At 52.1% G+C, this 60,948-nt stretch overlaps 2 protein-coding genes, 1 long non-coding RNA gene and 2 other non-coding genes across 9 annotated transcripts; 2 read left to right on the top strand and 3 right to left on the bottom strand.

Annotated features, from left to right (window-relative positions):
* The first annotated feature begins 4,886 nt into the window (after positions 1-4,886).
* LOC129735334 (G2/M phase-specific E3 ubiquitin-protein ligase-like) lies at positions 4,887-6,342 on the top strand. Its single transcript, XM_055701626.1, has 4 exons — positions 4,887-5,108; positions 5,228-5,334; positions 5,460-5,573; positions 5,817-6,342. Exons 1-4 carry the CDS (start codon positions 4,908-4,910, stop codon positions 6,340-6,342), a joined length of 948 nt encoding a protein of 315 aa, XP_055557601.1. The 5' UTR covers positions 4,887-4,907.
* Positions 6,343-23,764: 17,422 nt separating this feature from the next.
* Positions 23,765-26,747, bottom strand: RPS11 (ribosomal protein S11). Its single transcript, XM_055702662.1, has 5 exons — positions 26,612-26,747; positions 26,174-26,305; positions 25,876-25,951; positions 24,842-24,971; positions 23,765-23,937 (listed from the first exon to the last, which is right to left on the bottom strand). Exons 1-5 carry the CDS (start codon positions 26,624-26,626, stop codon positions 23,814-23,816), a joined length of 477 nt encoding a protein of 158 aa, XP_055558637.1. The 5' UTR covers positions 26,627-26,747; the 3' UTR covers positions 23,765-23,813.
* Positions 24,539-24,632, bottom strand: LOC114016214 (small nucleolar RNA SNORD35). The gene has a single exon (XR_003560558.2). It is a non-coding gene; the product is annotated as a small nucleolar RNA SNORD35 (small nucleolar RNA).
* Positions 25,441-25,533, bottom strand: LOC114016215 (small nucleolar RNA SNORD35). The gene has a single exon (XR_003560559.1). It is a non-coding gene; the product is annotated as a small nucleolar RNA SNORD35 (small nucleolar RNA).
* A 149-nt stretch (positions 26,748-26,896) lies between the features above and the next one.
* On the top strand, positions 26,897-35,285 carry LOC106631273 (uncharacterized). Of its 5 annotated transcripts, none has more exons than XR_008730991.1 (4): positions 26,897-27,204; positions 28,907-29,021; positions 29,794-29,960; positions 30,580-35,285. It is a non-coding gene; the product is annotated as an uncharacterized LOC106631273 (long non-coding RNA). The 5 variants fall into 5 exon arrangements; XR_008730992.1 differs by having other exon boundaries at positions 29,544-29,960; XR_008730994.1 differs by having other exon boundaries at positions 28,907-29,960; positions 30,580-31,016; positions 32,424-35,285.
* The last annotated feature ends 25,663 nt before the right edge of the window (positions 35,286-60,948 follow it).

The following is a 60,948-nucleotide window of genomic DNA, read 5'->3' as shown; positions in this document are numbered from 1 at the left end:
GCTGGCTGCCATGCCTGGCACATAGAGGAATCTGACATGATGGCACAGATCTACCCCAGGACCCCTGACTCTGGAAGACCCCAAGCTGTTTGTGCCCATTGGCTTCCGGCAATGCTTCTCTCCACTGGGTGCATGGCTTGGGAGGTGGAGGAGATCTGTGGCATGACAGACCATGGTGGGATGGAGAAAGTGTAGGGCACAGACATTCCTGTGCGCTGGCTGGGCCATTGCATTGGTATAATATGAAGGGTGAAGCCTGGTGGGAACAGCTTCCCAGGGTGCCCTTTGGCCAACTCGGTCCTCCCTGGCAAGCAGCACTGGGTGGGTCCTGGAGGGTCCTGCAGAGGGGAGATGTGCCTGCTGGATGCTTTGCTGGCAGGCAGCAGGACTGCCTGGCTATGTTCCCAGTGCTCGTGCTGCCTCAGTGCCCACGGTGGTCCCCCAGCCCCCTTGGTGCTGCTCAGTGCCTGTAGGGAAGGGGCTTCCTCAGGTGGCACAGCTGAGCTCATGGGTATGGCACAGGGCATGTGTGAGGGATGGGTAAATGCAGCCTGGTTTGGCAGTGATGGTGACAAGCAGGATGTGGGTTTTGGCTCCAGGAAATGTGGCTTGGTTTGCTTTTGGATGTCGCCGGCAGTGCAGCAACAGCCCCATGCAAAACCCAAGCGACAACCCTGAAAGCTGTGTGGGGCCAACAAGGGGTTTGACCCTCCACCAAGTGATGCGGGAGATGTGCAGGCTCGTTATGCTGGCGATAAAAATATGGGTGGTGTTTTGGCAGTGACAGGCAGCCAAGGCAAGGCAGGGAATGAGCCCAGGGTCTGCTTCACACCTCTCCTCCCACCTGGGGCCAGCTCGGGGCATCTGGCAGGCTTGATTGCAGCTGAGCTGGGCTGAGGGCTGCGATGGGGCTGTGGAGTCCTGGGGGCTCCTTCCTGACTCCCCCTGCAGAGTTGGGGGTGCCGTGTCTGTGTGTGTGTGTACACGAGCATGTACATGCGTGTGCAAGGAGCTGCTGGAGCTACGCTCTCTGTAAAGCCTGTGTGTTGCATTAAAGGGGATGGAGTAATTTAGCAGAAAATACCCTCCCTGCCCCCACCTTCCAACTCTCCTCACCGAGGTGGGAGGTTAGGTGTGCTAGGTTTAAATTCTAAGTGATGTCCAAGTTACCACTATCAGTCCAGTTGCGTATAATGTGTCTATTAAACGACCACGGTTCTGGATACACAGATAGCAGTCTGCACTGCCAGTCCAGCCGTGCTCATGAACTAGCACAGCCACACTGCAGGGTTTGGCCGCGTTCAATGAGAAACTGCGACAACCAGCTACTTAACAGTGCAGTTTTATTTGTGCAACAGATAGACAGGGGTTTGGATCGCTGGTGATAGTGACTGTCTGCAAAAAGACACATGCAATGTTATGATGTTATAAAGTATAAAACACGTGGAAAAGTTATGAACAATACAGCCTGGCTATAACTGTTAAAGAGTAACTCTCTAGAGTTTAGCACTTAGTTTAAGTCTCACCCAAGGTGTCCCAAGCCGGGGAGAAGAAAGGCTTAGCCCATCGGCCGGTCCCAGGAGTCAGTCTCGGTGCATCTTCCCTTAACTTGTTCTTGGTGGTGTCTTTCCCACTTTTCCCCTCATTTATTCTCTTTTTATACTTCTCTTTACTCTCAGGTGGAGCTTGAGTGACTCTAGTCATACATTCTTTGATTGGTGCAAAGTTCTCTCACTGTCATTTAAAGGTTCAGTTCATTTTAAATTTACTGGGCATGCTCCCAGAGTGGGGGATTCACTCTCTTCAGGAGGGCCATTTGAGTAGGAGGTTTCGATCTCCCACTGCCACAATTATTTTACCCTAGCATCCTTCAGTCTTATCTTTTCAGCAGTTTGCTTTCTTTTAGCAGTTTGCATGTCCTCCTCAGAAGGCTTTGAAGTGCTAAGGGGGCCTAGTTCCCGACCTTCTCTTGCAGATAATGAGGCTTTTGCTTGGTCTTTGACACATTTGTTGGCCCAGCAACAAACACCTTCTCATATATTTTACAGCCACTATGTAGCTTATCAGCTGTATGGTACCATCAGGTTCCCAATCCTGCAGCGAGCACAGCAGAGCCTGGCTGTGGTGTCTCCACTCTGCTCCACCCTCCCCTATTCCTCTAGGATAGCAGCTTGTGTGGCTTAGGGACCTGTGGTGATGTCAGTTCCATGCATGCCAACCATCCTGAAGGCGATAGCTGTATTTTACCCTAAAAAGCTTTCTGTAATACTACGCTTCTATTAGGACCCAGTTTTTCTCTAATTCCCGCCCCACCCCACCCCCCAAGGGTGATTTTCCCACCCTGTGAGACCGAGATGTGCTCAGCACCAGGCAGGCAGAACAGAGGAGCATTTACCTTCACCCAGGGGGTCTGGCGCAGGGTGGATGGATGCTGACTCAGCTCCAGGCACCAGCACTTGTTCATTCCAACTCACTGTGTCTTTACTTAATGGGAAAATAATGGTTATATGGTTTTGGAGTTCCCTCCCTGCTGCAGTGGCACCAGGCTTGCCACTGCCCCAGCCCCTGGGCAGGGATGTGCCAGTGCTGACGTAGCCAGCACAGGGGTGCTGTGCCTGTGCTGTGGCTGGAGGGTTGGCAGCCCATTGCTCTGCCTGGGGATGAGAGTGCTGCTGGATCAACTGGAGGACAATTCACCTCCTTCCCTGCCACAGCCTCCTTTAACAAAGGGCCAGGCAGAGAAAAAGGCAGGCAGGCAGGGCAGTGGGCAGGCATCATTCCTGGGGCTGCCTGTGGTGCATGGGGCCCTGGACCAAGGGACAGGCTAGGGTGACTGGTCCTGCCCTGACATGCTGTACCAGCAGAGCATGTGCCAGGGGGATGCACCATCCCGTCCCACTGGCAGGAAGGGGCTACCACAAGAACCCTGGTCCTGGTGGCTGCTGGGGGCTGCAGGGGAAAAGACACATGCCCTGGACGAGAGCATGTCAGCATGTTGCACATTTCCTCCACTTTGTTTTGTTTCTTCCTCCATCAAAACCAGCTGGGTCCTGAGTCATATCCTGAGCCTAGCATGGCCAACGGGCAGCACAAAGGCAGCCATGATCCTGGAACCCCAGGACTCTTGAGACACCCAGGACCATGCTGCCTGTTCACAGCCATCACCCAGAGCTTTCCTAATGCTGCTCCCTGCAGAACTCCAGCAGCCTCCCTCCCTGGCAGCAGAACTCACAGGGGCAGGGGCAGTTTGGGTCCTTAGCAGGGAGGCAGTGACCTTGAGCTTGCCCCCATGTTGCCATGCCCAGATTCATGCGTTCTGGGGTTGGGACCATCCCCGTGGTGAGTGCTGGCTCCTGGAGGCTTGGCTGCACATGGAGAGCAAGCAGAAGGAAGGGGCTGACTCTGACGGTTGGGACATGGGTGGAGCAGGATGGGATGTGATGGGATGAAGAGGGGGATGGGATGAGGATGGGATGGGATAAGGATGGGGACCCATCTCCCATTACCCTCCTTGTGTCATATTCCCTGGCAGTGGTCCCCCAGGAGAGCCCTGGCCCCACACCTGAGTCCCAGCATTGGCGGTGGTCTCCTGCTCCCAGCCCTCCTCACAGCCATGAGGATCCATGCTGACAGGGTTGGGAATCTGTGGCTGCCCTGGCAGCTCCTGTGGAGTGGTGGCAGACCCAGCCCTGGGGAGATGCAGCAATACCAGACTCACCAAGATGGGCCTCGGACCTCGGACCAGAGCAGGTGGCCACAAGGAGGAGAGCAACCAGGGTGGCTGCAGGGACCTTCATTGTGCTGTGGGGCTGAGGGAACTGTGACTGGGGCTGAAGCTTTGGGGCTGCGGGGCTCTCCTCTGCACGATACTCGTCTCCTGTGGCAATGCACTTCTTTTACCCCTGGCTGTTGTGCAGGCGCAGGGTTTCAAGGAAAGAAAATGAATGCATCGTAGCAAAGAAATTATGTTAGGATTGCCCAGGTTTGCTGAGCTAGAAAAGGAAAGGAAGCCACAGAATGGGCAGTGCTGGCCACTGGTCAGTGCTTCCAGCAGAAGCCTGAGCCTCCCTCCTTCTCCAGCCTGGTCCTGCCACCAGACCCTGCATGTCAACAAGCACACATGGCAAGTTCTGGCTGTTATGAGTCAGGATCTCCAGGTTTCTTGCAGAGGGGCTAGAAGGGAATTTGGGTGTCACGTTGTCCTTGGAAGACCCTGGCTTCTTCTCTCTCAGCAAAAGAATCAGGAATCAGGGCGCTAAGCAAGAGTACCTGTGCTGGGGTACTCTGGGGTACTTAGACTAGCCAGTCTAAGCTGGCTAGAAGGAAGGACAGGGCATGTCAAGGGGCAGTGACATTCCTTCCGTCCATACACAACAGCCCTGGGCCTGTCCCCAAGTCCCAGATGAAGAAAAGGGGATGAGTAGGTGTAAGGACGTTTGCCAGGTGAGATGGCGGATCACGGTGGTCACTACACAGTCCCGACATTCCCATGCCCAGATAGACCCATTCCTGCCGCTGTGAGACGGAGCTGAGGTCAAGGTGCCACAATAGGCCCCGCTCCCCGCAGCCCAGTATTCTGCAGCTGCGCTGATGGACCTGAGGTCAAGGCACCGTGATGCGCCCCGGTCCCTCACGACCCAGTGCCCCACAGCATGGCCGGAGGAGGGGACCCGACATTGCAGCCGGACCAGACTCTTGTCCCCTGGCGCAGGGACCCTGGCACAGCGCTCCCAGTAAGATCACTGGCACAGGCTGCCCAGAGGCTGTGGAGCCCCCTCCTCTGCAGACGTGCCAGCACCACCTGGACACAATTCTGTGCAGCCTGCTCCAGGAGGGCCTGCTTTTGCCGGGGGTGTGGCTGCCCCGCTGGGCCCGCTGTGTGGCAGTGGAGGAGGAAGAGGACGAGGATGAGGGCTGCGGATGAACTGCCACCTCCATCCTGCAGGTCCTTCTGCTGGAGGCACCGGCTGGTGCAGCGAGTGAGGGCGATGCAGCGACACCAGACCCTCTGCCTAATCTGCCGGGACGAGGTGGCGGGGCGGCCCTGTTATACCACCATGGTCTGCCCCAGCTGCGCCAGCGCCTGGTTCCACCGCCACTGCATCCAGGTAGGCGCCATCGCCCCGGTCCCTGACATGGTCAGCCCGGTGGTCACCCCGTCACCCAGCTCCGGGGAGCGAACGGGTCCCTCCCGCCACTGCTGATGCCGATGCCACCTCTGCCCTAGGGCCAGGCGCTGCGCTCAGGCCTGCACCACTTTCGGAGCCCTCTGTGCCGGGACATGACAGCCTTCCAGGCAGAGATGTTCCGCTTGGGCATCAAAATCCCCGACAGGTCGGTACCCTCCCCGCTGCCTCCCTTGCCCTCCACAATACTCCAGCTGATCCCCTCCAGCCCTCCTGGGTGCCGACGGGGTGTCCCCCACGTCCCCGGTGCTGAGTGCTCCCCTCTTCCCACAGGGATGCTGCCTGGGAGGAGGAGGGCTCTCTCCTCGACTTGGTGCTCTGGCAGAGCTCCTGCGACGCCGACCAGTGCCTGTGCCCTCTGGGCCGCGACCAGGCAGAGCAGGCGGGGTGAGTGCTGGTGGTCCTGGACCCCACAGCCCCAGTGAGGACACGATGCCTTTGTCTCCTCTGACGGGCAGGGGTGGAGGTTCCCTGGGATGCTGAGCCAGGCATGGCGCAGGGTGCGTTCTGGCAGCTCAGCCCCGGCTGCCAGGACGGGAGCAGGGGAGAGCTGGGCTCGGCACAGTGCCGGGGCTGTCGGCCCACAGCTCGGGGACCTTTGGTGGCAGTGGGTACCGTTGCTCTCCGCAGGCCGTGGAGACTCCTGGTCTGCAGCTCCTGTGGCTCCCGTGGGACCCACCAGTGCTGCTCCGCCCTGGAAGATGCCACCGAGTCCTGGGAGTGCAGGGACTGCAGCGGCACGCACAGCGGTGAGGGGGGCAGCGGGGGGACAGGGTGCCCAGGGCGTGGTGGCTCCCACAGCCACTGGGGACTTGGGGACAGGCGCTGTGACGCGTGGAGGGAGGGAGCGTGGCAGGGGCTTGTTGTGCTCATCATCTCCCTGCCCCTTGCAGTGCCCGACATTGCAGCCGGACCAGACTCTTGTCCCCTGGCGCAGGGACCCTGGCACAGCGCTCCCAGTAAGATCACTGGCACAGGCTGCCCAGAGGCTGTGGAGCCCCCTCCTCTGCAGACGTGCCAGCACCACCTGGACACAATTCTGTGCAGCCTGCTCCAGGAGGACCTGCTTTTGCCGGGGGTTGGACTAGATGATCTCCAGAGGTCCCCTCCAGCCCTGACCATGGTGTGGTTCTGTGACCCCTGGCACTTTGGCTGAGGAAGTTGAGCAAGGCTTCTCAAGGGACAACCTGACATGCAACTGCCCTCCCAGCTGCTGTGCAAGAAACCTGCCGATCCTCACTAACAGAAGCTTGAACTTTGCCCGTGGGCTTGCTGATGTGCATGAGCACCGCAGGGCAAGAGCCTTCGCTCTTCCCCATCCTCCAGTGCCGGGCAAGTGCAGATGCTCTGAGGAGGGAGCACCAGGCCCCACAGGCCCCGCTGCCATCCCTGTCATGCAGCGGCTCCTCTTCCCTGGGCTCCCTCTGCTGTGTCCCGGAGCCGTGGCCTGGTGCGATGGCAGAGCCAGCCGCAGTAACGCGCATGGGACTTGCCCGGTCCCCCAGAGCCACCTGGGTGCTGGTGGGGAAGCCGGGGCTCACCCTTGGCCAGGCCATCCCACTGGAGCTGCCAGAGGGGCCAAAGCACAAGGAGTTCCCCACGGATGGCAGGGACAGGCCGCAGAGCCCCGTCGATGTGGAGCCACCCCCTGCAGCCCCTCGGCCACGGTCACGCATAACCTCGCTGAAGAGCTCATGCGCATCGTCCAGGACACCCTCGTGATGGCCATGGGGTACCAAACGTTTCTGCAAGTGCTGATGGCCAAGTGGCGAGGGGCGGCCTGTGCTGGGGCCCTCCCCAGGGTTCCTTCCCCCCTGCTCACCAGGGAAGAGGAGCAGCCCCAGCCAGGGGGTGCCAGGGCTGCTGGGGACCAGAGTGTGGCCCCAGGGCCTTAGAGCCGAGCTGCCGGGGGAAGGTGCGCACACGGACAAGGCTGCGGATGGGGACAAAGACCAAGATGAGGACACGGGCCCGGGCACAAGTAGCCCTGTGCAGCTTCCGTACCAGCATCTGGCAGAATGGCGGCATGGTGTCGGCTTCGGAGAGCCAATTACGGATTCGTTGTGAAGCCGCTGTATGAGCTACTGAAAGCTTCCTGCAGTGGCTGCATTGACTGGACAGAAGGGGGTAACGCTGCTTTCAAGCGCCTGGAGCGAGCTCTGACGGAGGCCCCCGTGCTGGCATTACCCGTGCTTTTAATAAAGACCTTTGATCTTTTCACCCAGGAGAGAGAAAGTACGGCCTTAGGAGTTTGGCACAAGTTTTTAGGGCCTCAGCGGCACGCTGTAACTGACTTCTCCCAACAGCTGGATGAGCTGAGCTCAGGATGGCCTGGATGCCTTCAAGCAGCAGCAGCAACTGGGCTGCTGATTCACGAGGCCCCTAAGTTCCCGTGGGGCAGAAGGTTACCGTCTAGGTACCACACTTGGTCATGACGGTACTGAAACAAAAAGGAGGACGTCGGCTGGCCCCGGACCATTGAGGAAGTCTGCTCCAGCCCCCAGATCTCAAGAAGCAGGCTGGGAGCTGTATGCTGACGGCAGCAGCTGCCCCCGAGAGGGATAACGATTGCCTGGGTGCGCTGGAACTGCCATTGATGAGGTTAACAGAATCACAAGCTTTGCCTGCAAAGGTCTCTGCTCGGGAAGCCAAACCGAATGCCCTCGCGAGGGCACGGGCCCTGAGCAAAGGGAAATGAGCCCCCACACGGGCAGGCTCCAAGTATGCCTTTGGATCGGTTCATGCGCATGGAGCTCTTTGGAAAGAGAGAGGACTATCATCTGCTCGAGGAACTGTGCTCAAATATGCGCCTCAGATCCAGGAATTATTAAAGAGCATTCAAAAACCAGCGGCGGCCGCAGTTACGCATTGCAAGGCACGTCAAGCTGGTAAGACCGCTCCGGGATAAGGAAATCAGTGGGCAGGTATGGCTGCAAAGGGGGCTGCAGAGAAAGGTATCCTGACTCTGACCCCTGCAGAGGGGAGAGTCCCGCCGGAAGCACCGCCAAAACATGATGAAAGAGGATAATAAGTGAATAACTAAGTCACTGGCCGAAGAACAGCTAAAGGGATGGGCAGTTCCACTGGGGAATTGAAAATTCAGTGAAACTCCTCCGCAAGGCACTTGTAAGTAGGGCCACGCACAGGTTATCAGATCCATTACAGGGAGGTGTGAAATACGCCTTAGAGACAATCCAAATGCTACTAAGAAGCTGATCATGGGGGTGACTAAGGTAGGAAATTCTCCTGGAGATTATTGGCAAATAGATTTCACCGGCTCACCCAGAAAAGAAGGATATCGATACATTTTGGCCTTGGTTGATACCTTCAGTGGATGGCCTGAAGCTGGAAAGCTTGTTGAACCAACAAGGCGGGGGACGTAGCCCAAATCCTGTTACAAGAGATTACTGCCTGCCTTGGTATGCCTTCAGGAGTGCCATCAGACCATGGGTCCCACGTTATCGCTGGAACCGTAAAAGAGTTGGGTAAAAATTTGTTCCTAACCTGGGATTACCGCACTCCATACAGACCGGAATCTAGCGGTCAAGTGGAGCGGGTGAACTACGCCCTTCAGCAACAACTCGGAAAAAATGGTCAGGAAACACCTATGACTTGGGTTCAGGCACTACCTCTGGCGGCACTGAGAATCAGGTTCCAGCCTCGAGGGAAGGGCGATTTGAGCCCATACAAGCTGTCGCATGGATCGCCCCATCAGGCTGCACATACACCCTCTGATACCCATCTAACGGGGCAATGAAACGGGAAAACTCAGCTAGTTTCTTTAGGGAATATTTATTTTTAGGGAGTATTTTGCAGGAATTTCAGAAGTACACGACAGCGCGTAGATCCTTGGAACTCGACACACGGCTCATCCTTTCCAGCCCGGAGACCGGCTGCGTATCAAGTGGTAGAATGCGGAACCTCTAAGGGGAAAGGGGAAAGGACCATATCGCATCCTTTTAACAACCTCTACAGCCGTCGAGAGTTGGGGCAAAGGACCCTGGACACATTATTCAAGAATTAAACGAGCCCCTTCATCATGGACAGCAGAACAGCTGGCCCCTCTCAAACCTTTAGAAATGGCATTAATGAATCGATGGGACAGCAGAAAAGGCCAGATAAATTGTTAAATCAATAGTTATAGGCATTTGTAGCGTGGTACAGTGTTTCCCACTGAAGCAGTTAGGAGGAAGTTGCTGTTCATCCTCCTACTGAGCAGCATAAGCCTAAGCGAAACACAGGAGAATGTGATCGCAAAACTGGTGCGAGAGCTGGGAAGAATGAGAAACCCGAGCGGCATCGGTGCTTGCGTTCCTGTACCTCCGGCTGTGGGAGACCCAGCACCTCGGGGCCTTCTCCCAGTTGATGACAGTTATTTAGAATGGGTAGGTCACGTCACCGGCGAGGCCCACAAAGCTGGGGCGTCCCATTTTCTTGGCAAAAAGGGCCGGTGTCGACAGCGAGGAGGCGAGGGACTTCACGCTCCATTGACCAGAGGGAATAAAACTCTGTTTTCATCAGGAACTGGTGAGTGCCCCCTCAATTCACCAGCCCTAGGTTTAGGATTTGCTTCCGGAAGCCTGGATGCAGTGCCACCTAACATTCCGTATAGGAAAGGCTACCCAGTGAAGTACAACTAGCCGGCCAGAATGTGAAGACTTGAAGAGGTCCCCAAAACCATGGTCTAAACGAATTGAAGGGCAATGGAACTGCACCTCGCGTGTTTGAAGGCGTCCTTGACGGGGACACCAAAACGCGTGGAATCTGACCCTGTCGAAACGGAACTGCACCAAGGTTGTTGATGGAAGGAAAATGAGGATTTTGAAAGAGGGATTCTGGATAATGAATACCTGTAAGCAAAATCAAAATCGGGGAAAATCTTGTTCCCTAGGCCTCTCTGCTCCGGGCCTCTTGGTACGGGCAAGTGGAGATGGATACTAGACAGCGAGACTAGAGCTTGCAAAAATAACTCGACCAGTCACCCTAGGTGGACCGACCTTATGCCCCACATGGAGACAGAAACCAATTGAATGTAAACATTGGGGAAAAATTAAAAGAGCTCAAAATGCAGAAGAGCCCTGGCATGGACCCCCCACTTTGGAACTGGCAAACTGGGGTCTTGGCAGCTTTATTCTAGCTGGCTTAATGGCACTAGAGGATGGATAGTTGCTAGAACATGGAACACGGCAAAGGGAAACACTAGCTAAAGCAGCGGAAAAGGGATTCAAACTGATGGGTGAACAAGTACAAGCAAATAGCAAGTGTGCTTTACAGAATCGGCTGGTGTTAGCTTTAGTACCGGCTGAAGCACATGGAGTATGCGGGTACGTAGAACTAGATGTTGCTCACATGTCCCAAATGCTACTGAGGATCTCCAGAAACAACTGGATGAGATGCAAAGGGCTGCTTCAAGAGTTAGGCGGGCGGTCAATAACCGGGCGCCTAGCGAATCCCTTACAAACTATCCTTGTTATAGGTATCGCTGTCGTAGTTTTGTTGACAACATGTAGCTGTATCAGATGGAACCTCCCTGGAAATCTATGTTGCAAGATGAGCAAATATTATAGTTATCTGATCTAAATGAGGCTTTTGATTTTGAAGATTCAAAGCCTCCAGAAAAAAAAAAAGCGTGTGCGTGTGTTTGAATGATGCCACAGTATAGATACCTCTGTATATACATTTATGGCAACCTGGCCCAGGAACTGGATGGGCACCACTGTGAAGAGCCTGGGCATGGGCTGAGGGTCAGGGGCAAGATCTGGGGGTCTCCCCTGCACTCACTGCATCTCCAGCTCAGTGTGGGCTTCTCCACTCAGAAGCACGCCTGGGGCGAAATGGGCCCTGGATGTTCCCCACATGCTTGCACCCCTCTTACCCACTCGGGTGCAGCCCGAGGGGTTTGAACATCCCGTTTCCCTCGGCTGTCTTTGGGGTCAGCAGAGGCCAATGTTCTAGAGGGGCATGTGGTCGGGGTACCGATAGCACCGCGTAAACACGCTGTTCCATGCACACGCAGGTGCGAGGACGTCTCCAGAAAGGACTCGGAGGGGCTGGATATTGAGCGGTGGAGGGTGGCGGCGGGTCGTAGGTTTTTCCTTTTCCTTCCCACACAAAATTCCACTGTGCTTCGTGGGTAGGCAATACTCTACACTTCAACGCTGTTTCTCGATGGACAGTTTTTCCAAAACATGTGGGATCTCCAGGTTTAAACCCTGATGCCGGAAAACCCCAACAAGTACGTATATGCCAAATAAAGGCTCGCAGCTCTGGGGCACACCAGGTTTCCTTCCACTGGGTCCCACGACCATGTTTCACAGCTCATTGTTTGTGAACAATTCCTTAGGGAAGTGTTCTCATGGGCTCGGGGATTTATCTCCCGTGTATCAGCTGTTACGTGCATTGGACAAAACAATATGGAAGGGACCAAGCCCATACCCCATTTGTTACGAATCTGAACAGGCCAAACTGGGGACAATGGGACGTTAAATTTGTGGTATATGGGCTCACCGTGGGGTCTTGATACAAACCAGATCCCGCCTTTCCAAGGGGTCCGGGTCCCCTGCTCAACGGGCAGCTGGTTGAGGTGCCCACCAGGCCCCTCTCTGCCAAGCTGCTTTCCAGCCAGGTGGCCCTAGCCTGTGCTGGTGCCGGGGCTTGTTCCTCCCCAGGGGCAGGACTCGGCACTTGTTGCACCCAGTGAGGTTCCTGCCAGCCCCTTTCTCCAGCCCAGCCCGGTCCTCCGAAGGCAGCGCAACCACTGGGGTGCCAGACACGACCACCCCCCATTTTGTGGGTGCCAGCAGTGCCCAGTGCCAGCCCGTCCCCACTGGGGTTGGGCACCGAGGGTGTCACACTCCCACCTGCGGAGACAGATGGATGGAAAAGTCACAGCACCGGGGCAGAGGAAATATTTAACATTCCAGATGGGGGGGCACTGCGGGAGGCTCCCAGCCCTGCACTCCTGCAGCCGCTCACTGGCAGGGGAACCTGTTCCTCTTCTGGCACCAGCGCTGCCACCACAGGGGCTTGTAGAGCTCCTGCGACGCCGACCAGTGCCTGTGCCCTCTGGGCCGGGACCAGGCAGAGCAGGCGGGATGAGTGCTGGTGGTCCTGGACCCCACAGCCCCAGTGAGGACATGATGCCTTCGTCTCCTCTGACAGGCAGGGGTGGAGGTTCCCTGGGACGCTGAGCCAGGCATGGCGCAGGGTGCGTTCTGGCAGCTCAGCCCCGGCTGCCAGGACGGGAGCAGGGGAGAGCTGGGCTCGGCACAGTGCCGGGGCTGTCGGCCCACTGCTCGGGGACCTTTGGTGGCAGTGGGTACCGTTGCTCTCCCCAGACCCTGGAGAGTCCTGGTCTGCAGCTCCTGTGGCTCCCGTGGGACCCACCAGTGCTGCTCCGCCCTGGAAGATGCCACCGAGTCCTGGGAGTGCAGGGACTGCAGCGGCACGCACAGCGGTGAGGGGGGCAGCGGGGGGACAGGGTGCCCAGGGCGTGGTGGCTCCCACAGCCACTGGGGACTTGGGGACAGGCGCTGTGACGCGTGGAGGGAGGGAGCGTGGCAGGGGCTTGTTGTGCTCATCATCTCCCTGCCCCTTGCAGTGCCCGACATTGCAGCCGGACCAGACTCTTGTCCCCTGGCGCAGGGACCCTGGCACAGCGCTCCCAGTAAGATCACTGGCACAGGCTGCCCACTGGCATTGGCAGCCCCAGGTGAGATTCTAGTGTCACCCCATGGGGCTGTCTTGCGTGGCACTGGATCTGAACTTGGGCTGGGGAGGGCGAAGTACCGTGGGAGCTGCCTTGGGTCGAAGGACAACCCGCTCTGACGGAAGCAGCGATCCCATCGTGTTGGAAGGTCAAGGTGGTCCCTGTGGGTCCCTTCTTTCACATTGTGGCCCCAGCAGGGGCTTCAGAGACACCCAAGGTGATCGATAGCATTCTGTATTGCAGCACCAAAACTCCTGACTCTTCATTAACAGGCATATCGATATAGTTAAATTATTTCTGGGTTAGGTTATTAATTGGACATAGTTCAAAATATGTTTATATTTTCCTTTTTTGCAGCAATTAATATTTAGTTGAACTGAAGTAAGTTGAAGAGATCGCACTGGCAGCAACCTGGGTGGCCCTGGCCATGTCCCTGTCCCACCACCTGGCAACCCTTGGGGCAGTGCTCCAGTCGTTGCACCCCAAGCCGCCAACAACGGTGGGTACTCACATCACCCCCGGCTGGGTGCAGCTGCTGCTGGTGATGTGGGCAGAGGATGAGGCCCCGTGGGACAGGGTGTTGCTGGTAGCTGAGGCAGCAGGCGGTGGGGACGTCATCTGTGAGTGCAGGGAGAGAAACGGACAGCTCTGGTGAGACCCGAGGCTACAGTACAGGCCCTGGCCCCACCGGTGCTTGGGTTTGCCCAACGTTTTTGCCATCTCTCGTCTCGTCGCTTGTTTCATATTCCCTGGTGGTGGCCTCCCAGGAGAGCCCTGGCCCCACGTTTGAGTCTCAGAGTTGTTGGCGGTCTCCTGCTCCCAGCACGTCGGCACTGCCCTGGCACTGGGATGCTGCACAGGGCACGGTCACACTTGTTACGGTGCTGCAGAGCAGAAGGTGCAGCCCCAACCATCTGGGGACATGTTTGTTGAGCCCTGTCCAAGGCAAAGAGGCTGGGATACTGCTGCCAGCTGCGGAGGAGCCATGTTTGTAGCGCAGCTCCTGCTCCCCTGGGGATGCCAGCTCGTCCTTGAGCCCAGAAGGCCCATGGTGATGAGTAACGGATGTCCGTGCCCTCCCCTGCAGATGCACATCCAGGCTGAGCCAGGATGGAGCCACCATGGGACTGGGCGGATGGCTGTCTTGTGCTGGGTCTAGAGGAGGACATGGGGTCACAGCAGCATGGCATGCCCCCAAAACAGCTCCCAGCATTTGCCTATCCACACCCCGGTCCCGGGAGCCTAGAGAAGCATGCGAGTCCCTTTCTCAGCTCGGGCAGGGAGGGGGTGGCAGCCAACACGATTTGGGGTTGAGCTGTGAAAGATTTGAGGTTTCACCAAGAAGTTTTCTGAGAGTCGCTTTTTCTCCCTGGCAGGAGGAAACCCTCGCTCAACCACTGCAGATGGGGAATCACAGACGGAGACGTCTCCAGGCTCTGGTCATCACCTGAAGCACCAGGAAAGACCCAAAGAAGCAAATGGGGGATGCGTGCATGCATGTGTGTGTGTGTGCCATGGGCTCCCCAGTACTCCCACCAGTGGGAGATTTACTGGCCCAAGTTTGCCACAACTTCCAGGCATTTTCCCATCACTCTGATGGTGGCTAATGGCACGTCTAGGGGATGCCTGGGCAGGACGGCTTCGGCTGTGATTTTGAGAGCCGACACGTTCCTGGGCAAAACAATTGCAATGTGTGTGAGTATGAATCTGTTCAGCGGATAAAGACCTAATGTGGATCTTTAATACTATTATTGCTAACAATAAATATCACAGTGCTATGGAGCGATGTTTGTACTTGTTAGCTGGCAGCATGCTAGCCATAGTTCATGATCCTTAGGGTTAAAAAGTTGTTTCACCATGGTGATGTCTTCACAATAACAGTTCTTGGCATTTATGGTTATTCTCTTTTTTTTTTTTTTTTTCTCCCCTCTTTTGGGCTTTCTTCCTTTAAAACCTGTCAAAGCTCCCCTTGTCCTGTAGCCCGACCCAGCGCTCTGCAGTACAAGGTGGGGCTCGGCTTGTGAGAGGACAGACACCTTTGGGGTTCTTCTCCCTGCCCCTGCAGAATTTGGGATGGCTGGCCTGTAGCAGGGGACAGAGCACCAGAGGGAGGAAACAAACATGCTGGCCCAGTGTCCCTTTGGAGGGGCCCCTACAAGCTGTGCTGGCTGCTTTCAGCTCAGGAAAAGTTTTTCCTCCTGGCTCAGTAGACCTGGATCTCAGAAACCTGGCAGCTCCATCCGCAGTGGGGTGCGTGGGCCACGGGCTGAGGCTGCCCGACATGGCCCGCAGCCAATGCCCAGCTGCAGCCAGCCGGTGCCAGTGGGCCCAGACATCAGGAGCAGCCGCTCAGGGACTGAAATACTGCAGAGAGACCCCCGGCTCAGCACAGCAGTGGCTGAGTAAGAAGATCTCCGGCTCCTACTGGTCTTAACTCTCATGGCATGAGGAGGGGCACGGGTCAGCATCTGCCACCCACAGCAGTCTTGCGGGGTGACATTGACGCTGGACGGGCAGGGATCGTCACAGCACTCTCCAAACTATCAAACTGCAACAAGGTCTATTGCCATCCCATACCAACACACTCTTCATGCCAGTCCCTCTGCTGCCTTCTCCTTGTCTCGCCTCAGCCAGAGCCCAAGCCCTCTCTCCCTCTCTCTGCTTCTTCCTCCTCTCTCTTCCTTGGCTGCTCTCTCTTCCCTGGCTCTCAACCACTTAACTTAACCAGCCACAGCTGCACCTTCTCTACATCAGCCAGCCTGCTGCCGCTGCAGCCAGCCCACAGCTGTATATTACCAGTGCTAATTAACCCAGCTTCATGCCTCTACAGGGATCACTTGTGCTCAGGCAATTAAGGAAAGGATGGACTTTGGTGGGGCAGGTGGGTGGATAAAAAACACTGTAGTGCAGAGTGGGAACATGCTGAGATCAGAAGACACTTGTTCCAGGTGGGGCAGGGGAGAGCCAGATACCCAGTGGTGAGGCACGACAGAGGTGGGAACGGGGAACGAGAACTGGGCAGCTCTGCCCAGCCTGGTCGTGCTGCACAGGAGAGCATGGTGAGAGGCCTTTGCTTTGCCTGTACTCCTTGGGATCCTCACAGCCGTTGCCCTCTGCACCCAGGGGACAGCAGGGACTGCCCTGGTGGGACGAGAGCTGGGGCAGCCTGGGGCGTGCAGGCAGGAGGCTCCTCCTCGAGGTGTCTGCACAGAGACCCTGCAGCTCAGGGTGTGTGATGGGGGCTCTTTGCTAGGCTTCAGCTCAGCCACTCCGGTGGCCTGGCACGGGGACTGCTCTCCAGACCGGCATTCCCATCAGCAGTTTTGGTGCTGGAATGCTGCCTGGCTTCTGCTCCAGCAGTAAAATCTCTGTGGATGTCTTGATGGTGAGGGGCGGCTGTGTTCTCACCTTGGCTTTCAGCTGGGGACTTCCCAGTTCCTTCCTTGGAGCTATTTCAAGGAGGTGTGAGAGGGGATATTTGGGGGGGACGGTGTGTGAGGGCTGTGCAGGGCTTGTGGGTGCAGGAAAGGAGGAAAACTCTGGGTGGGAAGCGAGGATGTGCATGTGTTGGGGGGTGCAGCTGAGGAGACTATCTGCATGCTGGGGAAACCCATGCACGTGACCTTACAGATTACCATCCACGTGCTGGGATGACTGCCGTGCTTCTGCTGTGTCTTTTGGGTGGCCACGTAAGGTACGGCTGAAAAAATATATAAATTTTTCTATGAATATAATTGCCTACAGATATTTAGTGAAGATTCTAAAAGAAGGTGAGACAAAAAAGTGTATTCTCCCAGCTATTCCTTGTCAATAATCTACACCTGCCAGAACTGGTGGCTGAACACCGAACACGCCACCTGCGAACCATCAGTTGGGCTTGCTACTCCCTTTTGTAATTATTTATGCTTTTGGCTTTCATAGGTGCCTGACACAATGCACCATTCATTATTGGCCTCCAAAAGAAGCTTCCAGATTTCAATATTCTGTTGCCTCTTGTGTCTTTATTCAGGAAACACGGTGGGCAGATGAGGATTTCCCTTCAGCCAGAGCTGCTGGCAATGGGCACTGTGCTCCGAGGGAGCTGTGGTGAGGTCCAGCCATGTTGGGAAGTGTTTGCTGCCTTCATCCTAGATGGGATCCCGGTGTGGAATTGGCTCAGCGTGGGCAATTCTTCCCTCCTGCTCTAGGCCCTGGTGCCGTGGGAGGGTCCAGCTGCACCCACATCTCCTCCAGACCGAAGGCATGCCAGCGGGCACTGCTGGGAGCCCCTTGGGAATGCCCTCCTGCACTGGCTGATGCTGCCTGCCCAGCCCAGATATTCACCACCCATGCAGCCACCGTGGTGGCCTCGGGTCCATCACCCTTGACCAGATCCTTGCAGCCTCCAGCCCACCCAGGCTGAAATCCTCTGGGTTTCTGCCCCCACCAGCCCGCAGGAGGCTATTCCAGACCTTGCATCACTGCTGCTCAGACTTTTTTTCCCCCCTCATTTCCAGGTGAGATCAATTTGCACCCAATTTGAACTCATTCATTTTTGCTCCAGGGTCATCATCTAGCTGAACTGTGCTGTTTTCCCCATTACCCCTGCTTTTTTCTCCCATTTACCCCCCACCCTAGCTATAGACAGCAAAACGGGCTAAGCAGCACATCACTGCTTCTAGAGTTGGCTGCTGATTTCCCCCACTATTTTGGCAGGCTTTCTGTGATCCCACTGGGGCTTGGGTTATCCTCTCTGGTACCTGGGATGCTGAAATGGCAGGTGAAGTCCTGCCATTGCCCTCTGCAACAGCTCCAATGCTTGCCTTCAGCGAGTACAAGATCTTTTGCGCTAGGCACCCTGGAGAAATTGTTGCCCTCCTTTTGCAGCTGTATTGCACACCTCTAGCTCCTAGCAGACAAGATCCTGATATACCAAAAAGCCTCTTTTTTTAGTCTGCAGAGCATGGCCTCGTTCCACATACAGTTAAATTTAATCTCAGTTCAATTAATCCAGCCTCCAGCATCCCTTGGGTACTTCTGAGCAATACTCAGCCCTTTGTCTATGTTGGCGGCATCTCCTGTCTTCGCCTCTTCCTCCTCCAGAGCTTGCAAACGCGTTGCCAACCACACCTGCTCGACACACAGCCGGCGGAGCCGGCACAGAAGCATTTATTTTCCTAATTCGTAAATAACAACTGCTAAATATAAAATGTTCTTCACTCCCCCTTTCCAAAATGCCACGGCAAAATGCTCTCGCAGCCCCCGATCAGGCTCACGCCGGCAGGCAGCAGATGTGCCTCCATTAAACGGGGAACCTCGGAATAAATTTTGCATGGTTTTATAAATCCCTGCCGGTCCTAGGTGGGGGCGTGTGTTTTTTTTTCCCATGCCGTCTGCATGAGCTGTCAGGCTGAGCGCTGGCCTCCCTCCGGGCTGCAGGGAAACAGTTTATTATTTGCAAATATCTCAAAGCTGTTTCTGAAAAGATGGAAAGGATTAGGGACATGTCTGGTAACAAAGCAGAGCAGCAGAGAGCTGTGGCTCACAACGTTCCCCGTGTGCATGACAGGGAAGGGAACAAGTGTTTTGGGGACAGTGTTTGTGCCATTTACTCCCCACCTGAGCTGGCTGGATGCTCCTGCACGGCAGCTGCTTGACTTAGCAGAGGGGATGAGGTCGGGCTGGTGAGAGCGTCTCCATCGCACCCCTCTTGCAGGGATGCTAGGCAGGATGGTCATATCGGGGGGGTAGAGATGAGCCACCCCTGTCCCGTGCAGGTCCAATTCCCCAGGTCTGGCAGGAACGAGGCAGCCGCAGGAACCGAGCCCTGGCTTTCTGTGTCATTGGGGTTTCTGAAGGCGTACCTGGAAGTCCTTGCAGTGTGCAGTGAGATGTGAGACAGCCAAAAGCTGGCTCCAAGACATTGTCTCTGGCTTTGTCTCCATGTGGGCAAAACACCTTGTCCTTATCTTTGTGGCTTCGACATCTGTTTTCCTGTCTGCTTGGTTTTATTAAGTACCAGTTCAGTCTCCCTGAGGGGATGCTGCCTTGAAGATGTGAGCCAGCAGGCTGAGTCCATGAGTTTGAAAACCACGAGTACCTTTGCTGTGATGGTATCTGGGTGAAGGAAATGTTGTGATCCTCCAGCTGCTGGGGAAGGATCCCTCTGAGGCCATTTTCAGCCTGTCACACGCTGCTTCCAGGGAGTGTGTGTGTGGGGGGGTGTACACGGATGCCAGGCAGCCCCCAGGAGCAGCTCGTGGGTCTTGTGCCCGGGCTGAGCCAGAGGGAGTCTTGGCTTGCGGGCTGGAAGCAGAGTTAAAATAGTTTGTGTGACAGGAGGCTGCCCCTGAGGGAAACTTTTCAAACAGTCTTTTGATTTCCCCATCTTCAGTTTCTCACAATCATATCCGTTTTTTCTTATTTTCCAGGTGAAGGCACGCGACTGCAGCGCCAGGTATGCTCTCCCCGTGTACAAACACGAAGAATCATCCTGTTTTCAGCTGCCTCGTGTTTAAGCCAAGCAGTCTGGCTCCTCAGCTCCAACTCCAAGACGATTTCCTTTCCAACCCACTTCTGCAGGTTTCCCCTGAACCCGCACCAGGTTTTCAAAGCACTTTGGGGCGTTTCCACCTGTGATGCTCTCACCCTGCCATGCACGCTCTGTAGAGCTGCCCTGCTGCACCCAAAGACTGGGACGCCGAGAGCCCAGGACTGCAACTTCCCCGGATCTCCTCACAAGGGTGCAACGCAGCAGTGGGTTTCAGGAGCTTGATCTTGGTGGAGGAGACAAGTTGTCTGCCTGGGGAAAATACGCAACTTTTGTCGTGGGTGATTTCAGATTCCTGGTAACCTTCACCCAGCAGCATGGCTTCTGTTAGGATCTGGACAGACCCTTAGTTCCAAACTATTTAATACTTTAAATCAATTAACAGATATGTTTTGAAATCTATTCACTCTGTAGTGTACTTACTCTGTGATTTGCTGATACATTTTTAATGACAATGTTACTGCAATTGAGAGTGTAATTGCAATATGAGACTGTTAGGCAATTGCTAAAGAAAACTCCTTCCAGAAGTTAATTGGCCATGATCTATTTTCCATTAAAACCAGGCTGATGCATTAATCTCTGTTACCAAGTTTTACAGCTTTGTAGACTGAGCTGTATATGAGATGTTTTTTCCTTTTTTTCTGTGTCCCTATGTGGGACCAGAACAAAATCAGCTCACCCCTAACAACCTGGGTCATCTCTCGGTGGCTTGAACACGGGCTGTGGCTGGTCGCTGCCCCCCAGCTCTGCCCTGAGGTCCATCCCTGTGCCCTGACACAGGTGGGAAGGGCTCCTGGTCTGCTCCAGCCTCTTGCTGCCCATACTGGGGGACCTGAACAGCAAGCACCCGGGGCCCTCACTAGCAGCACAGGGCTGCTTTTGAGGCACCACCAAAAATACTCGTGCCTGTCTGTGGAGTGGCAACAACGGAGGATTTCTGTCCTCACACCAGACCAACGCCACATGCCGTCGCTCCAGCTAATGACAACATTTATTGGAGATGCCATTGGTGCAACTCTCAAATGTTCATGATTTCTGAAAGCAAAAGGAGCCACCTATTTTAAACCGCCAAAGACAACAAGGTTCCTCACGCAGAGTGCGGCTAAGCTAAGCTCTCATTTAAAGCCTTTAACCATGTTCCCTGTAGCTCTGGTGAAATTTTGCCAGTGAAAATGGGCAAATTTTCCAAAATTTTGCCAATTTTACAGTGAATGCAGTGGAACATCCTCCCTGTGAGCCTTTCTGCTAATTTGAAGACACCTCTGAGCAGACACCAGCCCCAGTGAAAACGTTCAATACTGGATGCCCTGCCCAGCTACTGGGGACTGATTAGAAGGTGTAATAGGATTTCCAGAAGAGGTTTGGGAATATTGAAAGTGTAGTTTTATCTCTTCAAAGATAAGTGCATGGGTCCCACTCAGCAGCTGAGACAAACGCCTTTGGCATGATGACCTACATGGAGAGCTGGATGAGCGGAGGCTCCTTGCAGCCACTGATGGGTGCCCAAAATGAGGGTGAAGCAGGTTTCTGGATGGGGGAGCTGCCGGCTGAGTGGCCAAGCTGCATCCTTGTCAAAGACAGTGACATTAAGGAAGGTGGGGGGTGCAGATTTGACAGTGAGGCCACTTATCCCCCCTCCTCCCAGCTCACCTCTCTGTGAGATTGTTCAGCTCACCAAACCAGCAGAAAATGACCTGGAGAGAAGAAAAGCTGGCTGTTTTCTGACTGGTTAACGAGCAAAACCTGCTGGGAGGGAGAAGGAGGAAGGACAGTGAGACCCCTCCATTGGGCGGCAGCAAGCTACCAGATCAGCCTTACTGGGTCACACAGCCACCCTCAGATGCTGCAGTCTTGCTGCTCCTTCAGCTTCTGAGCAAGCTGGAAGTGGCCTGATCTCTCTCCTCTGAGAGCTTCTAAGGGACAGATGACATACTTCTGCAGCCACAGAAGCTGACATGCTCTTGCTAAGAGGCAGCAAGCAGAGACATGCCGAATGCTGTATCCACAGGGACTGCTTGCGCTGGGGAAGCTGCTACATCATAGCAGCAGGACACAGACCTTCCAGCAGTGGTCTTGCTGTATGTGGAAGTGGTAAATAATTAGTATTTTATCTGCTTGGTGTGAAGCCAGTGAGGCATCCCTAATCCCTCAGCCTACTGCTGCAACAGGCCCAGTGCCTTCTCAGCACAGCCACAGTGTGACAATGCCATCCCCAAGGAGATGCCCAGGCATGGCAAGCCCTCTGGAAACCATCACCTTTCCAGGTGCCTTCCCATATATTAGCTCCCATCTGACTCCTTGACACCCAGGGATGGACCTCCAGAGGTGCTCCTCCCACTTGCTCTATGGCCAACCTGTTTCAGCCCTGGCCTCAGCAACTTTCGGAAAGTGCCAGCCACCTCTTCATTGCTCTGGCCTGACCCGCTGCCTCCTACCCCCTCTGCTCCAGGCAGACGGCACATCCGAGCTCTGGGCAGCAGAGCAGAGGAGCTGATGCACGTGCTGGCTGCTCCAGCAGTGACATGCCACGGAGGCTGCAACATCCCCCAGCCTGGGTGGGAATGTCATTCTGGAGCTCTGCGTGGATCCCGTACCACCAGCTGTGCCTCCACTCCTCCTCTCTCCCAGCCCTGACCTCAGTCTCCCTCAAAGCTCACAGATTTCAGCGGAGAAACCTCAGGGCACCACAAACCCACGCAGCTGGCTGCCCAGCATCCTCATCCAAGGGTCCCCACAGGTAACAGCCATGGCATGACTGTACAGCCACCCAGACTGGGCTGGTTCAGTTTGTTACATCCCTGTCAAAATAGAGCTCAGGTAGAGCCCCATGGAAGGAGGGACAGGCTGCTGTGAAGCCTGGCAGGAAGGACACTTCCCGCTCAGAAGCAAGGAAAAGCTGTCTGACCCGGCAGCTGCTGGAAACAACCACTCATATCCTAGTGAAAGCTGACCCTGAGCTTAAAAGCTTTCTGCTCAGTAGGCACTAAAATACCAAGGTATAGAGACCAATGCAAAGATATAGACCGATACAATTCTGGATCCTACCTTCGCTCTATGGGACTGACTAGAGATCAGCTTTATTCAACAGCTCCAGCCTGGCACGCAGCAAGCACTGCTCCCAGATCCCACTGAATCACTCTCCCTAGATGCAAGAGGACATCCCCGCCACAAAGGCACAAGGCAGCTCTCACAAAAATGCTACTGAACTTTTGCAAGCCAGGTGCCTGTTAATATAGAAGTCGCCACAATTCAGTTTTCTACAAGCTGTGGGCCACAGAATTGCTCTTGCAGCCCTTCCTAGCACCAACTCAACAGGCAACACTGCCAGAGTCAGCCTGGGGTTAAGGTAACTGCCAGCTGAGCTACATGCGTTTAAAACACTGGATTTTGTTTCCTTGTTCCACATCTGGTTATCATACACACCTCCTGTCATCTGTACCATGTCATACCATTGCTCCCTTCTGGCTTCTCCCCCCTGAACACAGGATCGGTTTCCTACGAAGGGCTTACTCAGATCCCAGAAAAACATTTCCTATGACTGTTGGAACCACAAGCAACTATCACCTCTAAAAAAAAAAAAATCTGCAGAAAAAGCAGTTTCTTCAGCGTTAACTCCCATTCCCTTCAGCTGCTGACACCACAGCCTTGTAAAAATGTGCTCGGACACCTCCGAGTGTGAAAATGCCACATGGCATCTCTCTTTAAATACATACTTAAGCTTTCTGAGAAATGATCTTTTAAAATCACAACTGCCTTTGTTATCACTAAGAGGCTTTATATTCTAAACCAAATTATTACATAATCTCCCATCTGTTACCATCTGCAGCAATGCTGGGAAGGGGTGAAATGGCAACACCAGACATCAGTATTGAACCGGAAAGCCACAAGAACTCTCCAGAAAGTAACTAAAAACAGTTAGCAAAAGGGGACGTGCTTTTTTTTTCTGTGCCCTGCTTTTCAACACAATAAAAATTTGAGCCTTGGTAAGCCTGTCTGGGATAGAGGCGCCAGGAGAAGAAATTGCCAAGGCACCTTTCCTTCAGACAGGCTGTGACACACCCCAGACCAAGCACTTGCTGAGGGTTCCAGCTGGACTGTGAGTCACTGCCATTGAAAAATACTGCAGTCCCTATTTATCAACAAAGGCACAACACTCACTCCTTGTCCGTCACCCAAACTGTCATCATTTCTGAATAGAAAACCTCGAATATCTTAACATAGCTGCATAACACTCGCATGTTTTCCTCCAGAGATGCACTCATTTTGCCTGTTTCTGCAGTCCGATGCATGCCATGTGGCTTTGCGTCCCCATGCTGTTTATTTCAGGTTACACACACAGGGTACATTTTTACAAGTTTTATTTGTCCTGTGTATCTTCCATAAGCTGTTTTTAAAACTTCTGGAATTGCTTCTTGGTACCAGCAGCCTTTGTGACTTTGAGGACATTGAACCGGACAGTCTTGCTGAGGGGACGACACTCTCCCACGGTGACAATATCTCCAATCTGGACATCCCTGCAAAGACATTGCTGCTATTTCAGTAGTTCTGAATTTCCCACATATGCAGTTGGTTTGCTCTGCAGTGCAGGCACTTGCATTGCATAACGCTACCGAGTAATGCAGTGCTGAAAGCGACCTTGGATAAGCTGTGAAGCAAGGCGGTTTAATTTTAAGCAAAGACGAATGTGCCTGATAAACAGCAGTCACCCTGCAGCAGCTGACACAAAGCCTTCCGAGTCTGACCACACTAAGTTCAAACTCAAAAGACAAGGCTAAACACGAGCTTTTCAAGAACAGGATGAGTGCTGAGCACAGAAGGGAAACCCTTCAGAGGTGGGGAGTTTCCCTTCCAGTCACACACAGGCTTGAAGCCCTTCTTAAGCCAAATCAGCTGCACTGCAACGCTAGTTCAGGTTTTTCTGGAAATGCTGCACTACAAAGACAGGCTTAGGAAACATGCAAGTAGAAAAAAAAAAAAGAGCCAGCCTCTGAACCTGTCCCCTCTGACCTCAGCACTTACTTCAGAAACATACATATTTGTTATGCTTTCTCAAGGACAGCAATGCTGTAACAGTGGATGGTTTCAGAAGGCAACAGGCAGACTGACTGGAACCTCTCTTACGGTTCAGCAATTGCCACTGGCGTTGTCAGCAGTCCCCTCTCACCAGCAGGGACTCTGAAGACCATCGTGAGTTTAGACATCACCACCAGTAAGCAGATTCCAGGTCAGAAGCAGCAATAAAACCACGTGTCACCTTAACTGCACACTTGCAGTTTCTACGTGAAAGCAGAGTTCAGCATTATAAGCAATACATATAAACAACACATATGACATGTTCTGAGCATGTATGGCACTCCCACACATCTCTTCTCCTGGGGTTAACACTCCCCTACTGTCACTGCCGGAACTTGCACGCACCTGAAGCAGGGGGAGAGATGCACAGACATGTTCTTGTGGCGCTTCTCGAAGCGGTTGTACTTGCGGATGTAATGCAGGTAGTCCCGACGGATGACAATGGTGCGCTGCATCTTCATCTTAGTAACCACACCTGGGCAAGAGAAGTCGGGGGGAATGTGATGAGCATGACCATAAGCACGGATGCACTGACCACTGGCAAACTGGCTGGAGACTGGGGTTATAACTTAACACGTAAAAGATTTCTCAAAGAGTTACCCAAGAGGATCAGCAGAGATGAGTGGCATCTGACACCTGAAGGCAGTACCTATCAATTCCAGCCATTTCTCCTTGCCTACTTTAATAGTAAACGACAACACATCCTTTGGAGACTGCTGTGGTGTTCTACCAGGCAGAAATGGCTTTCCACTTTTCTGCCAGGTTACAGCTTTCAAATTTGTATTTTAAAACAAGTTTCTCTTGTCTTTTTTAAGACTTTCTAAGCATACTGTGCCCTGCTGCCTAGAACCAATGCTCCCTACCTTATCTGCTACTGCATTACATCAGCATCTGCACTACAGAACAGCACATCTGGAAGGGTAACTGCCAGCAACTGGTCCTTTCACTGGGCATCAGCAAAGCCGTGCAGCATTGTCGTCAAAGCCCCTTCAAGGTAAGGCTTAGAAGACCATCGTGAGAGAATGGCATCACATGCAGCTCAAGGACCACAGCAGTTTCCAGGCAACTCCAGACTGCTGCTCACAGGCTTTGCTTAGAATCACAGAACACTCTGGGTTGGAAGGGCCCTTCAAGACCATCTAGTTCCAACTCCCCCACCATGGGCAGGGCCCCCTCCCCCCAGCCCAGGCTGCTCCCAGCCCCATCCAGCCTGGCCTTGAGCCCTGCCAGGGATGGGGCACCCACAGCTGCTCTGGGCAGCCTGGGCCAGCGCCTCGCCGCCCTCACAAAAAAGAATTTCTTCTTTATGTGTACCCACTTCCAGGCAGTCCAGGGATTATGTCTATATCATTACTCCTTAAGGTGCCTACACAACCCACCTGACAGGATTCGGCCACGGATAGAGACATTACCAGTGAAGGGACACTTCTTGTCGATGTAAGTGCCCTCAATCGCCTATAAAAAGAAACAATTGTCAGCATTTGGATAGACCAACAGGTCAGGCAGCACCGAAGCCTAGTGACCGTGCTCAGAGGAGTCACAGCTACATCGCCTTAATAGTCTGCGGGACCATCACGGCCTTTGGGTTGCAGTGGGAGGAGATGCCGGGCTCGGGAAGCACGGCCGGGAGGCAGGGCAGCCCTGCCCACCTGCATCCTGCAGATAGCCAGGCCTTACCTCCTTGGGAGTCTTGAAGCCGAGGCCGATGTTTTTGTAGTATCGGGGTAGCTTCTCCTTGCCACCTTCGCCCAGCAGCACCCGCTTTTTGTTCTGGAAGATGGTGGGCTGCTTCTGGTAGGCCCGTTCGGTCTGAGGTAGGGGAAGGCGAGGAGAGAATCACCAGCAGCCCTGGGGCACGGTACCTCCTCAGCACCGGGAACATGTCAGGCCCCACATCGACACCGACAGCAATCCCCGCCCCCCAGGGCACAGTACCTCACCCAGTACGACCGGCCTGGCCCGCCCGCCCGCCCCACAGGCCGCCCGCCGTCACCCCTCGCAGGGCCGGGCCGCATCCTCCCCGCCCTCCAGCAGCGCCGGGGCGAGCAGCGACCCCAGAAGGGCCCGTCCCGAGGCCGGCCGGGCGGCCGGGGCCCAGTCACAAGCAGCACCCACCTGCGTGTCCGCCATCTTGCACCGCGCGGCTGGAAAGGGGAAGTCCCGGCGCACGCGGCACTATTTATCTCAGGGGCGGGGCGAGGGAGCCGGAAGCGACATCACGGGGAGGCCGATTGAGTGACGTCATTTCCTCCCGCCGCGCAGAAGCGAAGGCAGAGCAGCTGCAGAGGTGCCTGCCCGTGCTCCGCTTTGCTGGCTCGGGGGGGCGCGGTGCTAGGCTCGTCGTAGTCCCGTGTCCCACCCCCCCTCCCGCCTCTGTCACTGTGTGTCCCTACTCCCCATCCCACCTCGCCCCCGTTACCGTTTGTCCCCCCCGCCGCCCTCGGCCTAGGCGCAGGCCGGGACGCGCTGGCCGCCTGTGGTGCTGCCGGGCTTGGCTGCTGCTGGGGAGAGAAGGGCAGAAGCTGGCTGGATGCCTAGCGCTTTGGTGAACGCACCGCCAGCCCAAGAGATTCTTGTCCCAAGCATGGTGGATTAGATCAGGGGACGGGCGGCCGTGCAGGATGCGGAGGGAGGATTCCTGCCGCAGCGTGACTGCTATGTTGGGTGCTGGAGTTTTAAGAGGAAAAGATGCAAACAACGTGACGGAGGTAGGAGAAGTGAAGGATTTCTGGAGGACCTTTTCCAAGAGCAGGTGCAGGGCAGCATCGACGGTTAAGAAATAAAGGGAGTACGACACAGCCCAGGCTGACTCACAGTGGTTCAGCAGTTCAGTTGTGTGCCACTGGTTCAGACACCCCGTGGAACAGCTTTGCTAGTGCCTCTTTGCTTTGCTGGCTGGCTTTGTGGGCTGCAGCTCCTGAGATGCTGAGCTCTGTAAAGCCTACGTGTGAATCGGGGTGAGACCTTTTCTGCGTTGGTTCCCTACCTGGACAGCAGAGAGGGAAATTCTCAGGAGAAGCACATTATGTATTGATACCGAGACCTAGGGTTTGTAGTGTTCCTTTGGGTGAGGGAAAATTTAACTACCGCAGGGTTTTGGTGGGAATTTCTTCCTGGTCTCGGGCTAAGGGACAAAAATATCCACCTGTGAGGGCATATGCTGTCAAGGGGTCTCCAGATGTGCTGGTGCTGCCTGATGTCCAGAAAATGGGGGACCTTTTGGGTGGATACCTCTGCGTCCAGACAAGTGCTTCTGTTTCTTCAAGGTCTTTTTCAGAACCTGTTAGCAATATTACTGGAGTTGGACCTAAATTACAGTTTATGGCTTCCTGCTAACAGATATATTACATGCGGCAGTGTACCTCAGAAAAGGCAGTAAATCTGCTTTTACGTAGTTTGACAAAAAGACATCAGTATAATTTAACATCATTTGTGATGCAAATAAAGTTATATTAAACCAACAGAATATAGTTCCCTGTTTACTGCGTATCGCATTATTAATCAATTGTTTGAAGACTAAAGGGAGATTTTAGGGCTTTTTAGAGCCCTTGTGCTAAAAGGCATTTTGTTCTCTGTTAGTCATTGTCTGCCTCCTTAGGGGCTGAGTGCAGGGAGAACTTCAGTAGCTGAAAGCAAAGTAATTTCTAGCCATGAAGAGCTACCTTGTGTGGATGCTGATTTGACTCTTGCAGCATGAGAAATGAGGGCTGATGTGGAACAGTTTCAAAATAAAAAGCAGTTTGTTCTTTGTACAGGAGTAAGCCATAGCAGAACTCCTCAATGAGCAACTGGGGATGTTGAAAGTTTACAGGGGCTTGTGGAGGGACTAGACAGGTTCATGGAGGAAAAATCCATTTGTGTTTGCTGAATATGTAGCAAAAACGTGCAGCTCAGGAAGTCTGGGCTGAAAATCCTCAGCACTAGGATGTGGATGAGGCAAAGCAAACCTTGATTCAGAAGAGACTTCAGATCTGCAACCCAGATGGGGCAGTGGGATGATCCTGTCCAGTGGGCTGAAGTAGGGCAGAAATATTTTTAAATTTTGGTCGCTGGGACACTGGTGGTTTTGTGATTAGTAAGTGCCTAGATGGGCCCTTGCACTGGTCACTACAACGTTGTGGTCTTGGACAGGTGGTAGGAAGACCTCAAGGATTTTTGTGTTTGTTTTCAAAGGCCTTTCAAACTCTCAGGGGAAAAGCAGCTTGAAATGGAGATATGTAACTAAATTCTCTTGAAAAACACTGTTCTGCTCTGCAAATTATCCATAAGCTGATGAATAAATAAAATACCATTTCTTTACTAATTTGTTTGACACTAAAAATGAAACTCAGTCATCTGCTGCCTTTAACTCATGATGAATTGTGAAGAATAGGGGAATAAAGAAATAATAGCAATCTTTTTCTCATTTAGGTGAGCACATTCTGTAGGTGTTTGCATCTGCTCAGATGAACCTGCCGCCAGTCAAGAGTCTTGTCTTTGAGTTCAGCATCTGCAGCGGCAGTTGGAGAATAGCTGCCACTTTGTGGTATGGAACTGTGTTCAAAACGAGGGAGGAAGGTGGGGGAGTCAAACTGCTGAGCTTGATCCTGATGATGCAAAACAGAGCAAAAGGGAATTTCAGACAGTGGCTTAATCAGAAATCCCTGATTAACCCCTGATTAATCAGCAGCAGAGTGCTGTGGCTTTAGGAGAGAATATGCATATTGGTAGGCTGCTAGAATGCAAAGAAAGAGGTTCTTCCACCAGAACATGTCCAGACTGAGGTGAGGAGTCTTCTCTCCAAGAGTTACTAGTGCCCCTGAGTTGTGTCATGAGGGCGTTTCCCCTGATCCTGCTAGCAGCCCTCTGTGTAAGGCTGTGTTTCTTCTGATGGCCCGCAGCAGGAAACAGCTTCAGAACATTGTGTGGGTCCAAGGAGGAAATAGAGGTAAATCATAGACATAGTGTGGCGAGAGAGGGGGTTTTCCTCTGAGCATTGTCTGGCTGTAGGAGGTACCATCAAGCCTTTGCCATAAGGAAATATGCAGAAGCCATATTGCCTTTTCAGAGGAAGCTCAAGGAAGCTTCAGCACCTTCAGAGACTGAGCTGAGGAAACTAGTGACTGCCTGGAAGTGTGTTTCTTCTGGCAGCGAGAGAAGGTTCTGAAGCACTTTGAAATGACACAGGAAGAAACCAGAAAATTGTGTTCTTGTTTTATGACCTGCAGCATCAGGTTATGATGAGAGATTATGGAACTGCTTTCACTGATTTTTTTAAAATAGACTTAACAGCTACTGAATGTGCTCTGTTTGGGCAGCCTGATCCTTTCCCGGTGTGCATGTTTGGTTTCGGTGCCATCTTGAAGTCCCTCCCAGATAAGCATTTCTGCCCTTTCTACTGTGCTGTCATGCGTGGCTCAATAAAACAGAAGCATGAAGGTGTGGTGTGACGTGGCAGAGAGGAGATACTCGCTGGGGTCTGAAGGTGGGTGTCCTCTCCCTGCTGAGTGCAGCCAGCTTTCCATGGACATGGATCCTATAGACACTCCAGGGGGCTGGTTCTTGGCCTCTGGCTGCAGTGGGATCCACTCTGGGAGCAGACTGGCTCTTGGCCTCGCTCACCTGATGGTACAGTCAGTGCTGAATTTGTTAGTCTGCTTTCTTAATCCCCGCAGTATTGATTGTAGACAGTAGAGATTATAATGTATTGATGGTTATACACACTAGGGTCTAAATGCATGACAGAAATTAATTCAAACCGTGGTTTCATTTTTACCTTAGCTCAATTAGATCCTTGTTCTATGTCTTCTGAGGGTGGCATTCCTATCACCTGTCTGTCCTGTGTCAGGTGGTCAGTTACTTTATCTGTACACAGCACTCCCACCAAACACAGCACCAAACATTTACAGCATTGTGGGCTCAATGCATATTTTAATTGTTTAGGTAGACATTGAACTATCTGCACGTCCTCTTCCTCACAGTGCCACAGAAGGCGCATTTAGGCCTTTGTTAGGATGTTGATAGTTACTCAGTATTTATTTAGTATTAACTGTCCCATTATCTTTGTCAGCTCATTATTTCACTTGTAATATGTTTTTCTGCAGTCAGTCCTGTGTTCTATAAGAAGCGGCCCCACAGAAGAACAAGGAATGCCCTGCCAGTCTGCTCAGGATAGTACTTGAGTTTGCAGCCTACCTGGGTCCAGCTATGGCAATACCTTTTGGCTACCCAGTGTGCCGAGGGGCCAACCAACACAGATTCCTTTGTGCCTCATTAAGAGCGTGCAGCCTGTGCAGCATTTCTGATGATGGGCTTTGCTGACGCTCACTGTGGGCAGGTGGAATTGGTGCACAGAATTGTCTGAATCCATTGCAAGAAGAGAGAAACGTTTCAGAAGTGATATTTGTGCCCTAGTGTTTTGATGTGATAGCAGCAAGCTTCAGACGGGGATACATGCAAGGCATCTGTGCCAGATCACCGTAGTCACTGGGTTGTCTGTCACCCTGCTGAGTCCAGTCGTTATGTTTTATAGCTGATATAGGTAAGGTGCAAAGACTGTGGTAACACATCTGGGCCCATCTGTATTTCCGGGTGCATGTTGCATCCCGGTGAAGTTTGGGAATTACAGCTGCCAATGTGCCCCTTGTGACTAGCATCTGGCTAATTTCAAGCCTGTGCTGGTGTTCAGCAGTCTCTACTCTTGCTGCTTCTCAAAACCTGAGTACTGAGCAGGGCTCAGTAGCTGTCCTGTTCCCTGGAAGCTGGAATGGTCCCTATTTCAGCCCTTTTTTTAACTTGATGAATTCCTCCCAGGCCAGGTGAGCAATGGTGCTCTGAAAAAGCAAACCCCTCTGGGTTTCTATAAGGGAGCTCTGGACGAACCAACGAGAGTTGCATCTCCTCCTGCAGATCCAAACCAGTATGTGGACAAGCAGGGCAGAGCTGCGTGCTGGGACAGTACCTCTCTGTGGCCATGCACCCTGCTCACCAAGCAGAGCAGCCAGGGTGCCTCTGGAAGCTTGCAGGCACAATTATGGCACCCACTCTGCTCACGAGAGCCTTGCCAGCCAGCAAGCAGAAACGGGGCATCAGCCAGCCCTGTTCAGGGTTACCAGGAGTACTGTGTGAGGTAGAAAAATCAAGGACATGATGGGCTTGGAGGGAGACAACCCATAGACTTCATCCTGTACCATGCGTGCCCAGTGGTGCTGGCTGAATTCAGCTTCTGCAGAAAGCAGGGTGCAGATTACTGCACCTTAAGAAGGACACGGAGCTGTTGGAGTGAATCCAGAGAAGGCTGCAAAGCTCATCAGAGGGCTGGAGCACCTCTCCTGTGAAGAGAGCCTGAGAGAGTTGGAGTTGTTCAGCCTGGAGAAGAGAAGGCTCCAGGGAGATTTTAGAGCAGCTCCCAGTACCTAAAGGGGCTGACAAGAAGGCTGGGGAGGGACTTTTACAAAGGCATATAGTGATAGGACAAGATGGAATGGCTTTAAACTGAAAGAGGGGATATTTAGATTAGATACTAGGAAGAATTTTTTTCTGTGAGGGTGGTGAGACATACGAACAGGCTGCCCAGAGCAGCTGTGGGTGCCCCATCCCTGGCAGGGCTCAAGGCCAGGCTGGACGGGGCTGGGAGTAGCCTGGGCTGGGGGGAGGGGGCCCTGCCCATGGTGGGGGGATTAGAACTGGATGGTCTTTAAGGTCCTTTCTATGATTCTATGAAGTGCAGTGCAGAGTGGGTTGAGCCATGGCAATCTGACCCCCTTGACACCCATTTTCCTGACCCTAGTCTGCAGCTTAACTCTTGAATAGTTGGGGTTTTTTTCCCCCCTGGTTCTCAAGTCTGGTGTGATTTTAAGGCTCCTGTCTATCCTCTGTGGAGAATTGGGGTGACTAAAGGAATTCTCTTGATATCTGGAAGAGAGCTAATGCAACTCTAATCTTTCAGAAGGAAAAGGAGAGTCCAGACTGTTATGGACTGGTCAGCCTCAGCCTGGAAAGAACATAGAGCATATCCTCTTGTGATCCCTGTCTCCAAACAAATGAAGCACAGGAAGGTAATCGAGCAGCTGACATGGATTTGACCAACAGCAAATTGTGCTTGACCAAGCACAAAGTTAAGGCTTTAAGTGCTTTAAAGCAGCAGCCCATTAAATATTTTGTTTGTTATCTTCTTGACATCCCTCCTGTTAACGTCTCATTAGATCTTTCAGTGATTGTTAACAGCTGTGGTGGTCAGGTTTTCTGAAGCAGTGGCTTAACACGTTCCTGGCACAGCTCAGTATTCACACAGGCATACCTCAGCTCCACAGAGGCACAAGGTGGGGTGTCGGGAGCTTGAGCACTGCCAGAAATCTCTCCCATCTGTATTCCCCAGAGCACTAGGAGCTCCCCACACTACTTGTTGAGGGATAGCAGGGGTTTATGCCACTCCAGGGCAAGGAGCAGTTGTCCTGGGGTAAGGCAGCGCAGAGTCAGCGGCACAAGAAACCTCTCTTCCTCAAAATACCACAGGGTGGCCATCTGTACTGCCACGGGGATGGCAAAGAGGGACCATCCCTTGTGGGTGTGTGAAGACCATAAACATCTGCCAGGTGGCTGGAGGGTGAAGCTTGTTTGGGGGTCCCAGGAGCTTGAGAGAGTCGATGTAAGTTGCTGAGAGCAACTCAGTCGCTGAGAGCTAGGATGACTGCAGTGGCATTTTAGGAAAATGAACTGTCTGACCCCTCAGTGTCTTTCTATAGTGAGGGGCCCCAAACCGAACACAGTATTTGAGGTGTGGCCTTTCATTCCCAGAGAAGTGAAATTGCCTGTGGGTGGCAAAGGGTTGAGAAATGCTTTTCTGAGTCCAGTACTGACTTCCGATTAGCCAGCTGACCAGGGGAATCCCAGTTTGCTCATTATACCAGCTTTCACAGGAAAATCAGTAAGGACCTCCAAACCAGCTAGGGAACCTTCTGCACCATGGCTCATGGTCCCTGTACATGAGGTCCTGTGTCCTCTTCTGCTGTTGCTGAAGTGCTTTGTTCTCTCTTTTTTGGTGTAAATGTGCAACTGTTCCTGTGGCTCTTGCAGCTCTGCATGACTCTAGTTGTGAAGTTACAGGTTGTCATTAAGTACTGAAAACCTGGTGAAGTTAATGGCAATTGCATGAACTTAGCCTAAACTCTGAGGCTTGTTCAAATAGTCCAAGCCTATAGTACAGCTAAAGGCTCAAACCCTGTCAGCTCCAGTCTATCTGTGAAGGTCTGTGGGTCACATAGAGTCCTGAGCAGGTGGAGACAGCCAGAGTTCTTGTAGCCAAATTGCAAACTATTTTCCCATCTTAGGCAATTTTTTATTTGCCCGAAGTCCAGTATATTGACCTCACATAGACTCTCAAGTCCTTCCTCTACTCATTACTATTTGAGATATTGAAACCTAGCAGGTTTAAAAGTTAATTTGCAATTGCACTTACTCCACAATATACTGAAGGCCTGCAGAGAGAAGGCACAATGCATTCTCTTCAGATGATTTGCAGCCCGGGCACAAAGATGCAGTTAAGTAGGGCAACAGCGACTGAGCAATCAGCAAAACATGTTTCAGAGAATCACAGAATAGTGTGGGTTGAAGGGAGCTTTAAAGGTCACTTAGTCCAAGCCCCTGTCATGAGCAGGGTCATCTTCAACTAGATCATGATGCTCAGAGCCCTGTCCAACCTGGCCCTGAATGTTTCCAGGGATGGGGCATCTACCACCTCTCGGAGCAACCTGTGCCAGTGTCTCACTGCCCTCAGTGTGAAACATTTATTCCTTATATATAGTCTAAATCTCCCCTCTTTTAGTTTAAAATCATTGCCCCTTGTCCTATTGGTACAGGCCCTACTAAAAAGTCTGTCTCCATCCTTCTTATAGCCCCCTGTAAGTACTGAAAGGCTGCTCTAAGGTTTCCCCAGAGCCTTCTCTTCTCCAGGCTGAACAGCCCCAACTGTCTCAGCCTGTCTTCACAGGAGAGGTGCTCCAAGCTTCTGATCATCTTTGTGGTCTCCTCCATGTCTTTCCTGTGCTGAGGATTCGAGAGCTGGACACAGTACTCCAGGTGGGGTCTCACCAGAGTGGAGTTGAAGGGGGAGAATCACCTCCTTCAACCTGCTGTCCACTTCTTTTTATGCAGACCAGGATTTGGTTGGGTTTCTGGGCTGCGAGTGCACATTGTTGGCTCATGTCCAGCTTTTCGTCCACCGGTATCCACAAGTCCTTCTCCGCAGGGCTGCTCTCAAACCCTTCATCCCCCAGCCTGTATTGATACCTGGGGTTGCCCTGACCAAAGTGCAGGTCGTTGCACTTGGCATTGCTGAACCTCACAAGGTTCACAGGGCTCCACTTCTCAAGCTTGTCGGGGGCCCTCTGAACAGTATCCTGTCCCTCAGGCATGTCAACCACACCATTCAGCTTGGTGTCATCTGCAGACTTGCTGAGGGTGCACTTGATCCCACTGGCTGTGTCACTGATGAAGATGTTAAACTGTATTATAAACGTAGTATTACAGAAAGCTTTTTAGCGTAAAATACAGCTATCGCCTTCAGGACGGTTGGCATGCATGGAACTGACATCACCACAGGTCCCTAAGCCACACAACCTGCTATCCTAGAGGAATAGTGGAGGATGGAGTGAAGTGGGGACACTGCGGCCAGGCTCTGCTGTGCTCCCTGCAGGACTGGGAACCTGATGGTACCATATAGCCGATAAGCTACATAGAGGCTGTCAAATGGAAAATATATGAGATGTCTGTTGCTGGGCCAGCAACTGTGGTGAAGATGTAAACAGGAGCCTCATTATCTGTGAGAGAAGGTCGGGAGCTCAGTCCGCTCAGCACTTCAAGAAGGGACAGTTAGTACAGATGTAGATGAGCTCAAGAATGTAAATAAGGAGCCTTCTGATGAGCACATGCTAACTGCTAAAAGAAAACAAACTGCTGAAGAGATAAGACTCAAGGATGTTAGGGTAAAGTAATTGTGGTAGTGGGAGATCGAGATCGCAACCTCCTACTCAAATGGCCCTCCCGAAGAGAGTGAATCCCCCACTCTGGGAGCATGCCCAGTAAATTTAAAATGAACTGTATATTTAAATGACAGTGAGAGAACTTTGCACCAATCACAATAAAAGAATGTATGACTAGAGTCACCCAAGCTCCACCTAAGAGTAACGAGAAGTAAAAAAGTGAATAAATGAGGGGAAAAGTGGGAAAGACACCACCAAGAACAGGTTAAGGGAAGATGCACCAAGACTGACTCCTGGGACCGGCCGATGGGCTAAGCCTTTCTTCTCCCCGGCTTGGGACACCTTGGGTGAGACTTAAACTGAGTGCTAAACTCTAGAGAGTTACTCTTTAACAGTTATAGCCAGGCTGTATTGTTCATAACTTTTCCACGTGTTTTATACTTTATAACATCATAACATTGCATGTGTCTTTTTGCAGACAGTCACTATCACCAGCGATCCAAACCCCTGTCTATCTGTTGCACAAATAAAACTGCACTGTTAAGTAGCTGGTTGTCGCAGTTTCTCATTGAACGCGGCCAAACCCTGCAGTGTGGCTGTGCTAGTTCATGAGCACGGCTGGACTGGCAGTGCAGACTGCTATCTGTGTATCCAGAACCGTGGTCGTTTAATAGACACATTAAATGCGACTGGACTGATAGTGGTATATTCCATCCCCTTTAACACAACAATCATGCAACATCAAGGCTGGGGATGCCGGGTGGGATGAATGCAGCAGGATCAGGAAGGGTGCCATTAAAAGCAAATATCACGCGCTAATGGCAGAGCAGGTTGAGAAAACATCTTGTCATGTCAAGTAAACAAGAGCCCCTTGCTTTGAGATGGTTAACACTTCTGTGTTTCAGTGCACATGGTTTATGTTCCTGGCTGTTGCTGCTGTGGCTTACAGACACTGAGTGTAAAGGGACAGATTTTAGAGGCCATGTGAGGCGAGGCAAGTATGAAATGAGCAGAAGGTGAGGAAAACAGGAATTCACTCAAGTGTTTACAGGGTTTGATATTGGTATGTGCCCTTGCCAGCTGTTTCCCTGTCACTGTCTCTCATAGCTTGTCTTCTCTACCAGAAGAAATAACATGCTCATCCTTCAGTTATCTCCTTATTCTAGGCTAAAAAGTCAGACTCTGTGAGAGACCTCTGAAAGGACAGCATGTGCCAAAACGGGGCTGCCTAAGAGCAAGACTTTGGCCAAAGAAGCAGCTCAATGACCACCTTCTTTGCAAAGTTGTTGTCAGAGTGTAGCACCTCTCCATGATGAGGCACCTGTGAAAGACACTTGGTTGGATGAAGTCGGGTGTTGGTAGAAATGTCCTGCACTTGGATTACCAGAGCCAGGGCCAGTGCAGCCTCAGCACTGATGTTCCTCTTGGAGGTGACAGCATATCAGAGAGGTGTTGGGTCTGGCTTGGTCCTGCTGAAAGATCTGCCCTTCTTTCCAGTTTGCACCATCCGTCAGCACTGATAGGGATTGGGAGCATAAGAGCATTGACTGCAGAGAAGGTGGAAAGTGGGTGGATGTGCTTGCACAGGCTTTCACATGTGGGTTGAGAGGGGGATGGCTCTCAGAGACTGCTGCCTACTGCCAAGCCTGGAAGTCTCAGAATCACGGCATGGTCGGGGTCAGAAGGGATCTCTGGTGATCTAATCCAACCCCCTGCTGAAGCAGCTTTCCTCGAGCAGGTTGCACAGAGCCGCGTCCAGGTGGGTTTGAATGTCTCCAGAGCAGGAGACCCCACAGCCTCTCTGGGCAGCCTGTCCCAGCGCTCTGCCACCCTCAAGGTAAAGAAGTTTTCCCCCATACTCAGATGGAGTTTCCTGTGTTGCAGTTTGTGCCCACTGCCCCTTGTCCTGTCACTGTGCACTGCTGAAAAGAGCCTGGCCCTGTCCTCTTGGTACCTGCCCCTAAGATATTTGTAGGCATTGATGAGGTCCCCTCTCAGTCTTCTCCTCTCCAGGCTGAACAGCCCCAGCTCCCTCAGCCTTTCCTCATCAGGGAGATGCTCCAGCCCCTCATCATCTTGATAGCCCTAAGTCTCAGCTGAGTTAAGCCCAGAGAGCTGGACCTTGAGAGGGTGATGCCCTGGGGTGGTCCTGGGCCAGGCCAGCTGGGGACTGTGTTTTACAGATTTCACCCATGCAATGAGGAGGGTCTGGGGGGAGCCTAGAGGTCTCTGAATGGGTGAACTCTGGTTTTGCTTTAAACATTGCAGCGTGGTGCAGGTATCCTCTGGATGGGGTCATCACGCAGAACCAGTAGCTGAGCTGTGGTCTGCTCACAGCCCTTTGCATTTCAGCAAGTGACTCTCACTGGTAGTTGTCATGGTCCACCAGCTGCGATTCATTTACCATTTGCTTAGTGACACCTCCTTTCAGCGTGCCCTCGAAGCAAAATCCTTCAGTTTCCTATTGATGCGCTTCAGGCAAACTCACTGTGGCTCTTAACCCGGCAAAGGGAACCTGCTGAGCATTGGCGGAGGTGCAGCAGCTGCATGATCATTATCTGTTTGTCTGCTGAATGGTTCACTCAACAGTGAACACATGCAGGCAAAGGGACATTTATCTGGAAGGTTTAGGAAATTAGAGACTGTCTAGAGATCTTTACAGAAAAAGATTGCATCTCCCTGAAAATTTCTTGAAAATCTTAAAAAAGAAGCACTGCTGCTATTTATACCAGTGACCCAACAATCCAATTTCAAATTCATATATAAAGCTTTGCTGAAAAGTTATTTGCACTTACCATGTACCCACATATCAAATACTGCAGAAACACCACATTGCACATTTATCGTTCTTCCCTAATGTGTGTCTGCAAGGAAGCCCCAGGCAGACTTGATGTCTGAAGTCAGGGGTAGCACAGAGAAGAAAGTGCCGTGGATGTGCACTGAATATAAATGTGAGAGAAATTAACAACCTCTGTTGTAAGGAAAGCTCAGAGTTTCAGACCCTTTCCAGTACATAACTTGGCTTCTGTCTTACAGTTGTACACAATCACCTCCCTCGACCTGCTGGCCACGCTGCTGGTGGTGCAGCCCAGGACACGGTTGGCTTTCTGGGCTGTAAACACACATTGTTGGGCCATGTTGAGCTTCATGTCAGCCAACACCTCCAAGTCCTTCTTCTTAGGGCTACTTCTAATCCATTCTCCACCCAGCCTGTATTTGTGCTTGGGATTGCCCCAACCTAGGTGCTGGACCTTCGTTGAACTTCATGAGGTTTACTCGGGCCCACCTCTCAGGCCTGCCAAGGTCCCTCTGGATGGCATCCCTTCCCTCCAGCATGTCAACCGCACCACTCAGCAAACTTGCTGAGGTGCACTCGATCCCACTGTCTGTGTCGCTAACATCACTATTGGATGTTGTCCTCAGAGAAGACATTGAGGTTTGCCAGGACTGAGCAAGTGTGGAGCTGGAGGTAGTCTGACTACTTGATGATTATACCACTAGTCATGGGTACAAGTTGTGGTAGCTTTTGATATATTTTTTTCACCAGTAGACATTTCTCTCACTGCTGTGCAAATCATAGCACTGCAAGTCTGGTTGTGCAGCAATGAGTGCTCGCCCACAGGTCTCAGTGAGCTGTGGAAGATGCAGGAGTACTACATTGACACCTTAACACTTTTGATGACAGCTTTGGTCATCTTTGGTTGCCCACTGGGTTGACAGCTTGGTTTGCCCAGAGAGGTTGTGATGTCTCCATCCTTGGGGATATTCAGTGTTGGGACACGGTCCTGGGCAACTGGCTCTAGGTGGCCCAGCCTGAGCAGGAGGCTGGACCACATGGACCCCAGAGGTCCCTGCCAGCCTCAGCCATTCTGTGTATCTGTGAACTTTGCAGTTCTCCTCTCAAAGGTTATTTTGGAATTGCCAAACCTTGTTCCTGTCCTCCTAGGGACTGACATCTCATCCTGCATGCCTCCTTCAGAGCTGTCTGCCAACATGCTGACTCACGGGCCTCTCCTAAAGTCCTTTCCCCTTTCTCCAGCCTTCAGCCAGGGGCCCAGCAGCTGCATGGGCTGGGATGGAGGGGGGTGGGCAGACCCTCCTGATGCTGACTGTGGATGGGCACCAGGGCATGGGAACAGCTGTGTGAGGCAGCAGCTTAGCAGCTGGGACTGTAGAAGTGGGTGCGGTGGGCAGTGGGAGCATGAGAGGTCTTACACCACGCCTGCCTTAGCACTGCCTTCCCAGCTGCTCTGACCACCTCCCCAGCTGCTCCAACTGCCTCCCCAGCTGCTCCTACGATCTTCCCAAGCACTTCAACCATCTCCCAGCTGCTCTGGCCACCTCCCCAGCTGCTTCGACTATCATCCCAGCTGCCTCCACCGACTGCCCGGCTGCTCCCCAGCTCACCAGCTGCTCTGACTGCCTTCCCAGATGCTCCCACTGTTTGCCCAGCCAGTCCAACTGCCTCAGCCACTCCAACCTCCCCAGCCTCCTCCTCAGCTGCTCCCACTGCCTCCCCAGCTGCTGCTACTACCTCCCAGCTGCTCTGACCACCTCCTAGCCACTGGACCACCTCCCCAGCCACTCCCACCACCTCCCAGCCAGTCCTTCACCAGTAATGCTACCCAGAGAGCAGTGTTTCCTCTGTGAATAGCCCTAGAGCTCAGCAGAGCCAGGCAGCACAGGCACTCCAGGCACTGGTGGCTGCAAGGACAGTGTGTGGCTGTTCAGCATGAGGATTTATCAGATCAGATACTAGACTGTCTCTTGGATCCATCCAGCTATACTGAGTGTGGGGATTAAGCCAAAGGAGAAACAAGAAATGAATGTAGCAGGCACAGACAGAGCAGCCGGCCAGGAATCACCTGAGGATGACAGTTGCTCTTTGGCTGGAGTGGTGTTGCCCAAAGCACGAGCCAGCAGCAAGGACTGGCCCAGTGGCTTTGTGCTGCTTCTGTTGCTTTGAATAAAAGATGTTTTTCTCTGAATAAGGAGTAAAAGGTTACCCCTTGCAGGCTGTTCCTTCGGAGGTCCTCTAGCAGTGACACAGCTGTAGGGAGGAGCTCGGGGGTGCTTTATGAAAAAAGACATTATGTGAAAAGCACTTGCCTCCTTGCTGCAACTAGTCTTGAGTTGGCCCAGATGTAACCTCAAGCCATTTGAAACTGCACTGATTTGGCTTTTGAATGCTGCTTTGTGTTCCACTGGAAGGTAAGCACTGATTCCAGCGTTATGGCTGGGGAGCATCTTTACCTATTAAACCCAGGTGAGTAGTGCTCAAACTGCTTTATGCAACCTTCTCTGAAAGGGATTCTTTGATAGAGGAACCCTCATTGTCCTCGGTGTTCTCGTATGTGACAGTGTCTCCTTTTCCTCCTTTTCCCAGGAGACCCATCTCAGGTACAGCAGGTTGCACTGGTGGTACTGGGGGCCACAGGAGACTCATGGCAGGACCTGAGTGTGGTTGGAGGTTAAGGGAGCAGAGATGACCAGTGGTGGTAAACAGCAGGCTGCACCACAGGCAGGTAGGAGGATGGTGGTAGGACTGGCAAGCAATGGCAGTTGAAGTTTGGTGATGAAATGAGATTTTCTGAATCTCATTTTGCACTGTCCTGATAGCCACAATAGCAGTGCTTGTTTTATCCATCTGCTTCTCAGCTCCCAGTGTTTATCCTGCATGTCTCCATCCTCTCTCTCCATCTTCCCTCTCCATCCTCCCTCCCTCCCTCTGTCCCAGGAATTAAGAACCATGTTTCAAGGTGACTCCCTGGAGCTGTGATTCGCATTCCTGGATGGGTCCAGGACTCTCCAGGGGACACTCAGGAGGTCAAGCCTCTCTGACTTTTCTGGGCTGTCACCAGCGTGGCACCAGGGTTTGTGAGCATTTTCCCCACACTTTCCTAACTGCCCAGATGTGGAACTGATGCTTGAAGCTCCAGGGCCTGCAGTGATTGAGAAGCCTCGGTCCCCTCCCATGCCTTAAGGCCCTAATTATTTTCTCTTTGGGAGATTAACCAGAGCCTTTATTCCCCAGAGCAATTAGTCCTCCTTCACTCTTGTGCTTTCTTTAGGAAGATTTATTGGGCTAATGTGCTGGTCTTGTGAATTAGCCCAACAAGCCTGTTCTTAACAACCAAATCATAAATTTATCAGAGAATAAGGGCATCTAAGACATGGGGTGGCCTGACCAATCTCTGAGCCCTGCTGGGAGCTTCTGCTCCCTGTGACACTCCTGCTGAGTGATTGCCCATCAGCAATGGCACAGTGAACAGCTTGTGTTTAAAAGCCTTCCCTCTTAATCCCTTCCTTAAGCCCTTCTGATGACAGCAGACAAGCTGTCTCAGTACTCAATCTGTACTCAGATGTGCTATGATTTGGGTTTTTGGGGGGAAGGAGCTCCCCAGCAGCGGTGTGGGGAGCAATCCGTGTCCCCTTGGTCAACAGGAGCTGGTGCTCCCTCCTCCTGTGCTGCATCCCCTGCCGCACTGGGGATGGGTACCCCAGCATTTCAGAGCCGTACCAAGACTCCTGATTTTTTTCCTCCTGATGAAAGTTCACAGAAACTGCAGCGTCAGAGGCCGGCTGACCAAACTCATCTTGGAAGCAGGATCAGGGCTTTTTGTCCTTTTACCTCATCCCCACAATTCCAAGAAGGAATCCCCTGGTCTCAGGCTGCAGGGATGGAGAGTTGCATCTCCTGGCAATGAGACTGCTGCAGCAAGGTAAGAGCAGCCATTAATCACCGCAGAGGTGTCCATGACCAGAGCTATTGTTGCTGCTGTGGTCTGAGTGCAGCGAGACAGCATGGCTACTGCCTGGCAGGGGAGAACCTGCCTGGCACAAGCAGTGGTGCTGGCAGAGCCGATGGTTATCCTATGGCCCTGGGTGGATTCCTCAGTCAAGCCAGTCGCTCTGCAGCACAAAATATATGATGCTTCCCAGCATCAAAATATATATGCACCCCAGATACATGCTAGTGGCAATTTCATTAATTACTTCAGTTTCAGGGTGCACTTGATCAGCTTTATCTCTTCATCCAACTTCTCAAGGTCAGTGCTTTTCAGATAAATCTTGGAATTAGTGCTCCCATCAGGAAGCTCAATTATTCTACATTGCTGCAGCTGACTAAGAAAACTCCTCATACCCTCCCTGCCGCTTGCAGCCCTCGTATCATGGAAAGTTAACTTGCCAGCCTTCAGATTGACCATGACACCTCAATTTCCAAGTGCAAAGTTTCCAAATGCATAAGCATTTATAGGTCTGACAGGTTGCTTGATTTCAAGGTGGGGAGCTGTCCCTGGGACCTGTCTGCTGAAGGCACCCACGTGTGTGTAAGAGGGGGAGAAACCTGTTTTCATCACCTGTGCAGACAGGCAAGACAGCACGACCTTTTCTAGAGAGGCAAAACCCAATCTCAGCATCTCTTTGCTGGTTTGTTTTGAATAAATAAACTGAATTTGCAGGTCAGGACCCTGATGCCTTCACTCAGCTTTTCAAGCTGAAGCTGTGGCTCTCTTGTGCAGCTAGCTCAGTGCTGCAGTTTCCCTGGCTGCTTTGGATGTGGCCAAAGTGCAGCATGTGCCTGTGCTTGTCTGCAAGGATGGGGGGATCCCACGGTCCTTCAGCTTTTTGGGGCACCCCCACCAGTGACCCTAACCCAGAGGAGGTGTTTGTTGCATGCTACTCAAATGTGGGTGGCTCAGCATGAAACACAGAATGGCAGCTTGTCATCTGCTGTGGGAGGTTGTTGGCGATGGTAATATCAAGGTGCACATATATATATATATTTTATTTTTTTTTTAATGAGGTATGATGCCTAATGAAGGAGGTGTTTTATCAGCTGAAGGGTCAATTAACATACTGGGCTAGTGCATACATTGATATTTTATCAGGCTTTAAAAGCAGAGCTTGTACCAGAATAGAAATATAAACCACAACTGAAGAGTGAAAAACCCCAACAAATCAGAGTAATAAACTGCAGAGTAATGAAAGATATTGCCTTTGGCAGCGAGTGTGATTTAATAAACTTGGAGGACAGAGCAGATTGCTGTGATTGCAGCCAGGGAGACGGTGCCCTGCACCCACTGTTGCTGTCTCACAGAGCACCTTTAGCAATTTCCCAGCTCCATCCTTAAGTGTTGCACGTGTTCCTCCTCGTGTGTGCCCCTCCTTGCCGCTCCCATGGCTGAAAAACTCCCACCAGGATTAGCTGTCTCCATCTGTGTGATAAATTGCAGGACAAGCAACTTCAACACAGTGTCCCATTGCACTGTCCCCTTCCGCCTGGTGTCTCTGCCTGCAGAGGGTCTGTGGGCAACACGGGGGACTTCGGGCTCTTTGGGGTTTTTCTGGCAGGGGCTGGGTAGAGGAGGGGGAAGGAGATTATGAGAGTTCCCTGAATTTGCATTTGCCATGGACAGGGGGCTGGAGAAATGATGCTCCTGTAGACAGCGCGAGCCATCATTTCATTATTGCCTCCGCTTTAGAATGTATTTGGCCCACTTCTTATCTTCTGCATCCAAGTTTCTGAAGGTCAGTGCTTGTCAGAAGCAGCACTGGGAAGACACACTCATGCACACCTGCTGCCTGGCTGCACACACACACACACACCCCGCCCCCCTGCCATGCTGAATTATTAACCTCAGCCCGAGTGCTTTTGCTGGCTCTCCACCCCCACACACCAAAGGTAAACACACACTAAAAACTGAGATGGAGAGAAATAGAGGCACAAAGCACCACTGAGGCACTGTCTCATCTATTCAGGGGGCTAGCACTCTTGCCAAACCAAGCCAGTGACCCTTCTGTTTTCCTAGCCCTCCCTGCCCCAAGCCCAAGCAGATTGGCTAGGGCTGCATTTCAGAGACTTTGAGATATGCACGGTGGCTATAAAGCAGAGGTGACTTTCCTGCTACGTTTTGTCATGGTCCTTCCCATCTCCTCCTGGTCCTTTGCTGCATTTCAGGGTGGTGGGAGGATTTCTGTGGTCTTGGGGGCGATACCGCCACACAGGTACTTGGAAATCTGAATTTCAGAGAAGAGGGAAAAGCATCGCTTGTACCGGAGCAGCATGTGGCAGTGGTGCAGCCAGCCAACATGGGGCTGTGCACAGGGTCACGCACGGCTGCGGAGCACCCAGGGCTGGCATGGCTGCAGCCCCAGCTCTGCCATCCTGGGATGTCCTCTGCTGCGCCACGGTCCCATGCCAGCTGCCCGTACCCCAGCTCCTCTGGAGATGACATTGGCCATGGAGCTGCTCCCTATGTCAGTGCTCTCCTGGCTGGCACCCATTGGTGTCCCCACTGTGACAGGCTCTGCTGTGCCAGCAGTCAGCTCCAGCTCCAGCCCCAATATGGTGTGTGGAAAGGCCACAGTCTGCATGGAGCGCCGCTGTTGCTTGCTTTAGACTCAGGAGGTGACCATCACCATAGTCAGCATGGGAAGCATCTCCAGTGGTTTGGAATTTCCTTTCAGACGAGTGTTAGTGCTGACCAGAAGAATGCTGGACCTGCAGAGCCAGAGGTGCTGGTGAGATCCAGCTTCTCCAAGCTGTCTCAGCCCCATCCTGGCAAGAAGCAGGTGGGAACAGCCTGGGATTTGGGGACAAATTCCCAGGGAGGTATGGACCTGGTCCGACATGGTGGGCATGTTGTACCGGGACAGCTCTGCTGGCTTGCTGCAATTACTTCTGATTTGCAGATGTGTGAGCTCCCTCTTCTGCATCCTCTTGGAATTTACGCGGAGTCCACAGTTCAAATTAGCATGACTTGTCAGTTGTAAATTTTGGTAAACAGGAGTCTGGCTTAAATTTTGTAATCCTGGCAGAGATTGCAAGATCAGCAGAAAGAGAACGGGGGAAATGCCCAACTTCAGAGGAATTTGAATGTGGGGTATCTGTTTCTTATTTGGTGTAAATCTGGGGAGGTTTACTTGAAGGCTGAATAATATAAATGAAAACGTACATCAGAGATGATTTCTTTACTGGTACTGCTCCAAAGAAAAGGCCAAACTTCAGCTGATGATTCTGCCCTGCTAAAGTTTCCTCCCTTTCCTGTAATGACATGGAATAGAGAAAACTCAGGGGAACCATTTCACACAAGGAGCATTAAAACACGAGGAGTCGTAACAGGATTGAGTCTGAAATCAACGTGTGAGTGACTTTGAAGATCAGATGGTGCCTGAGCAGAGCTGGCAGCGCCTAGCTCTCTCCCCAGAAGCCCATGCAGACTTTGGGGTGACAAACTGGGCATTTCATCTGCTGGATTGACTCAGCCTCCCATCTATGTAATTGATCTACGGTGGGTTTGCTCTTTTCTCTGGGAGGAACTATGTACCAAATGCATTTAAGGAGATTAGGAATTAATTAATAAATTATTAAAAGTATGCTTTCTTGCCATGATGCAAGAATAGATGCATTTTTGTCATGAAGAATACACTTCTGCTGAGATTATCAGCACACAGCTTCCGCCTGAAAGATCCTGCAGATGCTTTTGATTGAATTATTGGTTTGTGATGCTGACCTCCTCTACAATAGCAAGGTGGGATGGGTGTGCTTCTGGTGTCTGCTGCAATGTCTTCCCTCAAAGAGCAAGTTAAATACGAACTTTGAAAAACAGCAGCATAAAAGGTCAAAATGATGTTATCAGGCAGTTTAAATTCATTAAGTGCAGTTCTTGTCTTTTGCCAAGAAAATGTTGTCGGTAACAGAATGGCGTTGTTTAGAAAACAGATATGATGAAACTGTTTTGCAGATGACACAATAAAACACATATCCAGGCAGAAATGACAGGAGTGTGACAGAGGCTCACGTATGACTTGGACACTGTCAGGTGAGATTAAGCACTGAAATTTGAGGCAGCAAGTGTGCTGGGCTCAGGTGAGCCTTCCCCTTCATTTGGAGGTAAGCAGTGAATGTGATGGAAGGAGAGGACCTGCTGAATTGAGGCAGTGCCCTCCCACTGCGTTCCAGTCTGGCTGCTGGGGCTGGGAGTGTATCTCACATCATGGCGCCACGCTTGTGGGGCTTTCACCTTCATCAGGAGGGTCATGATGATGACCCTTAAGATGAGATCATGACAAAGACCCATGATGAAGATGCTGCCTGAGGGCCTCCTAAAGTCGATGAGATCTACCAGGATCCGGGTGGACATGGTTTTGAAGAGAAGAGAGAATAGGAACAAGCCTTTCCATTCCAGGCACAGGCTGGCGGATGGGCTGGAGAAGCTGCTCCTGCTGGGGTGTGCTCTGTGATGGTGGGGGGCAGCCCCCCACCCAAGGAGGGTCTGCCAGGGGACTCTATTGGTTACTCTTGGGGAAGCTATGAACTATCAACAATAAACGCAAATAATTTACCCATCTTCTCTTCAAAGGCTCCATGTGCTCCAGGGGCTCCTTTTGGCCAGGACCACCCCTTGGTCCTGCAAGCTCTCTGCTGTGCTCCCTGCTCTAGAGGTGTTTGAAGAAGGGTCTAAGGCTGGTTTGGAACCCCTGTACAAGTGGCTTTCAGCCTGCCTTGCGTTTGCCAGAGTTTGCACCTGCCTTCTTCTCTTGGAGGTGCCTGCAGCATTTTTGTCCATCCAGCCCCTCTGTTTAGCTGGACTGGCTCCCCTCTTCCCTGCCTTTGGCCCTCTGAGTTGGAGGTATACCTTGGCCGCAGTCTTCCAGCACCATGTCCTTGTGTAGTCTCCAGCCTGCCAGCAAGGATTTCCTTCTGCTGTGACGGAGAACCCAGCTCTTCACATTGCTGCTACATTTGCTCTTCCCTCCAGCAGCTCCTGGTGGCCAAATCCAGGTTGGATTTCCAGTTTTGAGCTTCTGAAGAGCTGCTCTGTGAGACACCGAGCATGCCTATAGCCTTGTGCTGTGTGAGCTCTTCCTGGTACCCCCATCCCCCCAGGCTGGGCAGCTGCTATGGCAGATGTAGCATAAACTCTTCAGGTCTGAATATCAGCCTGTGTGTATTTCATTATTTGTTGAGGAATTTAATTTACTAACTCAATTTAATCTGAAGATCTCCTAGACATGGAGATGTGCTACGCTGCCAGCATGGGCTCCTTCCTCTTTCTGTAGATTTCCTGGTATCGGTGTCCTCCTGGCTGTCTTTGTTTTGTTGAGTTTCTAGGAGACTTATTACAGTGGTGCTCTCAATTAAGGCCCAGCACCGAAGCTCTCATCTTGTTTCTTAGCCCAATAGCAGTGCTGCTGACGCACCACTGATTTGGTTCCCCTCTCTGCACCTCTATTAAGCAACACTATTATTTTCATTTTTGACCATTTCTAGTCCTTCACTTGAGAACACTCAGTTTCCACGGTTTTGCTCCTAAACCCAGTCATTTCTTCTGCCAGCACTGGTGTTGCTCCACACTTCAGTGTAAAGCTCCCCCCTCATGACCTTGTACTTTGACGGCTTATGTGAAGTCTGCACTGAAGGCTTCCTTCCTCTCTCATCCCAGTGACAGGGGAGATGGCACCAGGTTGTCCATGTGACTGCCCAGTGGGCAGAGACCTGTGCCACCATTTCAGGGATGTGTGGGATGTGTTGGCAGGTCTTGCTGCCCACAGGACTCAATGTTATGGAAAGGAAAGAGGAAGGCTGGATGGACTGCAACAAAATGCAGATACTTATTTTGGAAATGTCCAACCGATATTAGTAGGTGTATATTTTCATACAGGATTTGCCCCCAGAGTATGTTTTCATATGTCAAAATTTTCCTATTGAGATGCCTAAAATGAGACAACTAATGAGCCTCGAGGCACTGACATGGAGTGAGCTCATTGCTGAGTTCATCGAGGCTCCCAGTGATTCAGGGTGCAATGGAAAGTTTCTAGACATAGTTTGGCTGATGCCTCCTCCTCCTGCCCAGCAGGGACCACAAGAGCAGGGTCCAGGCACAAGCAGTGGTTGGGATCATCATCACTGCTCATCATCTGTATGTGGAAACCTTCTCATGAGGCTGCCGCCCTTCACTTGCAGAGCATGGGTGATGAGTCTGGACAACTGAACCACAATCTGGGGTTTCTGTTCTCATAAAGACAAGAGCAAAACAAGCCATTTCTGTGGTTAATTATTCACCTCTTGAGGCAATTCCTGCAGAGAGCAAATGCCACCGAGGAGCCTATGAACCGCCAAGCTCTCTGTCCACAGTCTTGAATTGCATTTTATGTGCTCCCTCCCTCTTTCCCTGGGGAGTGGTATGGACAGACAGATGGAGACAGCAGTCGCAGGATGATGGCTGCTCGGGCAGTGTTCACTGCCGGGGAAGGTTTCCTTTTGGTTGCACAGCAAGATTGAGCAATCACCCTCTACCCTTATCATCCCAGGTCTGTCCCCAGAGACACAGCTTCCACTGCAAAGGGATTTTAGATACTACTTCTGGACTAATTAAAATTTGCTGAAGTAATTAGGAGATAACAACCTCAGCACTTATTCAGATATGAGCCTTAAAAGCCTGATTATGGCATGATTAAATCTGTACTGGCTATAAGAAATTTCGAGCATCATGTAAATGATGATACTTTCAGCTTTGCATAATAGAAAATTGTTAGAAGACCTGGAGTCACCACATGCTCCCTCCATGGAGGAGAGGGAGCATGTGTGTGCAGGCACCAGGGCTGGCCACTCCCCCCAGCACCGTCCCCATCCTTGTCCTTCGCAGGGAGCTAAGGGCACTCACCAAGGCTCTGCCTTCAGTTGGTGTGGTGCTGCCAGCTGGGATGGAGGCCAAATGGGTTGGAAACCTGCAGCATTAGAGCACTTCAGGTCCCAGCATAGGAATTGCTAAATGCTTCCTATGGCAAACAGGGGACAATAGCCATCACCTCTTGGGGATCGCTCAAGGCAGTGCAAGGTCAGGTCCTAGAGGAGTTTTTCCATCAGCCCACAACACCTGACTCCATCCCACAGCTGCCACGGGGACAGACACACGTGTGACCCCTGTGGAACCACAGGGCAGCCACCACAGTGTGTGCCACCAGCTCTCCGGGTGTCTGGTGCTGCTGATGCACCAGAGCTCTTGCCCTTTCAAGGGTGGTGCCCTGAGAAGCCCCGCTGGGCTCTGCCACCCTGATATATACATGGGAGAGCCATTGCTGCTGCTGGTACCCTCCTGTACCTCACAGCTGCCGCCGTGCCCGGGAGCAGTGACTCAGCATGGTGCTTCAGGATGGGGACAAGGTTTACAGAGGTCCCTATGAACTCCTCCACTTCTTATTATCAGATCATAAAATGGAGCATGTTGGCTCAGGCCAAGGGTCTTTCCAGCCCTGTGCTCTGCCAGACATGGGCCCCAAGGGAAGAGCATGAACATGGCAAATGCATGATGCTTCTCCTGGGCTGCTCCCAGCTCCGGGTGTTTCCTGAGCTGCTGCAGCCCTTGCATTCACCAAGGTGCAGGGTTGCCAGTGGAGACCACGGTCTCAAGCCCATGCTCCAGGCTTCTCGCTCACAGTGTGTGTCAGGGGCAATTTGCTCTCTGCAGGTTTCTAGGTTATTCTGGTCTCACTGGTAAAAGCTGCTTTCCTACTGGAAATCCCAGCCCAGGTCTGGGATTACGTTAACTGCAGGGGTTACTGCTTGACCACCCTCATGGTGAAAATATTCTCCCCAGTATCTCATGGAAATTTCCCCTGCTGCCGCTCACTGCCTCGTGTCCTGTTCCCGTGCCCCTCCATAAGAGCCTCAGCATCCCTGGGCCCCCGGGAGAGGAGTGCGGCAGGGCTGGGGGCCAGCTGCCTTGCAGGACATGCCATGCAAGCCCTGTGCCATCGTCCATGGGGCCATATCCAGCTATTGATGGAGTCCACGTCAGAGAAACCATGCCTTTACCCTGCGTGGGGCAGGAGGGGCTTGGTCCTTCTTTGCTGGGTGAGACCCTGCCCCATAACTTGGTTCACACCTCTCAATACTGGTGCGGGGCCAGTGCCTGCTCCCTGAGGATCCAGGATTGGCCCCACATCCCTACGGCAACAACCAGGATGCAGCACTTTCCATTTCCACCCCCCACCCCCCACCCCACCCCACCCCCACCCCCCGAGGACACCACACAAGGAGTGCGTGGACCTGTACAAAGGGATGGGGAGCCTGAGTGGGGGTAAAGCCCCAGGCTGGATGGGTAGAGCTCAGTTTCGCCCATGAATTTGGATCTGGTTTCCCTCACATGTATCACACCACATTGATGCAGATCGACTTTCATCTGCAGTTTCAGAGATTGCTGTTTTGCAGGATCCCTCTGCAGCTCCTCAGGATTGTTCCTCCTCTGTGCCACCCTCAGCTACTCTGACTGTAAATTAGCAGGGATAATGAAGTAGAAAAGAACAGTAAGTGTTGGGAGGGAAAAATCAGATGACACAAGAAAATGCAAAATGCGAAAATAAAAACAAACTTCAGAACAATAATGTGCTGTGATTAAGCTGCTTAAAGAAGCGCAAACAAGTTCCAGTGAAAATGAAAACAAGTGGTGCTTACAGACAGCACCAGAAATAATTACAGCAAAAGCACTTAAAACCAGTGATATTTTTAACTCTTAGAGCAACCTGATAAAATGCCATTTGAAACAAAAAACAAGCGAATGTTGTGTTTGAATAAACAAGTTTTAACATTATGAATTAACTAATGGAAAAGCTCGACTATTAAAAATGCTTATTTAAAGCACGGTCCTGGCAGTGCCTGCACTTACAGGGCTGGTGCAAGTGTTGGCTATGGCAGTTTGAAATCGGCAGTGGCCCTCAGGAGGGGAGATGGATTTTTCCAGCCAGAGCAGCCACAGGGATAGGTCTACTGTAGATGCTGGTGGTGCTGGCATCACTCCCCACTATAGGCACTCTGCGTGCTGGGCTGGAAATTGCCTGGAGAAGGTGGTTGGGGCTGAACCGCTGTGTGCAGTGCTGGAGCTGTGCCATGGCTCTACGCAGATGTTACCAAAGGCTGGACACTGGGTCCACTGGGATGTATGAGCAATGAAAACTTTCTGAGTTAGAGTTTTAGCACGGCATTTACCAGAGGCAAAGAGGAGAAAAAGCCAGCCTGCAGCTAGAATTAAATTTTAAATTAAATAATGGCAGGTGAAAGGCAGTTAAGAAGCTATAGTAGGTTCCTGGGAAGGAGCAGCCATGGGCTGGGTTTGGTGGCAAAGTGAGGGGTCTGCCAGGGGCTGTCCCACCAGGCAGGCAAAGTGGTCGAGCCTGTAAGTCCCAGCCAGGCACTGACACAGCCCAAGCAGTTCCCCAGGCCAGTGACATTTTCTGTACCTATCTGAAGATTTGTTCAGACAGGGCTCTGGACAGCTACGCAGCTGGGCTGTTGCCGCATGCTGGCCTGGGCTGTTGTTTTCCAGTCCTGTCCCATGGTGTGGCATCACCTCACGGTCAACAAAAGTCTCTCTCATTCCATTTTCCCCCATAATTTTGCTAGACTCTCTGTCTTGCACCATCCGGCTTACATGTTGGCGGCCTCGCACGGATGGTTCATCTCCTGCTTTGGGAGGGCAGGGACTGATGCATTTGCAGGGTCCTTATAGGATCACACGCAGAGTAATGGGTGTACCAGCACAACCTGCAAGAGAAACAGGCACTTTGGTCTTAGGGCAGGCAGGATCCTCGGACCCTGAGGCACAGCCGGCTGTGGGGACAGAAGAGGTGAGATGAGCTGGCTGGAGAGGGGTACTGGGAGGGCACTGCAAGGGTGGCACAGGGGACCAGGGACACCAGGAGCTGTTGCCAAAACGTTCTGGCAAATGATACCTGGTGGGAAGGTAGCTGGGGCTTTTAGAGGTCATCGAAGATGAACACTCTTAAAACAAAAAATTACAGCTCTAATAACATCAGCCCCAGCACTGTGGCCTCTGCTGCTCTGGGAAGGATGCTGTTAGGACTGCCTGCAAGTGCTCTCCCACTCCGAGGAGCAGGGCACATGAAAGGATCTTCTTAAAATGCAGATGTCTTCAGAAAATTACCTCTGCTCAGCACACATTGTGGGGGGTGCCGCACTGCACAGCGGGGAGCAGCAAATATATTCAGCTTGTAAGTAATAATTGAAAATGGCTCACTCATCTTTACTGAATGCTCTGCATATGGCCAGTGTCAAGCTGAGATTGTCCCCCTGGGCTGTTTCTCCTTCTTGCAATGGAGCAAAGCAGCCCTGATCCCATGTTCACCTTCCTCTCCATGCTGCTGCAGTGCCTAGGCTGTGGGGCACCTTCTGCTTCAGCCCCAGGAGCCCCATCCCTGCCTGTCTCACCTGGGTGGTCTCCACATTGGGCAGGGAGCTCCCACCTTCAGCAAGGAGCGGCCAGGAGCTCAGGGGCCTTCAGAAATGGGCTGAGGGGGTTTCAGTAGTGGAACTGCTGTTTATCTGACTTCTAGGAAGCCACTGCCCTTTGTCTGCTTCTGGCAGATAAGAAGGGCCTTCACTTTAGTGTGAATCATATGCATGTAATTATACATAATCTTTGCCATTTTATGTATGCTGTGAAAATATTTGCTGTGGTTAATTCAGCACACGCTGAGGTAGCATTTCACATATGGCTGCATGCCATGAGACTTGCCCTGTGGGAATTTCTCTTCATCACCCTCATCTTGCTGTGGCCATACGTATTGACCTCTGCAGCACCTCAGGGTGGTGCTTTCAGATTTCAGGGGTGCTGAGTACGGCAACAGCTCAGTGGGGAGGCAGTTGCCTGGACCTCTCTTTAAATGAGGCTGCATCTTTCTGCCAGAAGCTGGACTGAATGATGTCTTATCCTGGGACTGCATGGGAAGGAGCAGTTGGGGGACTGAAAAGTCTTTTCTCCACTTAATCTGTGAATCAATTAATTCAAGCTTCATCCATTCCAGGGAAGCTGCCAATGGTCACAAACCCACAGGGCAGAAGATCCGGTTCCTCAGCAGCAAAGTCTTTGAATACTCCTGACTCTCCCAGGTGGACTCTGGAGCTGGCATGTGTTAATGTATCACAGCAGCTGGGACTGGGTACTGCTGGTATCCTGGTGGAGACACACCGGCTGTGTGGTGAATGCTGGCAGGTGCTGAAGCAATTGGGTACCCCTCGGGGGGGAGATGGATCTGCCTTGCTCATGTTCCTGACTGCATGCACGGATCGCAGGGGTGTGGGTAGGCCTGTTCTCTGCCCTTAGTTGTCCCCTCCTGCCATCATTGTGGTGTTCAGACCCCACTGTCACCACTGCTGTGGCACGTTGTGCTCTCATGTGTTGGCCTGTGCTCTGGGAGAGCTTGGGAGATGCTTGACTCATTTAACCAAAATGAGTGACTCAGCTCCCAGTTCCACCTGGGGTGTCTGCTGGGAGGGACTGGGTTGGCTCCTTTTTTAGGACACAGCCAGATAAGTTGGGAGCATGTTAGTAGATCTGATGGGTCTACTGAAGTCAGCCCATTAGCAGCAGGACTATTTTATAAGAGGATTGTTGAGGATCAAGAACAAGATACTAACTTTAGGGCTACTTGTAGGTCATTGTGTATGCCTGAGGCTTGATTTCACACCAGAGTCCAAACTCCACACAGGTCCTTGCTGGTTTGTGGTGTGTCAGGGCAAGCAAGGTGGTGGAGGGATGGTCCATTGAGCTCTGCGCACCCAGGAGGTGTGACAGCAGCTGGCCGCAGTAGTGGAGCTTTGGTGTTGCTGTTGGTACACAATCTGTGCAGATAAAGGCTCTACTTGGAGAAGTGATGCTTCACCCCTTGAATTACGCTGCAGGCAGGCACCGTGCTGGGGGAGGGAGAGCTCAGACTCTGGCTGTCCATCCTGATACCCGTCTGGATGAGGGCTCACCTTCAAATAGCTCTGCAGCCACCTTGATACCTTGTGGTCATGCAGATCTGCAGTTCATTGTCCTACCCCACCATGGTGCCTGGACACTGCTTCCACTTTGCTCCATTCCCCCATGAAAGGGCATGACAAACCCTCTGGTTTGCGCAGCACAGAGAACTGGGGTGGGGATCTGCCAAAGTGAGAGGGACTGATCAGTCAGGCTGAGTGAGGGAGAGGCTCTGTGTGAGCTGGGAACCAAAAAATCTGCATCCCAGAAAACACTGGCAAAAAGCAAAGCAAAACAGCTTAAAATGCAAGGCAAATACACGCTTGAGATCAAAAATGGAAGGGTAGAGAAAAAGTATTTTTCTCAGCAGCCACAAGGTCTAAACACTCCTACATCTTGCATATTAATGCAACCATGATAACTGCATAATGCAAAATACCAGATGGCATTAGATTTGTAAAGTTCACAGGGTTTGATGACCCTCCCACCTCACCCCAAATGGGCTGCCTCAGCTGTTAGGAGTGATGGATGGAGAAGGACAGCTACAGCTCGCAGACAAGCAACTATTTCTGAAGTGATGAAAGCAAAGCAAAAGGTCTCATTTCTACTGTGCTCTGTCTGACCCACTAATTTCTGCCAGCTCCTGACTGCAGGATGCTGCCTTTCTTCCGCACGCCAAGCAGTTACTACTCCAAATTTTTTCTTTATAGTTTGTACTGGTTTTCTCCTCTCTGTGCTCTCCCCTGCTTGTTCAGATTTGCAAATGGATTTGCTTCCACCACCTATAGTGTTAATTGGCAGATTTGCATTTAATTGCCTGCATCTGGAAGCACCGGAAGATCAGAGTCCTGCATCTCCCCTTGACCCTACAGCATCCTTCTGGGACTTGCAGCATATATGTGCTGAGCTCTAAGACATCACTACTGCAAATCTTCCACCGTGATCACCCACAGCAGCTGCTTGCTCCTGGTCCAGGCAAGGGCTGCTGAGTCCCCTTGTTCAGCCCTTGGCTCCAGGGCTGCTCCTTATTGCCATGGCACAATGACCCCTGAGTTGTCTCCCCCAGAACTGGGGGCCTGTGAATCCGCGAGGCTATGGGGATGCAGCTGTGCTCTGTAACAGAATGGGGAGTGAGTGGTGGGGTCTGGCAGAGGTGGAAGATACAGCACGAGGTTGGAGAGTCGTGCTGCATGTTTGAGCAACACGAAGGTGCGTGTTTTAGGCAGGTCCCAGCTCCCAAAGTGGACATGAGATGTCCTGCAGGGCATGATGTAACCTGCATCAGGCTTGGCTGGTTGCAGCTTTTTGGGGATGCAGGACATGGCTGAGGGATGGATACAGTCAGGTGAAAGTGTTCTGGTCAATGAACTGGTCCCAGGGTTTGCTCCCAGCCCAGTCTGGAAGGGAACCAGCAGTGGTGAGTACTAGTTGCAGCCCCAAGCTCAGCAAGATGGACCCCCCTGCCCCAGAGCTGGAGGCCTCCAGCTTCTGCTGAGCTGGGGACATGGAAGCATGAGGAGGTCTGAGAGATTTGACTGTGGCAAGCCACTGGATTTCATCAGCGGGCTTGAACGGGGGCCAATCTCTACTCACCTGCACCCAGGCAGGCTCTGTCTAAAGGCAGGCTTAAACCTCTCCTTCCCATTTGTGTTTGTTGCCCTGAACTTTGCTGCTGCAGTGCTGACATCCATGCCATAGGCTGGGCTGTCGCCAAGCTTCTTCCCCCTCTTTCCTCTTGCCTAGTCTAAGTGCCTGTGCAAGCATCACTGCATGTCCTCCCTTCCTGGAGTCACAGGAGCCCAGAGGCATCTGCTCCTTCTCCTCCTGGAGGATCAAACCTGGTTGCCTTTCCTCTGCTCCCAGTATCCCAGCTGGGCTTGGTGCCAGGTGATTCTTTGGATGGGGGTGGTTGGGTGCCCACCTGCCAGCAGCCCTTGGTGCCACCTAACTCTCGCCTTCAGGGCTGGAGGAACCCTGCTGAGGACTGTCCATGCAGCCCAACTCCTCGCTGATGTTGCTTCTCCTGGAGTTAATCCACTTGGGCAAACAGAAAGACTAACCCTCAAGTTTCTGTTTTTCTTTACCAGAAACCAATGACCTGGAATGGGTTCGGCAGCTTCCAGCTTCCCTGTCCATCATCAACATGAGGACTGAAGGGCAGAAAAGCTGCCACACAAAATCAGTCCAGGGTCCAGCTCTGCGCAGTCCCTCTTGATGCTTCACATCACGACGGGCTTCTGGTGTGAACACTAAAACTCACACTGGGTCCAGCAGAGACAGAAGCTCACCCCTGGTGAGTTCTGCTGGGCTCTGCTGGGATTTGTGGTTTCTCTTATGCTGTACTTTATTTTTCAGATGCTTTAAATAAAATATCAAAGACGCCTATGGCAGCTGTCAGTCATGCTGGCTTCAGATGCAGAACCTTCATTCCTGTTTGACTCCCAGGCATGGAGAGGTCTCAGCTCTGGACTTCTCTCCCCTTCTTTTCCATGTATATTATTGCACTTCCAGGCAGCTTCATCTTGCTTTTTATATCAAGATAGCGAAGCCTCCCCAAGCCAATTTCTTTTTTCTTTCTGCAGTAGCAGTAGCAGAGTTGCTGTTCTCAACCTCTGCAGTGCCCAGGACATTAGCTGTTTCCTGGGTCAGGGTGAGGGAGGTTTCTTTCAGTGTCTGCCTTGCCCAGGTGCTTCTTCAATTTACGTTTGTTGCTGAGTAAGTGATTTCGCTGCCTGTGGCATTTGATCGGGACATTGCCATCTGCAGTCCCAGGAGATACACGACTTTATTGACCCACTCAGTCCCACAGAGATGGAGCTGGCAGCTTTGCCAGCAGCCTCTGCATCATCCTCCCCTTCATTTTTCTGCTTCAGAGGCAGCTGCTGTGCTGCAGAAGCCGCATTATCCCTCATTCCTGGGTGTCGCTGGGCTGGCCCACGTGAGCAGAGAAGTCAATGTCAAGAAAGCTGGGGAGGGGCCTTTTACAAGGGCTTCTCCTGTGATGACAGGACAAGGGGGAATGGCTTGAAGCTGAGAGAGGGGAGATTTAGGTTGGACATGAGGAAGAAACCCTTCCCCGTGAGGGCGGCGAGGCGCTGGCCCAGGCTGCCCAGAGCAGCTGTGGGTGCCCCATCCCTGGCAGGGCTCAAGGCCAGGCTGGACGGGGCTGGGAGCAGCCTGGGCTGGGGGGAGGGGGCCCTGCCGTTGAACAGGGGGTGGGACTGGCTGGTCTTGAAGGTTCCTTCCAAGCCAAACCCTTCTGTGATTCTATGTGGTTGAACAGTCAGGCTGCTGCCAGTGGGGATTGTTGCTGTCTCTTGCAGACTGATTCTCAGGGTCTTCCATCCCCCTCCCCCACCAGGTGCTTGTCTCCAGGCAATCAGCACCAGGGCTTCCACCACAGCATCATTTTGATGTTCTACACATTGTTGTAGAAAAGCCACTGTTTTCTCCTTCACCCACCAGTTTGGTGGTCACAGCATCCCCACCACACACACACTCTCCTGGACAGTGTCGATGTGGCTGCTGCCCCGTGCTAAACCCCATCACTCACGGAGCGAAAGCCAAAGAGATTGCTGAAACAGTGATGTGTGCAGTCTGGGCCCTGTGGGGCACCAAGGCCAAGGATCACCCACATTTTCCTTGGCGTTAAGGGTCTCCAAGGCAGGGATGAGGCTCCTGATGGTGGGCAGAGAAGAACAATTCCAGCAAGCAATGACTGCAGAGAAACATGAGCTGCAGCCCTCCGGGTCTGCAGGGTGAAGGAGTGAGCATCTTTCCTACCTCCCAGCCTGTCCTACTGGCACATTTTCTATCCCCAGCCCTTGCTGTTCTAGGTGATCCTGGCTCTGTGACTGTGTCATATGTAGCATGACTGACTCAAGTCTCCTGCAATATGGAAATGCCCTGCTTTTTCAGAGGATTTCCCTCTGCCTTGGGGGCAGCATCTCTGTGCCTGTCCTGTCATGCCCCAGCAAGCACTTCAGAAACCCTGGGACTGGGAAGCAGCAGCCAAATGAACTGCTGGATGGTGTTGGGCCATCCATCCTTTGGATAATGGTAGACTGAGCCTGTGCCTGTGTGGGCAAGGTTGCCAGTGCAGAGTGTGAGTGTGGCCCTTGCCCAGCCCTGTGGAGAAGAGCAGGATGCCAGAATGTGACATCCTTGTTGCGGAGGGATGTTTTTGCTATTTTAATGGAATCAGTTTGGGCAGCGACGATGGAAAACGGGTTGCTAAAATTAACTGTGTGGAAGGAATGCTTTGTCCATGTAAATGGATTCAAACCTTTGTATTGCCAGATATCGTAACAAAGAACAAGGAGGCTCAGTCTGCAAAAAGCAATGAGCTGTGGCTGGAGATTTCAGCTGCTGGTATTATCTAAAAGGCTGGTAAATCCCTGTTGCTTTTGAAGGTGTTGGTGCCTGTGCGCTTTTATTGAACTCAAGCTTTGCTGAGGGATAGCTCAGCAGTGATAATGATGTTGTTAATGGTAATTGCTTCCTATCTTAGAATACGTATTTCATTAAGTATTTTTTATCTTTTGGTCAGAAAAGAAATTCTTAGTATAAGGAAGTGAAACCTATCCTTGACTGAATGCACTCCAAAAAGAACATGTGATGACTCTTCTGAACCCTTGTTTTTGTGGGGGTCTGATGTGCCGGTGTCGTGCCTGCCCGTGGAGCTGGGGCCAAGGCTGTGCTGGCAATTCGGCACAGGATTTCCCCTGCAGGACCCTCCACACCCTGGGCTCTGCACCAGCACAGCCTGGAGAGTCCCGGCCCTGGAAAGGCCACCAGTCAGATGGCATGCAAAGCAAATGCAAAATGCACAGAAAAGCCCTCATGTCAGCCTGCCCTGCAACCTGCCTGGGCACTGGGGGAGCACAGCCGTGGTGCTGGATCCGTGATGTCCTCAGCATGTGGCGCAGGGCAAAACGCATACTGCTTCTGCACAAAGCAGCTATTTATTTATTTGTTTGTTTGTTTATTTATTTATTTATATGCAACACAACCTCCTCCATCAGGCTGGCATGGCCCTCCCAGCGCCCTTCTCCCCTTATTTCCCTGTCTCTGTGATGTGCCTGCCCAGGGGTGAGAAAGCCTTCACAGGAAGCTTCTGTTCCTCTCTCTTCCCTGAGAGAGGCTAGATGTCCCATTTCTGTGCTGGAGCCAAGGCTGAGCAGCTTCATTAGTTGGCATTGCCACTGGATTCTGAGGTCTGTGCAGGACGGGGCTTGGGAGCTGTGTGGTCCAGGCCCCTGGGTTTATGTGCTCTGGGCTTTGCTGTTTTCAAGACCTTCATTTTCTCTGTCAGTTTTAGGCTTGAACAAGTAGCCTGACTGCATTTCATTGTCATGGGCAATGTGCAGCACCTCTCGTTTTTCAGCTGAATCCTCCTCGGCTTCCTTGTGTCTCTGGTGATGGAAATGCCTGGCCATGAAGTGGGTCAGGATTGGTAAGTGGATTATTTCTGATGCCCATCTTCCTCTTCCCAGTATTTCCAACAGAAACAGCCACCTGGGCTGTGTTATCTGAGCAATGTGAGCCCTACGCTGCTGCTTTTCTTCCGATAAAAGATCTATTTTGTCCCAGGTGTGGGTGACCCATTAGAAGCCTTTCTCTGTAGCATTAAAAAATGATTCCCAGCCTGTGTTTACCTTGCTTGTTCAGTGCAAACATTTCCACTGTGAACACAACATGCTGTGTGTGACGAGTTGGGAGGAGTGTCTCATCCTTGTCCCGTGCTCTTGTCACCATCCAGGTGCCAGAGGGGAAAGGAGAGGACATCAGGGCAACTCACAAAAGCGTCTCCCGTCTTGATGTGATGTGGATTGCCACTTGTTCTTCTATTGTTAGGTGACTTATGCATGTCCTCAGTGTTCATTAGAAAAGGCACCTGCTGTGCCTGCATCCCTGTGCTCGGTGGATGTCAGTGTGTTGCTTCAGCCACAGCAAAGAGCCTGCATCCTGCAGCACAAAAACTTCAGTAGTGAAGACACTACTTTATTGACCCACTCAGTCCCACAGAGATGGAGCTGGCAGCTTTGCCAGCAGCCTCTGCATCATCCTCCCCTTCATTTTTCATTTTTCATAATTCATTTTTCAAGAAGAGTGACACAGGTGTGAATTCCAACAGGCCAAATATCACGATTTTCACCTGATTTTCAGTTTTTGTCAAGCCAATTTTCAGTTTTGTGAAATTCTTTTCAGGGAAGGGATGCTCTGCAGAAGCACCCAAGTCTGACGCCAGTTCTGCTGCCCCTTACCACTGCTCAGGGTCACCCGAATGCCATGCACAGCAGTGCCTGTGGTAACAGCCCATCCCCAACACCGCCACCATGAAAAAGAAAACACTGAGGCAGCAATCAAGGCAATTCCTGCAGATTTATGGACCCCCATATGGGGAGTTTCAGCCTCAACCAACTTTTTGTCTCAGCTTTTTGACTTCACCATCCTGTTCCTTCTCGTCTGAGAATTCCTTCTTGGGCTCCAGTCAAGTTCAGCTCCTGGAGCAATGGGAAGACACAATGATTTCGAGGGTACTTGAAGTGGGGAGCTGGGTACATCACAGCCAGAAACCCAGGTTTTCCCAAGTGCTTTTCACCCAGGCAGGGAGGAGAGGAAGGCAGCAGTGCTGGGGCCAGGCTGGACTCAGGCTGCTCGGCATATGTGGGGAAACTGAGGCACAGGGCTGCCCAGTGCTGCTTTGCAAAAATCACTGAGGCCTTGG

This window comes from Falco cherrug, chromosome 2 (genome assembly GCF_023634085.1).
Source record: "Falco cherrug isolate bFalChe1 chromosome 2, bFalChe1.pri, whole genome shotgun sequence".
NCBI lineage: Eukaryota > Metazoa > Chordata > Aves > Falconiformes > Falconidae > Falco > Falco cherrug.
The sequence above is the reverse complement of the archived record's forward strand: the minus strand, read 5'-3'. Positions and strand labels throughout refer to the sequence as shown.

Coding starts and splice junctions, on each gene's coding strand:
- LOC129735334 (XM_055701626.1), top strand. CDS start 4,908: ATGAGGGCTGCGGATGAACTGCCACCTCCATCCTGCAGGTCCTTCTGC. Junction 5,109..5,227: donor TCCACCGCCACTGCATCCAG/GTAGGCGCCATC, acceptor CCTCTGCCCTAG/GGCCAGGCGCTGCGCTCAGG. Junction 5,335..5,459: donor GGCATCAAAATCCCCGACAG/GTCGGTACCCTC, acceptor CTCTTCCCACAG/GGATGCTGCCTGGGAGGAGG.
- RPS11 (XM_055702662.1), bottom strand. Junction 25,952..26,173: donor GCTTCAAGACTCCCAAGGAG/GTAAGGCCTGGC, acceptor TTCTTTTTATAG/GCGATTGAGGGCACTTACAT. Junction 24,972..25,875: donor CCGTGGCCGAATCCTGTCAG/GTGGGTTGTGTA, acceptor TCTCTTGCCCAG/GTGTGGTTACTAAGATGAAG.